This window comes from Chlorocebus sabaeus, chromosome 19, assembly GCF_047675955.1.
Source record: "Chlorocebus sabaeus isolate Y175 chromosome 19, mChlSab1.0.hap1, whole genome shotgun sequence".
NCBI classification, from domain to species: domain Eukaryota; kingdom Metazoa; phylum Chordata; class Mammalia; order Primates; family Cercopithecidae; genus Chlorocebus; species Chlorocebus sabaeus.
This window is the reverse complement of record NC_132922.1, coordinates 24,109,833-24,168,063: the sequence shown is the minus strand read 5'-3', so window position 1 is coordinate 24,168,063 and position 58,231 is coordinate 24,109,833. Positions and strand designations below refer to the sequence as shown.

Sequence of the window (58,231 nt, the reverse complement as noted above, 5' to 3'; positions counted from 1 at the left end):
TCTCCATATTGGTTCAACAAATGATGGCTCTCACCTGTAATCTCAGCACTTTGGGAGGTTGAGGTGGGAGGATCGCTTGAGGACAGGAGTTCAAGACCAGCCTGGGCAACACAGTGAGACCCTGTCTCTACAAAATAAAAAAATTAGCTAGGCATAGTGATGCACACCTGTGGTCCCAGCTACTCAGGAGGCTGAGGCAGGAAGATCGCTTGAGCCCAGGAGTTCGAGGCTGCAGTGAGCTATGATCATGCTACTGATTCCAACCTGGGTGAGTGAGTGAGACCCTGTCTCTTTTAAAAAAAATAACCAGTAAAGGGTTTGTGCATGGTGAAGTGCCACTTGGAATTGAGAAAGCAGCCAGGTTGCTAGTACCTTGAAAGAGAGAGACAGGCACTCCTTCTTTCCCTGGTGAGGCAGAGAACACTGCTGTGCACACCATTAGTGCTCGTTAAAAGTATTCTTTTATGAGGGCAAACTGTTCTTCCAGTTCACCTTGGATATTCCTGCTCAGCTTGAACCTCACCTGCTTTATGAAGACGTCCAGGTTCAGCTGACCTCATTTTCCTTGTGTCTGGCTGGACTCTGGATAAGCTTCAATCCAAACACCCACGACACTGATTTGTAATTTTCTTTGTATGGATCTTTCTTCCCGATCAGGCCAATGTGTCTCGAAATGAGGCCCCTCCAACCACATCACAGTTTTCAAGGTGGAACAGGTTAAAACTACAGACTCCTCTGAATCAGAATCTCAGTGTGGGTCCAGGAACCTGTGTCTTTGTTTGTTTGTTTTTGAGACAGGATCTCACTCTGTCATCCAGACTGGAATGCAGTGGCACAATCATAGCTCACTGTAACCTTGGGATACAAGGGATCTTCCTGCCTCAGCCTCTGAATAGCAGGTACTATAAGCACAGGCCAGCATTTCTGGCTATTTTTTTTTTTGTAGAGATGGGATCTTGCTATGTTGCCCAGGCTGGTCTTAAGCTCCTGTTCTCAAGCCATCCTCCTGCCTTGGCCTCCCAAAGTGCTGGGATTACAGGCGTGACCATGATGTCTGGCTGAATCTGTGTTTCATCTGGCAAGCGATTCTTGGACTCACAGATATTTCAGAACCACTGCATTCCAGAATGAGTTCCTAAGCAGAGGGACTGCATTGGATACAGCACCATATACCATGGTCCCCTGTGCAAATCTTACACTCAATAAATGTGTGTAGCTTGAATGAATGAGGTTTTAGGCAGGGATGTGGGGAAAGTCACTTTATTCCTTCTAGAATCCCCCACACTTGCTGATGGTCCCCATGTTGGAGATGAGGTCTCACCACATTTTTCTGCCACTGGGAAACTTCTCTGGTAAGAATTCCCCTGTGCCCCACTGTATAATCTTCTCATTAATACACAGTATTGTAAAAGTGATCTATAATTAGATGCTAACCGAGTTTGCCGTAAAATTGGGTGGGCGAGGTCAGCGAGGTAAGCTGGGAGCCAGCTGATTGTTATGATCAATCAATAACCTATTTATTTCCCAACATTTCTATTAACCTCTGCCAGCCAATCACAGTTTCAATTTGAAAGGCTGGGGTCTGCTTTGCTGACTGGAGAAGTCTGATTGAAAGCGGGCCCCTGACACGACCCCAAGGGCGAAATCCAATTAAAATCATTTTCACTGGTAGATTAATATTTTTAGCATGTTCTACATCCTGGGATTCATCATTCCTGGCAATAACTAATGTCTTGTGACACGAGCAGGTGGATTGGCACTGCCATCAATAATAATTGTGATTAATTAGCTCATCAGGTCCTAGGATGGCTTTGGGGTGGCAGTTGGTGCAGCTTCTGGCAACTTCTTCCATTAAACCCTGGTTATGTGGCTGTCTCTGGGTCATACACATGTAACGGCCTTTTCTGAGTAGGAATGGTGTTTATCTGTCTCTGAGTCTGAAACTCTCCTGGAACTACGAGTTCCTTGAGGGCAGGTATTATTTCTCATTGCTTTCAGCAAGTCACTTATTATTTGGCACACCCAGCTCCCCGTTTCTGAAGACTGTCCTTTACTTTCTCCATCCACATAGCTACAGTAGAAGCCACCATATTTGCGTAACATGGCCCCATTCCTGGCTGCAGTTGATTAAACTAGCGGTAGAGCCCATCTTAAGCCAAGCCAACGGCTCCGTTCTTGGATGTTATTGATTGGACTGGGGTAAGGCCCAGCCCAAGCTGGGGCAATGAAAGCATCATGGCACCACTTGTGGACACTGTTGATTGGACAAGGGGTAGAGCCAATCTTAAGTCACACCAATGAAAACCTTAAGGCTCCACCTCTGGATATGGTTGATTGGATTAGGAGAAGGGCCCAACCCAAACTGGGCCAATGAAAGCCTCACGGCCCCACCTGTGGACACCGTTGATTGGACAAGGGGTAGAGCCCATCTTAAGCCAAGCCAATGAAAGCCTCTTGGCTCTACCCTAGATGTTGTTGATTGGACTAGGAGTAGGGCCCAACCCAAGCTGGGCCAATATAGATCTTCCTTAGGAATATGGAATTAGGTTTAAGGGAAAGGATCCTACTGACCAGCTTGAGTATTTAGGGGACTTGATGGCCATTGTTTGTACTGTAAACAGGGAACTAGTTATGAATGAAAGTGGTGCTGAGAGAGGAGAAAGGATGAGGGACACAGAAAGTACATCTTAGATTTCCTGGTGCATTTCAGTTCCTGTTTCCAGGCCCCTCCTGAAACCTGACTGCATTCTAGCCCCCTGGCTCTCTGAGTTATCTCTGCATTTTTATAATAATTTTTCTTCCCCCCACCTCCCATGCTTGGGTTAATCTGAATGAGTCTGTTACTTTCAACCAAAAGCATACCAATGAATTTAGAACCCAAGAGATGTCTAATGTCACATTGCAGGCCAATGAAAAACTATCCTCTTTCTGCTGACTCTCAGATGCAAAACCTTTTTGGGGAAGAAAGAAACAAAGAAGAAAAAATAAGTCACATTTATTGAAGGCCTACTGTGTGTTAGGTGCTTTGCAATGTCATATATTTAATGTTTACCAGGCTGGGAGGTAGATTTTATTTTATTAGCTTACAGATGAGGAAACCGAGGCTTAGATATGTTGGATAACTTGTCCAGAGAAGAATTGGGGATTGTATTTAATTATTTTGGCAAATTCCGTCATTGCTGAGCACCCCATGTTGTCTCTTAAAAAGAGGTGTGCTGCTTTGCTGTAGAGATCAGCATGAGACTGTTGAAAGATAATGAGGTAGCCAGTGGGGACCGTGGGAAGAAGACAACCATCAGATTGGTGGTCAGCCTCCTGAAGTCCTGTAGAGAACAGACAGAACCAAGAGCTGAGTCTTGACCAAGTCTTCCCCACCTTCAAAGACCATCTCCTTCTAGAACCCACTCACTGCTTTTGGATTGCTTCAGGACTCCCAGGACCCACCCAGACAGCCCCAGCTCCAGCTTCTGGAGACATCTCATTAGTGGATTCTCTGTAGCCATTCCATCCTTAGGAAAACCCAGGGCAAAACCAGGTCTTCCAACAGAGGCTCTGCGATGGAGAAATCCCAGTGGACCAAGGTGCATGATCTGCTTTGAAGCGCTCAGGGATATTTGTCTTCTCACACTGGGCTAGTAGTGGGGAAAGGTGCACCAGGCTCCATTTAATGTACACATCTGGATTGAACTGAGATTCCCCCAGCAGATTTTCCAGTGAAGAGTGGATTGCAACAGGGAAATAAATATAATTATTTATATGCGTGTTGAAGAGTTTCAGCAGGTACCAACAGATATATTCAGGAGCCAGGAAACCTTGGGAAATTCCTATAGTCCCAAATTCTAATCTCTAGGTCAAGTTAGCTGACCATCAAAAATCAGCCTGAGAGGTCTTTTTTTTTTTTTTTTTTTTTTTTGAGATGGAGTCTTGCTCTGTCGCCCAGGCTGGAGTGCAGTGGCGCGATCTCGGCTCACTGCAAGCTCCGCCTCCTGGGTTCACACCATTCTCCTGCCTCAGCCTCCTGAGTAGCTGGGACTACAGGCTCCCGCCACCGCTCCCGGCTAATTTTTTGTATTTTTAGTAGAGATGGGGTTTCACCGTGTTAGCCAGGATGGTCTCGATCTCCTGACCTCGTGATCCGCCGGTCTCGGCCTCCCAAAGTGCTGGGATTACAGGCGTGAGCCACCGCGCCCGGCCGGGAGGTCTTTTAACACTGCGGCTTCCTGAGCCTGACTTCTGGGGATTCTGATTCCTGTGGCATATTAGTCCTTTTGAGCAACTTCAGACAGAATCCTGACAACCAGCCGGATTAGAGATTCACAAGGCACATTATCACATTAAAGGCACTAAAAGGTCCTGCAACAAAGACACCCATGACATTTCATTGAACCAGTTTATCAAAGTTAAACAAACACAGGTCCCTCTTTCTCTATTTTTTGGTATAATACCTGTTTGTACAAGGTCTACTGCCCAGAGAGCGTACCAACTTTTTCCCTTAATAATTATATACTGGTATCACGAATCTAGTAATTTTTTTTCATGGCCTTCTGACCATTTTATAGCATTGGGCTATTCTCTCCCTGAAGACAAGAATAGTATCTGTGTTATTTGCAACATCCCCCACATAGAGTCTGAGTAAATGAATGAGTCTCTTAAAATCGTCTTTGAACAGGGGACGTGGTCCTCTGCCCACCAATAGGGACATTGATAACAGGGTAGGACAGAGATTTAAAGCAGCTGGTCATAGTAGGAAAACCTGCAGAGCCACCTTTGGTTGACAGTTGTGGATGTTGAGTGCCAGCAGCCCAGCTGCTTCTCCTCTGAGCTGTTTCTCCACTGCTCTGAGATCTGCCTCTTAACAAACTTGGTCCCCAGGTACGAGCCCTCCTGAGACATTTGGTTAAGAAGAGGAGTTTCCCATTTCTCTGCTTCTCCTCCTTTCAGCCACCAGGGGATGGAAGGGAGCAGTGCTGAGGCCATTTAAATGGGCTTCTCCGCAGAACGAACGAGCCCTTGTGTTGGAAATTGGGTTAAATTCAGCATGCATAACCATTCACAATGGCTCTTTACACCCCAGGAGCACTAAGATCCCACTAATCTTCAGTCAAAACAATTAGAGCATGAAGGGTGGTGTATTCATCCCAAAGGCACTGGGCATCTGGGAGTTAGGAAGGGGCGGGACCACCCACATTCGGGGCTTTGACTTTCCAGCCACAATGACAAGGCCAAAAGACCCGGAGGATTCTTCTGGGTATTACGGAAAGAGGGTCTGGTCAGAGTAAGTTGCTTCAGTCCATCCATCTCTTTCTCCACGTGGTGGACTCTTAGCAAGTGCAAGGCACTTTAAATGCACCATGTCATTGCATCCTCACAATGGCTTTGTTACCATCATCTCCTGTTACAGCTGAGGAAACCGAGGTGCACAGTGGTTAAATGATGCACTCATCAGAGCCCAGCAGCAAATAGATGGCACAGAGAGAAATCAGCAAATAGATAGAACCAGACAGAAATCAGTCTGGTTCAAGAAGAGTTTAATAAAGGTAGCATTCAACGAGGTGCTGACAGCGTATTAGTTTTCTATTGCTCCATAAAAAATAACCACCAACTTCGTGGCTTTAAACAACACCCTTCTATTAGGTCATAGTCCTGTGGGTCAGTAGTTCAGGCACAGCGTGGTTTTCTGCTCAGAGTCTCACCAGATTGAAATCCAGGTGTTTCTGGGGCTGGGCTGCCATCTGAGGCTCAAGGTTCTCTTTCAAACTCTCTCGGGTTATTGGCAAAACTCAGTTTCTTGCGGTTGCAGGACTGAAGACCCCGTTTCCTTGCTGGTTGTTGTCCAGGGATTGCTTTTACCTCCTAGAGACCACCTTCAGTCCACAGGCAAATCACAGCATGGATGTCTGCTCCTTCAAGGCCAGCAAATGGTTGTCTCTCACTTGAAATCTCTCTGACTTCTCAGGGTCACCTGATTAGACCAGGCCCACCCAGGATAATCTTCGTTTTGATTAACTTGAAGTCAACCTAAGACAGTATGAAATGCCATCATATTTGCAAGTTCAGGCCACATTCAAGGGGAGGGGACTGTTCAGGGTGTGTTCACCAGGGAGCTAGAATCTTGGTGACCAGTTGAGTTTTCTGCCCTCCAAAGACAGGATGTGGGAAGCCACCAGGAATAGTGCAGTTCCCTCGGGATAGCAATGGTGGGACTTGATTACCACCCCTGGTTCTGAATAGATGAGGAGCTGGGAGACACAGACGGAGAGGGCTGCCTAGTAGAAGCTGGGACCTTTGGTTGAAGGACACAGCTAGTCCCTGGTGACTTGGCAAAGAGGGAGATAGAGGAATAAATAGATTGACCTCAGTTTCCTTCCTCCCTTTCATCTTCTGTGGTTGCTCTCCACTGGCCGATCTTAACAAGAGGCTGGAGGAAGGGACACAGCCTATTTATGCAGTCAATAGAGACCAACTTCTTAGGGAGTGGTCAGGTTGGAGGAGGATGGAGAGTAGATGAGGAGGGGTAAGTAGATGATATGCTGCACAAATAACTTCTTAGAGTCACACACCTTGTAGTGTCAGAGTTCAGATTCAAATTCAAGTCTCTTTAAAGTCAGATCATACCATGCACCCTTCCATTTCCTGACAATCTAACAATCCAGTGAGAGACACACTTATGTTTCTATTTTGTAAAGGTCCAGAGAGGTTAAGTAAATAAACCAGAGTCACACAGCTAGCAAGTGGCAAAGCTGGGATTGTAATTCAATTCCAAAACTTGACTTCCACCCTGTCCACCTTCATCCACCCATATATATCCACTGGCCAATCTATTTATTCATCAGACTTTTACTGCGTGTCTCCATCTAGGCACTGTGTTCAGAGCAGAATGAGATTCCATTCTTTTCTTTTCGTTCGTTCGTTCTTTTTTTTTTTTTTTTTGAGACAGATTCCAGATTCTCCCTCTGTTTCCCAGGCTGGCTGGAGTGGAGTGGCATGATCTCGGCTCACTGCAATCTCTGCCTCCCGAGTTCAAACTATTCTCCTGCCTTACCCTCCCGAGTAGTTGGGATTACTGGAGCCCACGACCATACCTGGCTAATTTTTATATTTTTAGTAGAGATGGCGTTTCATCATGTTGGCCAGCTGGTCTTGAACTCCTGACCTCAGGTAGTTTGCTTGCCTTGGCCTCCCGAAGTGCTGAGATTACAGGTGTGAGCCACCATGCCTGGCTAAGATGCCATTCTTATGTCCTCATGTTATTCACAGTCTGATAAGAGAAACAGACCTGTATACAGATTATCGTGCAGTGGAGGGGAACAGGAGCTTTGAGAGAGGAACGTGCAGTGCTCATTGGTGGGCATGTGGGAGGGAGATTTCTGCTCAGTTGGGGGAGCCTGGAAATGCAGCATCCTTTTGAGCTGCGTTTTGAAGGATACATAAGATCCCAGGGGCATGGTGCATTTTGGGAAGGCAGCTTGTCTTTTTAGCCCAGCTGCCGCTCCTTTGCTGGAGCTTCCTCTTTCCAGGGCATGATTTGGAAGGACAGAGTTTTACTGTTATTAAGGACACAGAGTTCTCCAAGGTGCATAGCCCAGGGGATGGAATGGAGCAGGGGATGTATGTATGTGTGGAAAAAATCCACCTTGGTTTGAATTGTTGTCTGGCTATTTCTGAAATATATGACCTTATGGGGACCCTTCCCTATGTGGTCATCTCTACAGGAGATTTCGTATCCCTACCCAACTGGTTTCAGGTTGGCCAGGTGACTTTTAGCCAATGGGATGAAAGTGAGTGGAGATGGTATATGTGCTGCTTTTTGGCAGACACTGTAAGAACCCTTGTGTGGTCACCTTTTCCCTTCCCTTTTTGTGATGCTATGGGTAATTTTTACTATTTCCCAAGTGTTGTGCCTCACCTTCCCTTTTCACCTTGGCCTCGAGACCATCAGATTTCCATAAGGGGGTTGCTTCTTTAACCTTCATCCTGGAATGAAGGGAGGAGGGGGCAGAGCAGAAACAGAGCTACAAGGGTGTGTCGCATTCCAGAGGAATGAATGGTTGCTATCTAAGTCACGGAGACCTTTGAAGGCATCTGTTAGCACTACATGATGTAGCCTAAGATGACCAAAAGAGCAAGGCGTGTTGCCTTTCTCTGTGTGTGTTTGCTCATCTGTAGAAGTGCGTTGACAGTTGTAGTTACCTTATGGGGGTCTGGTGAAGATTAGGTGGAACGGCTAAGTAAAAGTGCAGTGTCTAGCCTATAGTGTGTCTACACTTTGCAGATGTCTAAGACTCCTCTTCCAGTCCCTTGTCTCTGCCATAATCATTTCTACCCCAGGGCCTGTGCACATCCATGCTGTTCTCTTTGCTGGGGGTATTCTATCTTTCCCTCATTCCCTTCTTTACTCAAAATTCCATAGGTAGACCTAGCTCCTCCAGGAGGCCAGCTAAGGATAGGCTTAGAGCCCCAGGAGAGGCAGGTCATGAAAGGGATGAAAACGGTTGCATTTCAACAACCAGTATCAGGAAATCTAGAAAAGAGTTCCTTTAATATCAGCATGCACACATATTTCGTGTTTTACGGTTTTGCATTGTTTTAATTTCAGTTTACATAGGGGATTGCAGAGAGGGCTTCCTCATCTTTTCTAAGCTTAAGGTGTCTGAAGATCTTTACCTGCTCCTGTCCACAGACAGCAGGGCCGGGAGAAAGGGATGGGGAGAGTCCCTCCTGCCACTGACCCAGGATGGATAAAAGTACCCCCTTCATAGAAGAAGAAAATGGGAACAAAAGTGCTGCTGACCATCTGAGGTTGCCTGCATGACAGTTAAGAACATGGACCTTTGGGTGAGGCTACCTGGATTTAATTGTTGGTTCTGCCATTTACCAGCTATATAAGCCTGGGTGTGTCATTCTTTACCATTGAGCCTCACTTTTTACATTCATAAAATGGGAATAAAAATACCAGTTTGTTGAGTCATGGTGAGGACAACTAAGGCAAGTGCCCATAGTGAAGCCTACATAAAGATGGCTGATTGTTCAATCATTCCTTATTTATTGAATGTCTGCTATGTGCCAAGTTCCATGAGAGGCACTAGAGATGCAGAGATGACCAGACAGACTAGGTCCTTGCTCTCAAGATTATATATTTGTAAATAAATATATAATGAGTCAGGTCGCAGTAAGGGATATGGAGAAAAAGTCAGGGTTAACTGTAGAAAGTAATAGTGGAACAGATTCTATTTTATTTGGACATAATTGACAAATAGATTGACCAATACCCAAATATAATTGGGTAAAGTTTAAGGGGTGCAACTTGATGCTGTGATATACATATATGGTGTAAAATGATCCTTATAGTCAAGCTATTTGACACGTTCATCGCCTCACATAATTGTCTTTTTTTTTTTTTTTTTTTTGTGGTGAAACCTACCTTCTTAGCAAATTTCAAATACATAATATTATTAACTGTAGTCATTTTGCCATACATTAGATCTCCAGAATTCGTCCATCTTGTTTAATTGAAACTTTGTACCCTTTGACCAACATCTCATTTCCCTGTCCCTCCAACCCCTGGCAACCATATTTTAGTCTATGTCTCTATGCTTTGACTCTTTTAGATTCCAAATATAGGTGAGATCATGCAGTATTTATCTTTCTGTGTCAGACACATTCTGTTTTAGAAAGGGAACTCAGAAAAGGCTTCTCTAAGGAGGTGACATTTGAACAGGGACCCATGCACCAACACCACATAACAAATGGCCACAAACTTAAATCACCATGTATTTATTATCTTACAGTGTCTGGGGGCCAAGAACCTAGGCTGTTTCCTCTGCTTCAGAATCTCATCTGAAACCTATAGTCAAAGTGTTGGCTGGGGCCGCAGTCTCACTTGAAACTCAACTGGGGAAGGATCCACTTCCAAACTCATGGGGTTGTTGGCAGAATTCAGTTCCTCGTGGGCTGTAAGACTGAGGGCCTCAGTTTCTTGCTGGCTGTAAGATGGAAGCAGCCCTCACTGCCTAGTTGGTTGTTGGCCAGCGGCTACTGCCACATGGCCCACCCCAGTGTGGCTGCTTGCTGCATTAAAGTCAGCAAGGAGAGTCTCCTAGCAAGATGGGCATTAATTATAGTCTTATATGATGTAGTCATGAGAGCATGAGCATGGCCTCCTGTCCCCTTTATTGTATTCTTTTCTCTCTCTTTTTTTTTTTTTTTTTTTTTTGAGCTGGAGTCTCGCTGTGCCACCCAGGCTGGAGTGCACTGGTACAATCATGGCTCACTGCAACCTCCACCTCCCGGGTTCGAGAGATTCTCCTGCCTCAGCCTCCTGAGTAACTGGGATTACAGGCAGGTATCACCACACTGGGCTAATTTTTTTGTATTTTTGTAGAGGCAGGGTTCACCATGCTGGCCAGGCTGGTCTCAAACTCCCGACCTCAAGTGATCTGCCTGCCTCAGCCTCCCAGAGTGCTGGGATTACAGGCATGAGTCACCGTGCTGGGTCCTCTTTACTGTATTCTATTGATTAGAAGCCAGTTCTTGGTCCTGCCCATATGTAAGGGTGGAGGTTATACAAATGGGTAAATACTGAGAGGTGGGGGACATTGGGAGCCCCTTTGAGTCTATCTGCCATGGCCTATGTGAGGTAGATGGAATGAACCGAGTGGAGACCTGGCCTGCTAGGTAGAGGGAAACAGAAGGAGCAAAGGCCCTGAAGTGGGATCCTGCTTGATGTGTTCAAAGATCAGCAAGTTGCTGAATGAGAGAGGGGAGGAAAACTCATGTGGGGACTTGTAGGTAAGAGCTTGTCTTTTGGATTTTATCCTGGGTGTGCTGAGGTGCTACTGGGAGGTTTCCCAATCCATCTATTTATGTTCCTAGATTTTAAGAGTTGTGGTAAAAGACACATAACCTAAAATTTGCCATTTTGACCTTTCCAAAGTGGACAATTCAGTGGCCTTTAGTCCATTCACAAGGTTGTATAAGCATCATCACTATCTGGTTCCAGAACATTTTCATTACCCTGAAAGGAGATCCCACAACTATTAGCAGTCACTGCCCCTTGCCTCCTTCCCCAAAAACCTGGGCAGCCACTAATCAGCTTTCTGTCTCTATCAATTTGACTATTCTGGGTATTTCATATAAATGGAATCGTACAATAGGTGCTTAGCTTCTTTCACTTAGCATGTTTTCAAGGTTCATCCATGTTGTCGCATGTATTGGTATTTCATTCATTTTTATGGCTAAATAATATTTCATTGAATGTATATATCACATTTTGATTATCCACTCATCTGTTGATGGATACTGGAGTTGTTTCCAACTTTTGGGCACTGTGAATAATGCTGCCATGAACATTGGTGTACTAGTATCTATTTGAACACTCGTGTTTAGTTCTTCTGGGTGTATACCTACACACACACCCACACACGGTGAATTGCTGGTAGGTTTAAGTCATTGAGACACTGTCAACCATCTTTTAAAGTGGCTGCATCATTTTACATTTCTACCAGCAGTGTATAAAGGTTCAAATTTTTCCACATCCTTGAGAATATTTGCTGTTATCTGTTTTTTTTTTTTTTAATTATAGCCATTCATAGGGATGTGAAGTGAGATTTTACTGTGGTTTTGATTTCCATTTTTCTGATGAATGACATTGAGCATTTTTTCATGTGTTTGTTGGCCGTTTGCATATCTTCTTTGGAGAAATGTCTCTTCAGGTCCTCTGTCCATTAAAAAAGTGGGATTGTTTGCCTTTTAGTTGTTGAGTTGTAAGAGTGCTTCATATCGATTTATTTTTATTGAGCTATTATCACTGCTGTGGTTGTTTCCTCAGCAGGTCTCTGTCTGAATCCCCAGGCATCATGAATGTCCTCTGCTTAGAAGGAAAGGGACTATAATGCCCCTTCCCTTGAGTAACCCACTCACTGACTTGTCTCCATCAACTTCCCTCCAGAGAGCAGAGCTAATAATCCCTTTTCTCACTGGCCTCAGCCCTCCTTGAAAATTACTCAGAGGGCTCCCTGGAGTCCTCTTACCTGAATACCTCCCCCGGGGCTGCTTAGATGGCTTTGTGGGGGGCTCTCCAGCTGGGAGAAGGAGATTCTCTGGGGGAGAAGCACAGGCTTCCAGCTCCCCAGACCTGTCTCACCTCCCACCCTGGTGGGTTAGAGACTCTGGGGACTCTGGGATGAGCCCAGGGTTCTGCCTGCATCAGGCCCGTTTAGCCTCTGGCTTGTTGCTGAGGCTTAGGGACAAATTAATAATTTAATCCAGCCAGGCAAACCTGTAAGCACTGTGCAAGGAGTCAGAGAGAGTCCTGTGGCTTCTGGTCTCTGGTCCGCCACCGTGAGACTGGGGTCCCTGGACCTCATCTCTGAAATGGGCCTGCACCTGTGTTGGAAGGAGCCAGTTTGAACCTTTCAGATTCAGGATTTTGTGATGGGCTTAAAAAATATTTTATTTAGAGTATCTCCTCTAAGAAGCTCCTCTCCCTCTAATTGCATTAGGTGACTGCGCAGCTACCTGAATTTATTCTGTCTCAGGTGTATCTTTTTGGTTTTGATTACTTCTTTATACCTCTCTTACTCTTATTTGATTGCCAGAGGGTGAAGCTAATCATTTCAGTCTTTCTTAGAATTCTTTGAGGATTTCTCATTGCCTTAGGGTAAAGACCAGATCCTTACCTGGATAGGTTTTCATTGTCTCCTTTTTCTTTTTTCTTAGATGGAGTTTTGTTCTTGTTGCCCAGGCTGGAGTACAATGGCATGAGCTTGGCTCACTGCAACCTTCACCTTCTGGGTTCAAGCAATTCTCCTGCCTTGGCCTCCTGAGTAGCTAGGATTACAGGTGCACGCCACCACGCCCGGCTAATTTTTTGTATTTTTAGTAGAAACGGGGTTTCACCATGTTGGCCAGGCCGGTCTTGAATTCCTGACCTCAGGTGATCCACCCGCCTCGGCCTCCCAAAGTGCTGGGATTACAGGCATGAGCCACCACACCTGGCCATTGTCTCCTTTTTCATTGTCACTTTGCATGGCACTACTCCTTGATCTCTCTAGTCCAGCCAAAAGGGTTGCCTTTGGGTCCTTGGTGCGTCCTACCACAGGGCCTTTGCACATGCTGTTTTAATTACTTGGATTCCTTTTCTTTCCCTCCTCATCTTCTTTACTTCTTCTTTAGATTTTAGTACAAGCTTCACTTCTTTAGGGAAACCTTCTTGGATTCCCCAGATTAACTCAAATTCATGTTATCAGCTCTGTGGACCTCCCCTCAGAAGGTACTATGCTACCTTCATTTTAGGATAAATAACTATTTCCCCTTATTTGCAAAAGAATCTGAGAGCAGGGAAGCTGAGAGCAGGGATCATGCCTGTTTGTCCTCCATTGTAGCCCCAGTGCCTCACCCAGTTCCTAGAGGAGAGTAAGTGTTAAATAAACCTGTGGTGAATGGCAAACAAATCTCTGTGCTATCAGAGTCTAGGTCAGGGCCTGGCATATAGCAGGCATGAAACACCTGGTTCCATTTTTGTTGAGTAAATGAACGGTTTCTCTGAAATGCAGTGGATCCAACCTCTGCTTCTGCATGGCCTCAACTGCATATGCACTGGACGGACAGATCTGTGTTTGAATGTGGGCTCCTTTACCTTCCAGCTGTGTTACCTTGGGTGCATCTTTTCCTTCTTGGAGCCCTTTTCTTGGTCTGTCCACAGGGGATCTTCATTAGGGGGTGCTGAAGGGATTTCATGGGTAATGGTTTTGTAGGCCCTCTGTTAACTGAAGCCCTTTGCAAATGCCCTTGAAGAAATGCTGTTTCTCCCAACATCTTCCACGAAGATTGGTGCTCAGACCAAGGTGGGTGCAGAGCTGATGTCTCCTCCTCTACCAGTGGTGCTTGAAAAATGGTGGCATGAGGCTGAATTTCCCCGTGTTCTGAATGACTGGGGAGAGTGGCCACAAATCTGAATAGCCCAGATGTAATTTCTGACTCTGGAGGCACCTGTGTCTTGCAGAAGGGAGGAAAGTAGATAGATTTAGCTGCAGGATGCGCAGTGTGCTGCTTGGGTCCTGTCTCCCTGTTTTATGGGTGCAAAATGTGAGGCACGGTCACACTGCATGCAGCCCCTGCTCTCCCCAGCTGTGGGTCGGAGAGTGTCTGCCTCCTTGCAACTAATTTGTTTTCTCGTATTATTTCTTCTAGCTTAATTGTAAAATAATGCATCCTTGTTGTAAAAACAAACCAAAACCAAACAAACAATATAGCAGTATATAAAATAGAAGGTGTTGGTTCTTCCTGGCCCACTCAAATCCCATATTCTAGGGTAATCAGTGTAGAGTGTGCCAGTGAACACCACCAGCTCCCTGTCTCTGTAATGCACATCAAACACGTTAGCAATTTCCTGATTGATACAGTTTGGCTCTGTGTCTTCACCCAAATCTCATCTTGAATGGAAAATCCCCGTGTATGAAGAGAGGGAGGTGATTGGATCATAGGGGTGATTTCCCCTATGCTGTTCTTGTGATAGTGAGTGAGTTCTCACAAGTTCTAACGATTTTATAAAGGGGTCTTCCCCCTTCACTTTGAAGGTGACTGCTTCCCCTTCTGCAATGATAGTAAGTCTCCTGAGGCCTCCTCAGCCATGTGGAACTGTGAGTCAGTTAAACTTCTTTATAAATTACCCAGTCTCAAGTATTCTTTTACAGCAGTGTGAAAGTGGACCAGTACTGGTCCATGGCCTGTTAAGAACTGGGCTGCACAGGAGGAGGTAAGCTGTGGGGCAAGCCAGTGGAGATTCAGCTATATATGCAGCCATCCCCCATTACTCTCATTACTGCCTGAGCTCTGCCTCCTATCAGATCAACGGTGGTATTAGATTCTTATAAGAGAGCAAATCCTATTGTGAACTGCGCATGTGAGAATTCTAGGTTGCATGCTCCTTATGAAAATCTAATGCCTGATGATCTGCCACTATCTCCCATCACCCCCAGATGGGACTGTCTAATTGCAGGAAAACAGGCTCAGGGCTTCCATTGATTGTACATTATGATGAGTTGGATAATTATTGCATTATGTATTATAATATAATATAATATAATATAATATAATATAATATAATGGAAATAAAGTGCACAATAAATGAAACACATTTGTTTTTTTTTTTTTTTGAGACGGAGTCTTGCTCTGTCGCCAGGACTGGAGTGCAGTGGCCGGATCTCAGCTCACTGCAAGCTCCGCCTCCCGGGTTTACGCCATTCTCCTGCCTCAGCCTCCCGAGTAGCGGGGACTACAGGCGCCCGCCACCTCGCCCGGCTAGTTTTTTGTGTTTTTAGTACAGACGGGGTTTCACCGTGTTAGCCAGGATGGTCTCGATCTCCTGACCTCGTGATCCGCCCGTCTCGGCCTCCCAAAGTGCTGGGATTACAGGCTTGAGCCACCGCGCCCGGCAAAAACACATTTGAATCATTCTGAAACCATCCCCACTCTCACCATCCATGGAAAATTCTTCCATAAACTTGGTCTCGGGTGCCAAAAGGTTAAGGACTGTTGCTCTAAGTTGTTACAAGAATCACATAAGTTAATTCAAGGCTGGTAGAATAGTTGCATCCATTTTACAAGTGAGGAAACCAAGGCCCCCAAATTTTTAGTAACTAGCTCAAGATCACACAGCTAATAAGCAAGAGAGTCAGGATTTGAATCTTCTACATATTGTTTATATAATACAATATATATGCATGTGTACACACAAGTACATAGAGGCTTTACTGCAAAAATTGGGTAATATCATATTTTTGGTTCTGAAATTTTACTTAATAATACTTTGTTTCATAATAATACGTTGTTTCCCAATAACACATTGTTTAATAATACATTGTTTCTTTTCAGGTCAGCATAAATAAATATACATTTAGTTTTTTTGTTTGTTTGTTTTTGTTTTTGTTTTTTTTGAGCCAGGATCTTGCTGTGTCACCCATGCTGGAGTCCAGTGGTGCAACATGGCTCACTACAGCCTCAAACTCCTGGGCACATGTGATCCTCCCACCTCCTGAGTAGCTAGGGCTACAGGCCATTTTTTTCTATTTTTTTGTAGAGATGAGGCCTTGCTATGTTGGCCAGTCTGGTCTTGAACTCCTGGGCTTAAGTGATCCTCCCACCTCAGCCTCCCAAAGTGCTGGGATTACAGGTGTGAGCCACCACACCTGGCTGACATTTACTTTTTCAAATATTTTAATATCTGAAGAGGATTCTAGAGTATGGATAGGCTGAAATTTATACCTCTCATTCCCAAAGGAGAAACATTTATTTCTACATTTTTGCTCAAAAAACTTTGTTACGGTGATCATTATTTCACAGATGTTTTTAAAACATTAAAAAAATTTTACACACGTGGTAAACGTTCAACTAGTTTTTCAGGGTGAATAATCCCTGTCTGTCTCCAGGTACCCTCAAAAGGGGAAGTCATTGTTAGCAGTTTTTTCTGAATTCTTCGAGGAAGAGTGTGTGCTTTCAATTGTGTGTGTGTGTATATAAATGTATATATATGTATGTATATAAATGTATATAAACACATACACACATACACACATTTTTTGGTAGACAAGTGATACTGTACATACTATTCTGTAAACTTGCTTTTTCTGTTTACCTATATATGGAAAATTGTTATGCATCTGTCCATATAGATATCCTGCATTCATATTTATGTAACTTTGAAAGGGTAATATACTCATTGTTCAAATACATATAATAAAATATATAAAGGTGTAATATATCTGAATATATTTGAAGGAATAGAGTGAAACATTTCCTGCTTCCATGCCAGCCCCCCATAACTATGATTATTTTCATATGATTATATTAGCTTTTTAATATCCTTCCAGAATTTTTTTTACATATATACATATATCCAAGAAAATATATCTATAATCTTATTTTAAACCCCTTTAGACTCAAGAATAATATAATCTATATATATTTCTACATTTTGCTTTTTTTCACTGAAACGTGTAGATATTTTCATTTCAGTACACAAACAGCTTCCCCATTCTTTCTTTTTTTCCCTTCTTTTTAAACAACTGCATTTAGTACAGTATTCCATTTTATAGATAAATTAAACCATGTCTCATTTTTTCGAAATTATTATTTTAATTCATTAAGTAAGCAATGCATGCAAGGTACAAAACTAGGAAGGTACAGAGGAGTAGTCAGTGAAAAATCAAGTTCTTCCTCTTCTGTCTCCAGGTCTTTCAGTTCTATTTGGGGGTAACCACGGTTCCCAGTGTCATGTTATCCTTCTTGAGATGGGCCATACATTGTGACTGAGTATATGTGAGGTGCATGTGAGCATGTATACACACACACACACACACACACACACACACACACACACACACACTCTCTCTCTCTCTCTCTCTCTTTCTTAATGGCTGTGTGGAATTCCACTGCCTGCATGGACCACCGTTTCTGTAATCAGTCCTGTATGATGGGACATTCCATTATTTTCAGTCTTTTGCCACCTCAAGCCATGAGGCTGCGATTAGCCTGCACAGACCCCTCCGTGCTCAGGTGCGGATGCATCTAGATACATTATCACTGAGCTCAAGAGCATGTGCACTGACAATTTGAGGTACATTGCTAAGTTTTCTTCCAAAGAGGTTGCCACATGCAGCTCTGTAGGGTTTCCACAATGTCCAGGATCTGGGCTGGCTAAGGAGAGCTGGGAAGCCAAGGGAAAGTCAGCCAAGTGGTTGGCCAGCCTTCCCCTTTGTGTCTCTCCTTCCAAATTTTCATGACCAGCCTTCTCTAGGCAGTGTGCTTGCTCTTGGATCCCCATCAGACTGAGGCTCTGTTAACAGGCTTTATTTCCATTTAGTCCATCATGCCCCAAAGGTTCTACAGAAGAACACACTTCTGTAGATAAATATGGAGGGTAAAAATTGCCTCCCTAATCCAATGTGCCTGAGCAATGCTGAGTTAAGTGATATTAAAACAGGTGTTTTGTTGCAGGGCTTATCAGAGCCTTTAACATGCTAATGAACATTGGGATGTCTAAGAGGTGTTAGAGTGTGTGGAGTTCATCACGTGGCTTTGACCACACAAGTTCAGAAAGGCTAATACGGTTTCACTGCTGCATTGTACTGAATGGGAGACTAAAGCCCAAAGAGGAAAGGTGAGTTTCCAAGGACACACAGTAGGGGTGGTGGTGACCTGAATTTCCAGTCCCACTGTGGTAGTGACACCAATAAAGTGCTCCATGCTCCTCTGTGCTAGCAATTCTTAAATGTGGAGCACTGGGTACCTTGGTGCCCTAAAGGGATGCCAAGACACATGCAACACACCATCCCGGATTAGATCCACTTTAATGAAAAAACTGGTAAAGTCTGAATACAATCTGTAGTATTGTTAATTGCAGGGTACCGACATCACCATCTTGGTTTTGATAAATGCACTGTGGTTATGTAAACTAGTAGCACTGGGGGATGCTGGGTGAAGGATGTCCAAGAACTCTTTGTATCACCTCTGCTACTCTTCCGTAAATCTAACATGCTTTCAAAATAAAACGTGCATATATTATTCATGCCAAACCAAACACTGAATCATGTACTAGATTCAGCCGTAGATAAACAGAAGCAGACCTAGAATATTTTAGACTACCATCTGCAAATACCTTTGGAAAAATACACAAACATACTGATAATCTCATTTGCTTGTGGGGAGGGCAACTGGGTGGCTGGCGTGTCAAAGGAGAAAGCCTTTTCAGTGTATCCTTTAATAATTTTTGGATTTCAAACTTTGTAAATGTATTATCTTTCCAACAATTAAATTTTCAAAATAATGTAAGGGAGAAAATCTTTCATGAAAGAATTTTGAGTTTGACTGTTTTTTGGAAAATAGAGTGAACATAGTAGAAAAAAATAATTGTTGCTCTTAGTGTTTATGGGAGTTTCTCTGACGTGCCATAATAAGAGTTCATATTATGTGCTATGGTATGCCCAGAACAGAGATTATCTCACTGAATGTCCTCAACAATGCATCAACCCCATTTTTCGGAAGAAGCACCATTTACTCAACATGTCAGTTAGAAAGTGACAGAGCTGAAATCTGAGGTTTGGTCTGCCTAATTCTGTAACCCAAGCTTCTAATTGCTGTTTCTCTTTTAGGGCACAATTATACACGCAGGAGGCTATAGGAGCAGACACAACAGGGCCTGCGGTGGATGCTGTTGGGGTCCCACCCATATTACCCTGGTAGGTGCCAGTTTCATGCATGCCAGCCTGACTCCCACATTTCTGCAATTTTTTTTTTCCTAAAGGAGCTCTCTTTGCCCACTGGGCTTGCTCTGCTGGTACTCATGGCCAGCTGGAGGTGCTGGGGAATTACACCTCCATTCCAGCAGCCCTCATCCAATGACTAATAGGAGTTGGTATATAAATACCCCAGCTACCTCCCCTTGTGTAGTAACTCTGAGATGTAGTTCTACACCAAAAAGGTAGAGAAGACTGCCCAGGGTAATAGAATCTTATTTATTTTTACATTAAAAATGAGACACCCTTTATATTCAAGGAAATTCTTTTTTTTTTTTTAAACTTCTATTTTAAGTTGAAGGGCATGCAGGTTTGTTATATGGTTAACTCGTGCCATGGGGGTTTGTTGTACAGATTATTTCACCTCCCAGGTATTAAGCCTGGTATCCATTAGTTATTCTTCCTGACCCTCTCCCTTTTCTCACTCTCTGATAGGCCCTAATGTGTGTTGTTTCCCTCTATATGTCCATGTGTTCTCATCATTTAGTTCCCACCTAGAAGTGAGAACATGCAGTATTTTGTTTTCTGTTCCTGGACTGGTTTGCTAAGGGTAGTGGCCTCCAGCTCCATTCATGTTCCTGCAGAGGATATGATCTCATTTTTTATGGCTGCATAGTATTCCATGGAGTATACATACCGTATTTTCTTTATCCAGTCTATTATTGTTGGGCATTTAGGTTGATTCCATGTCTTTGCTACTGTGAATAGTGCTGCAGGGAACATATGTGTGCATGTGACTTTATGATAGAAAACTTTGTATTCTTTTGGGTATCTACCCAGTAATAGGATTGCTAGGTTGAATGGTAGTTCTGTTCTTAGGTCTTTGAGGAATCGCCACACTGTTTTCCACAATGGTTGAACTAATTTACGCTCCCACCAGCAGTGTATAAGCATTCCTTTTTCTCGGCAGCCTCCCTAGCACCTGTTATTTTTTGACTTTGTAATAATAGCTATTCTGACTGGTGTGAGATGGTATCTCACTGTGGTTTTGATTACATTTCTCTAATGATCAGTGATGTTGAGCTTTTTTGTTTTCATATGCTTGTTGGCCACATGTATGTCCTCTTTTGAAAAGTGTCTGTTCATGTCCTTTACCCACTTTTTAATGGGGTTGTTTATTTCATGTAAATTGGGTTAAGTTCCTTATAGATGCTGAATATTAGGCCTTTGTCAGATGCATAGTTTGCAAAAATTTTCTCCCATCCTGTTGGTTTTCTGTTTACTCTGTTGATAGTTTCTTTTGCTTTGCAGAAGCTCTTTAGTTTAATTAGATCCCATTTGTCAAATTTTGCTTTTGTTGCAGTTGCTTTTGGCATCTTTGTCATAAAGTCTTTTTTACCATTCCTATGTCCTGAATGGTATTGCCTAGGTTGTCTTCCAGGGTTTTTATAGTTTTGGGTTTTACATTTAAGTCTTTAATCTATCTTGAGTTAATTGTTAAATTATCTTTTATATTCAGTGAAATTCTTAATGTGAAGTACACAGTTGCATCAGTTTGATAAAGGCATACACTTGTGCAACCCATATCTCTATTAAGAAACAAGGCATCACCACCACCACCACAGAAAACTTCATTGTGCCAGGTAACTCCTTCATTCCCAAAAGCAACTGCTGATCTGATTTCTATTACTGTTAAGTTAGTTTTTCTTTTTCAACAACTTTTTGTAAATGAAGTCATACACAGCATGTGCCCTTTCCATTTGTTTTTTTTTAATCCAGCATAATGCTTTCGATATTTCTTCATGCTGTAACATAGGTCAATAGCTCATTCCCCTCCCCGCTCTTTTTTTTTTTTTTTTTGAGACAAGATCTCACTCTGTCGCCCACGCTGGAGTTCGGTGGCACAATCTCAGCTCACTGTAGCCTCAACCTCCCTGGCTCAAGCCATTTTCTCACCTCAGCCTCCAAAATAGCTGAGACTACAGGCACAGGCCACCATGTCTGGCTAGTTTTTGCATTTTTTTTGTAGAGACAGAGTTTCACCATGTTGCCCATGCTGGTCCTGAGTTCCTGGGCTCAAGCAATCCTTCTGCCTTGGACTCCCAAAGTGTTGGGACTACAAGCTTGAGCCATCATGCTAGACCATTCATTTCTTTTTTGTATTGCTGAATACTATGAATATACCTCAGTTTATCTGTTCTCCTGTTGATGGACATCTGAGATATTTGCAGATTTTGCCTATAACGAGTAGAGCAGCTATGAACATTCTTGCACAAGATTTTTTGAAGATATGTTTTCATTTCTTTTAGGTAAATTTCTGAGGGTAGGATTAATGGGCCACATGACAAATATGTTTAACTTTTTAATAAACTGCTACAAAATTTCCAAAATGGTTGTACCATTTTGTACTTCCACTCACAATAGATGAGCATTCCAGTTCCTCCTCATCCCTGCCAGTGTTTGGTGGTGTCAGTTCCTTCCACTTTAGCCATTCAGCTGGGTGTGTAATGGTGAGTGGGACTTTGACAGATGGGGAAATAAGAGGCCTGGAGCGTCAGACAAATCCGTTGAAGGTAATACCCAAACAATATTACAGTGACTAAATATGGGTGATTTATTTGACAGTTTCAAGGAACCACAAATCCCCCCTGTGGATGGCCAACTCTAAACTCATTTCCCACTCCATGCTGGCAGTAGACAACATGTCCCTCATGCTCATGCTCTCAGGGGTAAGCAGGTTCTTTTTTGTTTTGTATCATTTTGGCTTTAAACTTTTTCTTTCTGCTTCTGTTGGACCAGGGGAGTCAGATTATTTACAAAGTGCAGGTAATTTTATGAGAAGTCAAAAGGTAACTCCTATGCTGAGCCACAGTGTGCATGCAGAATGAAAAGTCAGCTCCAACAGTGACCAATCCTGCGTTCTGATCTTTCTGCACGACTAAGCCTGCTTTGTGAAAGCTCATTCTCTGGCTTGAAGCCATCTATTTGCTCTCATCACCAGAAGAATAAAATGCATGCTCCACAAAGCCTTGAGTGCTGACCACCATGGACCGCTCCACCTCATCTCCGCGTGCTTCCTCCTTGTGTTCCACTTCTGCTGTCTTTGTTAGGTGTCTCCAATGCTCAAGAGCTAACGCCTGTCTCAGGCTTTTGCACTTGCTGTTTTTCTTTTTTGTTTCTGGGACAGGATCTCATTCTGTGACCCAGGCTGGAGTGCACTTGCTGTTTCTTGTGTCTGTAATGCTCTTTTTCCTGCTCTCTCTTTTTAATTTTATTTTTGCTATTTATTTATTTATCAAAGACAGGGTCTCACTCTGTCACGTAGGTCGGAATGCAGTGGTGAGGTCACAGTTCACTGCAGCCTCAACCTCCTGGGTTCAAATGATCTTCCCACCTCAGCCTCCTGAGTAGCTGGGACCACAGGCGTGTGCCACCTGGCTAATTTACCGTTTTTTTTTTTGGAGAGACAGGGTCTTGTCATGTTGCCCAGGCTGGTCTTGAACTCCTGGGCTCAAGCAATCCTTCCACCTCAGTCTTCCAAATGCTGGGATTACGGACTTGAGTCACTGTGCCCAACCTCTTCTTACTCTTTAAGGATGAATTTCTTAACTTTGGGTCTCAGCTTTTCAGCATTTTGTCATCTCATCAGAGATGATCTTCCCTAATCACCAAATTAAAATGATTTATTTAGAGAGCTAGATTTCCCGTCTCTTTATTAAAAATATGGAATCTACTAGAGTCATAGGTCTTTCCCCCAATCAGTCTCGAGGGAGAAGAAGAAAGTGTCAGCGACTCCTCTTCTGAGTTGACTCTACTCTCCCACACCTACTTCTGTCTGGATAGCACGGAGATGCTCACTGCAATGATTACCAGGCAGCCCATTGTCAGGTAAGGTAATCAATCAGAATGCCATGACTCTCTTTGAACGTTATTTTCACAGGGCATGAAAATAATGTCTTAAGAATTTCTAAACTCTTAGGAATTTCTCAGGACCCCTTTGCTCACAGTGTACTTTCAAGTCCAGTTGCTTAAGAATTATAGATATTCACACACACCTCCATATGGCACTGAAAAATGAAACTGCACGTTCCTAAGAATGTTCTCAATTTTGCATCTTATCAAATCGAATTCTTTGAAGCTCATTTTGTGAAGCAGGAAGATATCTGCCCCATGGTCACTACAGGGGAGAGGAACTCTCCTCTTCATCGTCTTTTGAGACTTCCTCTGTTAATTGTGAAGCCTTTTACGTTGTAAGGCCAGGCCCTGGAATGTCACTGTTTGATATTATAACAAAAATGTTGGTTCCTGGAGCTCAATTTTACTGGCAGAAATGGAGACAGGGATGAACAAAAGCATTTTTTTTTTTTTTTTTTTTGAGACGGAGTCTGCTCTGTTGCCTAGGCTGGAGTGCAGTGGCGCGATCTCAGCTCACTGCAAGCTCTGCCTCCCGGGTTCATGCCATTCTCCTGCCTCAGCCTCCCGAGTAGCTGGGACTACAGGTGCCCACCACCATGCCCGGCTAATTTTTTCTATTTTTAGTAGAGACGGGGTTTCACCGTGTTAGCCAGGATGGTCTTGATCTCCCGACCTCGTGATCCACCCGCCTCGGCCTCCCAAAGTGCTGGGATGACAGGCAAAAGCATTTTTAAATTTAATAAAAAGTAAACTAAGGATCACAGGATATGAATCCTGCAAAGAACTTGTACTCTGTAATCAGTTTATTTATATTTTGAGTTGCTTACATCCTTCTTTGTTTTTCCCATTACATAAGGGAAATCCGTGGGGTCAGGACTAGGTATGTCCTTTTTAGGGCTTGTATACCCAGCACTCAGCATAAAACTTGGCACGTAATAGGTGCTCAGCAAACATTTGTTGAATGAATGAATGGATAGATGGACGGATGTGTGGAGGAGTGGATGGGTGGCTCATTGGTATGCTTCTTAGATGAGGAGTTCATAAAAATTCTTCCCTCAGTCAGAATGTTCCTTGTGTCCTCTGTGAGTGGGGAGGGGTATGTGGTTCTTAGTAAATTCCAATGTTTTGCCAAAGAAGGCACATTCACATGCGTGTAACTTCTCAACTTCTCCCACTTTCCCGTCTCTTGCTCCCACATGACCAAGCCCACCTGGGACAGAGAAAAACATCCCCTAGCACCATGCTGGCTGATGGTGATGCCTCAGGCCTCCAGTTTCTCTCTACATTCTGTGTCCCAGGATGTTGCAATCACAGCTAAGGAGAATCACTTGAAAGAATCAAGTGACCTCCAGAGGAGACAGGCTAGTTTTCATAGCCAGAGGCCCGGAGTTCAAATTTACCCTAGTTTTGCTCCATTTCCAAGTGACCAAGACCCCACTGGGATGCAGACATCATCCACATCCCTGTTCTCTCCTGGGTGGGCCTTTTAAGAAAGTCTTGGAGGAATCTGACTGCCCATCTAAGGGACAGTCACAGACAAAGTGGTTTTAAGCAGTATCAGGGGATCCTAGGTGGCGTGGTCAGATTTAGCAAAAACAAAGAAATAAACAAATGAAAATGAAACTATAAGCTCAGTTAAATTTGCATTTCAAATAAACATGAATAATTTTTTCAGCATGAGTGTATTCCAAATATTGCATGAGACATAGTCATACTAAATGCGATTCCTTATTTATCTGAAGTTAAAATTTAACTGGGCGTCATGTATTTTAACTGGCAACCCTACCTCCTCCAGCTCTCAGTGGCCACAGTAGAAAGCAAGGAGGCAGCTTTGAGAATGAAGGTCAGGGTCACCGCTCCAAGTTACCTATTTTGTATTTTGAAGTTCCTCCCTTGACTTTGTGAAAAGGGCTCCACTGATTTTCTTTTTTTAATTCTTAAAATTATGATTCCAGAGCTTCGCGTGTTCCCTCTTGACCTAAACCTGCAAACCTCAAGGTTGACCTTCGTATACAAGGAGGATGTCCCATGCAGTGGGCATTTGTCCAGCTTGGGGTGTGGCTCTTCTCTCGTGTGGGTCTCAGGCTAGGTGGTAAGCAGAGAAAAGAGTTCATGATGGTGAGGGAGTGGTGTTTGGCATGGTAGCTCACAGCTGCAATCCCAGCACTTTAGGAGGCTGAGATGGGAGGATCACTTGAGCCCAACCAGGAGTTTGAGGCCAGCCTGGGCAACACAGTGAGACCCCATCTCTACAAAAAACAAAAAAATTATGAGCTGGGCATGGTGCTGTGCACCTGTGGTCCTAGTACTAGGTAGGCTGAGGTGGGAGGATCCCTTGAGGCCAGGAGTTTGAGGCTGCAGTGAACCATGATTCGGCCGCTGCACTCCAGCCTGGGTAACAGAGTGAGATCCTGAAAGAATAAAAATAAAAGCAAGCAAGCACACAGCAAGAAAGAAAGAAAAAAAGGAAAGTTCATGGAGATCAAGAACTTGGCATTTCCAGGCACCGACACCCTGAGGCCGTCACACCCAGCAGCCTCTCTAGTGAGGTAGGAATGGAAGTTTGAAGACAGCACTGGAAGAGGAGGAGGTTAGTGCTTTCAGAGGGACTCCAAAGACACAAAGCCAGGGACTGAGGGTCCCTGAAGCTTAGGTTAGAAATACATGTTTTAGGTTGGGTTCCACCAGAAGCAGACCCTGAGACAATTACTTTAGTGCAGGTAATTTACTAGGGGAGGTGATCCACAGGCGGGGAGTGGGAAGTTAGCCAGGGAAGAAAAGGACCCAATGCAGGTATATGAAGGAGCAGGTTACATAGTGGGCAATGGGCTTAGTCCTGCTGGGGACCTCTGGGAGGCTGTGTAGAGCATACCTCATACCTTTGGTTGTTTCATCCAAGACGTGAGGGAGCTGAGGTATTGATTCACCACTTCCTGTCAGCCATCGGTTGAGGGCTGGGGGGTGGGGTGAATAGTGAAGTGCCCCTGACACTTTCTATATGTCCTGTATGTGAGCTGATGATATCTGGTAGTCAGAGACAGCAGAGATCACAGGTACTTGCAATAGGAAGCTGTCCAGTAGGTGGTTGCCAAGGGGATGTGGGTGGGATACCGACAGTGCCTGCTGCAGTGGCAGCAGCAGCAATAGTGGTTACTTCTGATCAAGCACCATGTACTACATTCTCTGCTTGGAGCATCATGTGCAGTTGTTTAAATTCTCACTGACTCTGGGAGGGAGGGACTAGTATTCTCTTTAGTTTACAGAGAGGTGAGGTCACTTTCCTAAGGTCACACAGTTAGGAAAGGAAGCATCTATTTTGCAAACTCAAGTCATTTTGACTTCAAAGGCCAGAATCTATCTATGCTTTGCTGAAGCTGTGATTTGTTTTCGGACCCTCATGGTAAAGAAGGAAATGAGAAAATGCAAGAGAGAATATTTCTCAGGCAGTGGCTGAGAACAGGAATTCACCACATGCCTTTGAATAAGGCAGGATTACTATTAACCCCTATTCTGTCGACAAAGAAACTGAGGCTCAGAGAGGTGACTTACTTGCCAGAGGTCACTCTGCTGGTAAGTGGCCCAGCTGGAATTGGACCTCAGGTTTCTTTGGGTTTTAACCACTCTTTTTGACTGCCTCAGTTTCCCCATCTGACATAGGAGATGGTTGAAAACATGGTATCCGAGTCTCTGGCATAGGTTGAATTGTGTCCCACAAAAGAGATGGTGAACTTCTAACCCCCGGTATCTCAGAATGCGCTATTATTTGGGAACAGGGTAATTGCAGATATAATTAGATAAGAAGAGGGTACACTGGAGTAGGGTGTACCCTTAATCCAATATGACTGGTGTCTTCATAAGAAGAAGGAAGATAACGTGAGGACAGACACACAGGGGGACGGTCACGTGATAACAGAGGCAGAGATTGGAGAGATGCAGCTGCAAGCCAAGGGGTGCTGAAGATTGACGGCCACCACCGGAAGCTGGAAGATGCAAGGGAGGATTCTCCCATACAGGCTTCAGAGGGAGCATGGCCCTCCTGCACCTGGAGTTTAGACTCTGAACCTCCAGAACTGTGAGAGAATACATTTCTGTGTTTTAAGGCTTCTAGTTTGGGGTATTTTTTGTTTGTTTGTTTTGAGATAGGTTCTTGCTCTGTTGCCCATGCTGGAGGGCAGTGGTGCAATCACAGTTCATTGCAGCCTTCACCCCTGGGCTCAAGCAATCCTCCCACCTCAGCCTCCTGTGTAGCTGGGACTACAGGAACATGCCACCATGCCTGGCTAATTTTTGTATTATTATTATTATTATTTTTGTAGAGACGGGGTTTCACTATGTTGCCCAGGTTTGAGCTCCTGAGCTCAAGCGATCTTCCTGTCTCAGCCTCCCAAAGTGTTGGGATTACAGGTGTAAGCTACTGCACCTGGTCCAGGGCAATTATTATTATGGTGACCCTAGGAACCTAATGGAGTCTCCTTCTGGCAGTAAGATTAACGTAGAGCCACTGCCGTTCCCCACCCTGCTCACCCCAAGAAGCACAGTCCAGAGCCTCTGTTGTGTAGATTTCTCATGGGTGATACAGAAGGGGTTGGAGTTGCTGGGAACCCACTGTGGGGGGCAGTGAGAAGCCCTGGTGAGAAAAATTGGCCCAGTCTCAGGAAATCACAATCTTCAGGTAGTGGTGGGAGTGTAGTAACAACTTGTACTGTCTGATGTGTATATATATATATATATATATATATATATATATATACACTTTTTTTTTCTTTTTAAGATGGAGTCTTGCTCTGTTTTAACATGGAGTCACCTCTGTAGAGGTGGTTTCTGGCTTTTGAGGACTGGCGATGCCACCAACTGGATGTCAGGGTTCATAGGAGTCAGGCTGTCATTAGCAGAATTAGGAAAAAGTCAAGGGTGCAAAGAAAGACAGACACATTTCCCCCAGCACTTCTCTGGATGGGGAAAAAGCATTGACCAAAGTTCTTAAGTTCTCAATAGATGAATAAAATTGGAGAGAATAAGAGAAACCATATCATTGTAACAAAGTGAAGTTAAAATTATCACTCTGTTTTTATCCTATTCTAAATTATATATAAATTCAGACTACCTCAATAGAGGCCCAAATACTCCCATTTTAATGCTATATTCTTTTTTTTTTTTTTTTTTTTTTTGAGTTGAGTCTTGCTCTGTCGCCCAGGTTGGCTCTCAGCTCGCTGCAACCTTCGCCTCCCAGGTTCAAGCGATTCTCCTGTCTTAACCTCCCCTGCTAGCTGGGATTACAGGTGCACGTCACTACGCCCAACTATTTTTTGTATTTTTTAAGTAGATATGGGGTTTCACCATGTTGGCCAGGCTGGTCTCGAACTCCTGACCTCAAGTGGTCTTCTCACCTCGGCATCCCAAAGTGCTGGGCTTACAGGCATGAGCCGCCATACCCAGTCTTAATGCCATATTCTATATTTAATAGAAATGTGTTAAAAACAAGGAAATATCTTGCTAAATCATTAAAAGAGGTGTCCGTAAAACCGCAGAGAGAGAGAGAGAGAGAGACCCCCTTTTCATCTCCTTATCACGCAATCTCCCCAAAGTTTATCTTTGGTAAACTGGTCCTATTTCTTGCATTTCTTGTTTAACTGAGGTGGTGCCCTATCCTAGTTTGCGATCCCCGCCCAGTGGAGCCTGAGAGGAGGACTTGGATGCAGGAGAGTCGGCTGGAAGGAGACGCAGGAAGCAGGAGTGAGGGAGCAGGGAGATGAGGAAGAAAAGCAGGCTACCTTATAAGGGCATGTGTAGCTGGTTATCACTGGGGGAAACTGGGACTCTAGCCTGCCAGACATCCTCTGAGGAGCCCTGCAGAATGTGCCTCAGGATTGCCCCCCTGAGGGATGGGGGCATTTATCCCTCAACTCCTCATCCCCTAGCAGAGGGCCAGCCCTGGGGACGTGAGTGCCTTGTACTTGTTGGCTGCACCTAGTGGAGAACTGAGCTGCTTCTGCATCTTTGGAGAAGTCCCTAAGGCAGAAAAGTGGAGTCATTTTCTGGCCGCTTCTTGCAAAGAGTGTTACTAGCCTGCGTGAAACGGTGTGCCACAGCGATGCAGAAATCGGAGGTGGTTCAAAGGCGTGAAATGCAGGCAAACAATCTCCCATTAGGCATCAATGCTGAGGATGTCAGCAGGTTCAGTGTGGAATCATGGTTAGCACTGGAGCCACACTGCCCGGGCTGGAATTTCAGCACCGTTCTGTGTCATTGGAGGGCCTCTCTGAATTTCAGTTTCCTTATCTGTGCAATGAGAACAACCGCAGTGCCTCCATCATGGGATGAATATTAGTTGGAGTAAGACACAGGAAGCTCTCGGCCCAGCCAGAAGCACAGAGGAAGTGCTCGGTGAGCATTTCCTGTTGTCCCTGTTGTCCGGACACAGGCTTTGAATTCTGATGACTTGGTGGTGGGAGAAAGGGGCAGAGGTGGATATTCTTTCCTGGACACTCAGGAAAGTTAGGAAACAAAGGAGAGAAGATAAAAGGCAATCGCAGCTCCAGCCAAAAGGACCAGGAAGGATTTTGCCATTTCAGGGACTTACCCCTGGCTCATGTTAGTGATTTGCTTGGAGCATGGCTTACCCTCCCTGGAGCCCCTCTTCCTCTTCCCCCCCAAGTCTTCACCCACCTCCCCTGCCCCAGAGCAGCACCTCCACCAATTCTCCTCGTTAAGCGTAAACACAAATCCTGTTATCCGCCCCTCTCGTGGCACTTGCCCCTTGATTTAAGCCACCTTCCCTTCCCCTTTCATCAGCCCTGGGCCCCTGCTGTCATACATCTTCTCGTTTATCTCCTTCCCCGCGGTCTCCAGCTTTCCCTGCACCGATCAATGTATTGCGGGGAGATGGCAGGCGGCCTGCCAGGCCTTCGGAGCCTGCTCTTCTTCTGGGGAGCCCGGGCCAGTATTTCTTGTTAAGCTTCTGTCTGGCTGGGTTCGGTTTCTCATTAGCTTTCTGCTGGGGCGCGGTAGTATTTCTTGCTCCTCAGCTGCACAGCCTGGAGATGCCTAGTAATTCTTAAACGGCGAGGTGGAGAGGTGCATCTTCAGAGCACTCTGGGTTCCATCTGGCTGTGGCTTGGAAAGGGGGAGTAAGAGGAAGTGTCCCTTGGTGGTCACAGGTGGATGGGTCTTGGCGGGTCCCTCAGTCACACCGTGCCTTTGCTCAGCACCGTGGGTTAGCGCCTGTCCCTGTGGTTGTCACCACCACCTCAATTTTGCATCCCCATCATTGAACTGACTCTGATCTGGGTTCCCCAGAGCCAGCTGCCTCCCCATTTCGTCGCTGGAAAGACTCAGATGTGGGCCTGACTCAGATTCCTCACCTGTGAAATGAGGTGCATGCTCTCTCTCTCTCTTTCTCTCACCTTATCCCTTTATTTATTTAACAAACACAAAACATGTAAACAGGATTCATTATGTCCCAGATAATCTTCTGAGAACTTGACAAACATGAACACGTTTAAATTCTCCTAGTCACTCTGTGATAAAGAGACAATCGTTGTGTCTGTTTTACAGATGAAATACTGTGGCACAGAGAAGACAAGCAACTCACCCAAGGTGGCACAGCTAGTAAGCAGAAGAGCCGGGATTTGAACCAGGCAGTTTGACTCTGGAGCATACACTGTCTTAAGAGATGGCTTCCTTTCATGGTCTTGTGGTCTCCTTAGAGTCCAAAATGCTGATATAGGCGATTCTTATTATTGGTGCTAGTTATGCTCTATAAAGTTGCTGCGATCACTGAATTAGTGAAAACTGACCCATTGCTTCTAGATTGTCAACTGATCAACACATAACCAAGTTTTGTGTGTGGTTCTGTTTAAAGATACCTTATTTAATATTTATTGTTGGGTTATTAAATGTTGAACTCACGGCCGGAAGCACTGTAACTCATGCCTGAGTGAAGCTAACCGAATGCATGCATTTTCTCTGTAAGGCACCTCACGATTTTCTTAGGCTTAGGAACACGAGACAGCGCTTCAACACCGTGCTTGGGCCCCTTTTCAAGAACAAAATCACCAAAAGCAACAAAACACACACATGTGAAAAAGATGGAACTAAATAGACTACAAAAAGACTAGCTAATAGTATGAGAGCTGAAATAAGACAGCCTTGCTCAGCCGCAGCCGAAAACACGTGTGTGAGGGACTTGTATGTTTCACTACACTGCCGGCACACAGGGAAGAGTTGTGGGTATTGATTTTGGGGTTAGAAATACATTTTATCAAGTAGGTGAATTTGCAAAAACAGAACCCCTGAATAATGATGATCGACTCTATCTTGCATTATTATTTCCCTGCTCAAACACCTTGTGAGGCTCCCTCCTGTGTATTAAATTAACTATAAACTTCACCTGCCTGCCTTTCAAAGGCTTTGATAGTCTGCACACTCCATCTATTAAAAAACTTATTTCTGGCTAGCTGCAGTGGCTCACACCTGTAATCCCAGCACTTTGGGAGGCCAAGGCAGGAAGATTGCTTGAGCCCAGGAATTTGAGACCAGCCTGGGCAACATAGTGTGACCTCATCTCTACAAAAAATAAAAATTAGCTGGGCATGGTGGAGTGTGCTGGTAGTCCCAGCTGCTAGGGTGGCTGAGATGGGAGGATCACTGGAGCCCAGGAGTTCGAGGCTGCAGTGAGCTACGATTGTGCCACTGCACTCTAGCCTGGGCAACAGAGCAAGACTCTGTTGCAAACAAACAAACAAAACCAAATAAAAACCCCTTATTTCCCATTACTCCCAAAAGGGCCATTTTCTTTTCTGGTGGGTTGGCGGCTCCTCTTCCTCCCTAGTCTACCAAGAACCAGCTCTGTTGTGCCTCCACACCTGTGCTCCTGCTATTTCGCCCCAGGCATGGTCTTCCTTCCCAACTTGTCCACCAAGTCCTAGAGTTTAAAGGCTGGATCAAAGTTCTTCTTATTTATTTCAAAATTTTCAAAATTAATTAATTAATTAATTAATTTATTATTATTATTTTTTAAAGAAACAGACTCTCGCTATGTTCCCCAGGGTGGAATGCTGTGGCTATTCACAGGCATCACCACGGCTCATTGCAGCCTCGATCTCCTGGCCTCAAGTGATCCTCTGGCCTCTGCCTCTTGAGTAGCTGGGACTACAGGTGTGCACCACTGTGCCTGGTTTAAAGTTCTTTGTGCAGCTGATTTATCCCTTCTTGGATGCCGTACACCCATATCATAGTGGAGGTTAATTTAACATAAAATGTCTTTTTGTGATTCTCCGACAGGCAGCCCACCTGGGAGGAATTTTCCGGAGATCGCTGTCTGATGACCCTGTCTGGGAATTGGAGCCATCCAAGTTACACTGACCGTGTTTGGGTTGGGATATTGAGGAGGCTGTGGTTAAAAGTATACGATGGGAGATCATATTGTACTTGCGAGTGAGATCCGGCTGGAGGAATGTTCTAGTTCTTCAGAAATACCAGCAGGTCTCTGTAAGTAACATAGGGTGGTGAGCCAGGCACAATGAGATCATTGAGGTGTCCCAGCAAGAATCGATCTGTTTAGAGAAGAGACATTGCTTCTCTTTTTTAAAAAAATTTTTAAACATTTTATTTTTAAATTTGCTGCCTTTAACAAGCTGCTTCTAACAGCCTCAGGGCGAGGGGTCCATGAGTGCAAGGACAGGAGAGGGGTCTGCAAATTCTACTTGGGTAGGGCTTGGGTCATCATAGGAGTGCAGGGACCCCCTCTCTGGGATCCAGTTTAACCCTCATGACATCCCCTATGCAGCAAATAACTCCAAGTAACCAGCAGCAGCTGGTCCACACCACAGTCTGTGAGAGGTTGCTCACGCCTTGCCTGTTTTCCTACCTCTTCATCCTAAGGAAAAAGACCCACAGTCTGAGTGCCCTGTTCTGGGACATAGGTGGGGAACAGGCAGGGATGGGAGGTGGAGAGCACTTTCTTCTGCACCCATTAAATAGATGCCTTTTATTTTATTTTATTTATTTATTTTTTTTGAGACAGAGTCTCGCTCTGTGGCCCAGGCTGGAGTGCAGTGGCCGGATCTCGGCTCACTGCAAGCTCCGCCTCCCGGGTTCACGCCATTCTCCTGCCTCAGCCTCCCGAGTAGCTGGGACTACAGGCGCCCGCCACCTCGCCCCGCTAGTTTTTTGTATTTTTTAGTAGAGACGGGGTTTCACCGTGTTAGCCAGGATGGTCTCGATCTCCTGACCTCGTGATCCGCCCGTCTCGGCCTCCCAAAGTGCTGGGATTACAGGCTTGAGCCACCGCTCCCGGCCCACCTTTTATTTTTGATGCAAGGCCTCCCTCTGTCACCCAGACTGGAGGGCAATGGCGCAGTCGTGGCTCACTGCTGCCTCAGTCTCCAGATGGCTCAAGCCATCCTCCCCCATCAACCGTCCAAGTATCTGGATTTACAGGTGCATGCCACCATGCCCAGCTAATTTTTTCTATTTTTTTGTAGAGATGGGCTTTCACTATTTTGCCCAGGCCAGTCTCCAACTTCTGGGCTCAACCGATCCACCTGCCTCGGCCTCCCAAGTCCTAGGATTATAGGTGTGAGCCACTGCGCCTGGCCTTTTTGCCTTTTGAAAGTATCTGTTGTTAATAGTATTCAATTGGGTTGAACCTTGCTAGGGACCAATGTGAATTTGCATAAATTAGTCTATGCAAATTTGCATACCATCAGCAAATTTGAGGTGCGCAGAACTTCAGAAATAGAAGAAAGCTAAGGGGGGCGGGTGTCAAATGCAGCTTCTTTTTTTACCTGAAAAGAAACCGAAGTCCAGCTCAGGGAAGGTCACAGCTAATTCTTATGGGGAGACAGACCCAGGGACATTACGGTGCCCCCGAGATTAGTACTGCCCCTCAGACATCCACATTTTCTGTCCGTAGCCCATTGGAACCCCTTAAAGTTGGTCCCTTGAGCTTGAGTGATAGCACAGGTGATGGAAAGTAGGCAGGCTTGCCATTGAAGCTCCAACCTAGCTCTGCACCACATCAGCTGTGTGACCTTGAGCAAATCACTTAACCTCTCTGAGCCTGACATTTCTAAATATCAAGGTGGCAATGCCCTCTTCACTGCCCTGTTGTGACAAATAAGATATATTCCCTAAATATGATCCATGTAATATTAAACTACCATTTACTGAGTCTCCCCTCTGGAAAGCACCTAGTAGGTGCTCAAAAACTCCCAGTCCTTTCTTCCCCTTCCTTAATGTGTCACTGCATCCGGGTAATTTATGCCTATTTCCTGTGTTCCTTTGAGAAGTGCATGTCATGCTCTGCACAAAAGTGACTCTTACGGTGGCATTTCAAGCATCATGGCAGGGTGCTGAGACATTGGTGGAGATATTTTAAGCTGGGGTGCACGGGGGGCACTCTCAGGGACTCTCATGCGCGTCCTGAGCCCTTCCTGTGAACCTGACTGACTGGCTTCTGTGCCATTTTCATTCCAGCCAAGAATGTTCTGAAATGAAGCCGATATCTGAAGGATCCAGGATGCCTGTGCCTCTCTCTTACCCTGTCTCAGGGGATGATTTAGGCACCAAGAATTTTCCTTATGGTTGCAAGATGATTAAAAAAACCACACACTCAGATGCTTTTCTGAGGGTGACATTTTTAACAGCCCCTCTCCCTCCTCCATAGATTTCCTGGGTTCCATCCAGCTCTGGCTCTAGCTCACTCCGTGATTCTGGACAAGTCACTTCATCTCTCCAAGCCTTGTCTATAAAGTAGGGATAATACTCTTTCCCACTTCAGAGAGTCATTAGGGGATTAAACTGTGACCCGTATGTAGTCAAGGGTCCAGCACACACTGACAACTCACCAAATATTAGCCATCACTCCAAACTAAGAAGGCAGGGTTCCAGTTGGGTGTGGTGGCTCACATCTGTAATCCCAGCACTTTGGGAGGCTGAGGCGGGCAGATCACGAGGTCAAGAGATTGAGACCATCCTGGCCAACATGGTGAAACCCCATCTCTATTAAAAATACAAAAATTAGCTGGGTGTGGTGGCGTACACCTGTAGTCCCAGCTACTCAGGAGGCTGAGGCAGGAGAATTGCTTGAACCTGGGAGGCGGAGGTTGCCGTGAACCAAGATCGTGCTACTGCACTCCAGCCTGGCAACAGAGTGAGAATCCGTTAAAAAAAAAAAAAAAAAAGGCAGGATTCCATTAACTTCCAGAAGGTAGACTGTCTTAAATATTGGGCAATTCCCTTTCTTCCTCTAGGCCTCAGCTTTCCTATCTGAAAAATGGGAGTAGGACAAGGGAACTGGATCACAGGCCTTAACATGACATTCTGTGGTTATTAAATAAGGCCCCACAAAGACAGTGTCGGGGACCAAGGAGCTCAGGCCGCCTGCTCCACCTTTGCCACCTGCAAGACTGTATACTCCAGCCAGTAAGGACCTCACTGTTCTCACTCACTAGTGTGTCCTCAGCCCCAGCCCAGAGACTCTGGCTAAGGGCTGACACATAATAAATCCACGTGAATGGACGCAGGAACTCCGCTCCGATCTGTTTTATCTGCTGAGTTTTTGCATACAATTTTGTTTGAACAAAGAACCACTTGGTTTATCTATCAGTCAGGGCTCAAGCAGGAAACACATGGCGCATACATAATTGGGATAATTTGAGGACAGTTTAGTAAAGGAACTGTTTACAAAGGTGTGGGGAGAGTGTAGGGAACCCACACAGGAGGGTATAATTGGGGTCTAGCGTCAGTGGGCGCCATCATCATTCCTATCCAGATGAGGGAAGGTTAAGAGTTAAGGGGAGAAGGTGCCGAGGGAGAAAAGATCCTTGGCTGAGACCTTCAGTGAAGGGATGCAGCCAATCCTCAGAAACTCTGGCCGGCAGGAGCAGGGGGAACAAGGACCCTGACTCCATCTACCCTGCCCCTGATTTCCTTCTGGGCCTCCAGTTGGCAGAACCAAATCAGAAGGTGGAGGGCAAGACAGTCCACTGAAGTCCACATGGGGAGAAGGGTGGAGAGGCAATCTGGGGGTTGTATGGGGGGCACAAAAAGAAGATGCCCAACACAGATGGCCAGCACCGCTCCCCCTGCCGCCTGCCCCCACCTTCACACCGCACAACACACTCACAACACAGGACCAGAGAGCAGATCTCTACTTTCTAAGGATCTTTTCAGGTCTGACCTGCAGATTCTTCCGTTTTAAATCAAGGCTAAAATATATCGAGGCTTACTGAGGTCTAGTGGCAGCTCAGCGTTATCAGTGGGTTGGGTAGTGCTTGCTGGTCTGGTACTAATGGCACAATTTTATTGCATTTAGGTCAAATTGTGCCTCAATTCCAATGTCGTATTTTTGGGTCATGGGTCTCCTCTCTCTTTCTTTTCTAAATGTGCAGGAGTATTCCTCCTGGTCCTTTGGGATGCTGACAGAGGAGCAGATATACAGCATCTCTGCCATGATATAAGGGCTGCTGCGGTGCACAACTGTCTCCCAAGAAGGTACTGCAGGGGTGTAAAACTTCTCCTCCCTGCATTGTCAGTGCGTGTCTCCGTGGATGTCTGCTGGCTTTTTCAAAAATCCTTGTAGAACTGTGGTTCTCAAATGGTGATTTTGTCCCCCTCGCCCCAGGGGACCTTTGGCAATGTCTTGAGATGTTTTTGGTTGCCGTGATTGAGGAGGTGCTACCTGCATCTGCTGGGCAGAGGCCAAGGATGCTGCTCAACATGCCACGATGCACAGGACACGCTTCTCTACAGCAATGAATTATCCAGTCCACAATCTCAATAGCACCAAAATTGAGAAACCCTGTTGAAGATGGAGCCTATCCATGGGGCAGTGATCTTGGAGTCTCCCGCTTCCTGAATACTTGGAGTCCCTCTGCAGACTCTTGAATACCTCCAGCAATGGGGAGCTCACCACCTGTTTTGAAGCCAGGCAGGTCTGGACTCTTCTTGTGACTGTGTGACTCTGGATTTTCCCACAGGTGGGAGTGGCTCCACCACCTTGAGCTTCAGTTTCCCCCAGTGCCATGGGATTAGCAGCAGCCCTGCCTCACAGACGGTGCAAGGATGAAATGAGATGATGTGCCAGAGTTGGCTGGTGTGGTGCAGGGTATACAGAGAGTGCTCAATAAACATTCCCTGCTGCGAATGCCCTGTCCTGGGTCACTCGCCTGCATTGTGGAGCAGATGAACGGTAGGGTTTCTTTTGTCTCCAAAAATGAAGCACTGAGTGAAGAATAACGTGTAGGTCTTTGGTGGAACTTTCCCCTTTGGGGTTGTTTCCCTGTAATATTTGCTCATGAACATTTTGGCTGAATCATCTCTGTGGGTGTTGGAAGGAAGCCTTCTAGCCTCGTTTTATGACAGTCTGTGAAGGGAGAATCAGAATTCCTAAAGAAGGAAGCAGTGGGGTGTCAGTTAAGTTGGGAAGCTGATGGCTCTGAGGGCCACCATTCATCACATTTCATTGAGGGGCAGCTCTACTTGGCTGCCAAAGGGTGGGCTTGGGACCCAGCAGGGCCTCGCTCGGGAGACCAGGGTTGGTGGGATGTGAGAGGGGGAACGGCCATCCCTGAAGTATCCCAACATCTGGGTCCAGAGAGCCCTGTACCCCTGGAGGAACTGCTCAGCACTCTCTATCTGCTCTCCCAAATGCACGGCTCTGGGGAGATATGTAGGGCTTGGGGAGGAAGTATGTGCAGGGCTCAGGCCCGGGTCCATGGACTTTGAGAAATGACGCTTCCCTTCATTCTCATCATTGCTTAAAGCTCTCCTGTGCAGGCTCCATGCTCATTCTCTCATCTTGTTCTATGATTATCCCATCTAGTGGATGAAAAGATTAAGGCCTGGAGAGGTGATGCCCCTTTCTGAGGTCACACAAATGAGAAGGGGCATGGCTGGGACTCATTCCAGGTGGCCGGGCTCCGGAGCCTGCTCCTGTGTCTCTGGCTCTGCTGTGCTGGCTTCTCCTGCGGAGCCTGCCTGTGGCTTGCGTATCAGCATGCACCTCAGCCCTCCTCCATCCATTTCCCCTTAGCCCAGGATCCTCCAGTCTATGCGAGAAACCAACTGTTGACAACATTTAATCTCTCCTGGAGATGAGTGATAATTTGTGGCCTCACCGAGGTGGGGAGAGTTATTATTCAAAGTACACATAAAGTCAAGAATGTAAGATAGAAAGCAGTGTGACCAAGGGCATGGACCCTGTGGAGCAGAGGGACATGGCGGGGATGGACAGGCCAGGGAGCCCAGACCTGTGGGAAACAGTTACTCAACATTTCACATCCACCTGCTGTTCCCTAGGACAGGGACCTGCGCGTTTTTGAGGGACCAGATGGAAGAACGTGGGAAGTGTGGGTTTATGGGGAGACAAGAGAACAATGAGAGACAAGAGAGAGAATCCAGGAAGAGAGGAAAGAAGGGGAGCAAAGAGGGGAGGATGAGGGGGAAAGGGACCAGAGAGAAGAGATGACAAATAAGGGTGACCATGACTGCACTGACCTCCTGTTGTGGGATGGATGCTGTACTAAACACTCCTGCCTGCGTTACCTCGCGTCCTTAGGACAATGTGATAATGCAGGTTCATTTATTCCCATTCTACAGATCAGAACACAGGTTCAAGTGAGCTTCCCCAAATTGGAGAACTAGCCAGCAACCAAAGCTGTGATTCAAATCCAAGATCGACACACCAGGGGAGAGATTTCTGCTTTTCCCCACTTGTCTTCGTCTGTCTGAGCTGCTATCAGAGAATACCGGAGACTAAGTAATTCACATGCAAAAGTTTATTGCTCACAGCTCTGGAGACTGAGAGGTACAAAATCAAGGTGCTGGTAGACTTGGAGATTCTGATTCCAAGATAGTGCCTCGAATGCTGCATCCTCCAAAGGGGAGGAACAAAACACTTCATCTTCACATGGCAGAAGGCAGAAAAGAGGCCAAAGAGAGCCAAACTCATCCTTTATAATGGCATCGATCCCACCCATGAGGGCAGAACCCTCATGACCCATCCGCCTCCCAAAGGTCCCATCTCTCTCCACTGTTCCAACAGCAGTTAAATTTCAACACGAGTTTTGGAGACACACATTCAAACCCTAGCGCTGCTGGAAGGTTTTCTCCTAGGGTGTGTTTGAAGGAGCATAGGATATGGGGCTGAAGTCACCTGGGTTCAAGTTCCACCCCTGCCTTGTGTGTGCTCATTGGGCAGCATTGGGGCCAATGAAGTTCTCAATGGGGCCAATGGAATTCTCACTGGAACCAATAAAGCCAGTCCCTGGGAGATGGCTCCCTGCCTCTTGTGTGCCCGGTAACCTTGGACCCATTCCGTCACCCAACTGAGCCTTATGTCCTTCGCCTATTAGAAATAGTAAGATAAACCTTCACAAGGTGGTTGTGAGGACTGAGTCAGCTGATCCTCGGGAAAGTGGTGTCTACATTTTAAAGTGTTGTGCTTCTTGCGCAAGGGTTTCTATTTATCATCACTGTTTCTGGTTTCTAGAACCTAGGTTTTCCCCAGGCTCCCTGAGGGGCAAGATCAACCTGGTAACACATGTTACTCTGCAGGTAGCAGCCCTGTACCTGCAGTCCGCTCTCATTTCCACCAGCCGGAGTTGCTACTCATTGTAGCAACCATGTGTTTCTTTCCACTGCTGGAGCCTCTGGTGTCCCCTGCTGGGCCACTGTCCTTGTGCCCTGTCATCCCAGACCTGCTTTCTGCCCTCCTGGGACTGCAGGTCTGCATGGATGCCCTAGGTTGCCTTTTCTGCTTTGTGTGATTTTTATACTTATTGCTCTCAACATAGTTAATTCTACATAAGACTGTAGGGTCCCTTGTCCTGGTTGTTGTACATCTTCTAAGTAGGTGGCCATGGTAAAGAGCTTATATGGTTTCTTCACTTGCTCACCATTAACTGAGTCATTTATTTAACTCTCTGGTTATTTGTACATGTACCCATCCAATGGTCATTTCATTTATTTCAGCAACATTCAACAGACTTTTACTCAGCGTTTACTATGTACAGTTGCTGAACAGATAAATACAGTAACTGCCTTTTTCTTTTGAGTCAGTGTCTCACTCTGTCACCCAGACTAGAGTGCAGTGGTGCAATTATGACTCATTGCAGGCTGGAACTCCCAGGCTCAAGCAATCCTCCCACCTCAGACTCCCAAGTAGTCAGGACTACAGGGGCAAACCTCTATACCCGGCTATTTTTTTTTCATTTTTTATCTTTTATAGAGACGGGGTCTTTCTATGTCATCCAGGATTGTCTTGAACACCTAAGTACCATTTTTAAAATGTGGTAAAATCCATATAACAGGAATGTCACCATTTTAACCATTTTTAAGTGTACAATGTAGTGGCGTCAATTACATTCACGATGTTGTGCAACCCTCAGCACTAGCTGTTTCCAAATCTTCACCCCAAACAGAAACTCTGTACCCAGTAAGCAATAATTCCCCATTCCTCCTTACCCCCCAGTCCCTGGTAACCTCCAATTTGCATTCTATCTCTGCAAATTTGCCTATTCTGGATATTTCAGATAAGTGGAATCATACAGTGTTTATCTTTTGTGTCTGGCTTATTTCACTTAGCATAATATTTTCAAGGTTCAACCATGATGTAGCATACACCAGGACATCATTCTTTTTATGTCTTAATAATATTTAATCATATGGATATATCATATTTTATTCACCCATTTGTCTGTCAATGGACACTTGGGTCATTTGCAAGTATCTGTTTGAATGACTGTTTCCAATTCTTTTGTGTATATACCTAGAAGCAGACATTCTGGGTCCTAGCATAAATCTATGTTGAAATTTTCAGGGAACCAATAGCTGCCATTTGTCAGCACTTATGATGAGTCAGACACTGAGTTTTATACTTTATTCAGAATGTAATCTAATCTTATGATAGCCCCTCAAGGAACTTATCATCCCTCTGATGAAGACACTGAGTTGAAGAGAGTGTATCAGTCAACTATTGCCGAGTAACAAACCACCCCCAAATGCAGTGGTTCACAGCAGCCATCACTTATTCTTGCTCACAAATTTGCAAGTTGGCTCAGAGCTGGTTAATCAAGGCTGGGCTCTGCATGGGGAGCTAGGCTGAGGCGGCTCAGCTCCACATGCTTCTGAACCTCCTGAGAGCAGAAGGCTGGCCTGAGAATGTTCTTCTTAAGGCAGGAGTGCAAGGGAATGGATTAAAGCCTGCAATACATCTTTTGAAACAGGCATTCTGTCACTTCCTCCTCATTCTGTTGTCTAAAGCAAGTCTTATGCCCAAACCCAAAGTCAAATGGCAGGGAAATATACTCTGCTCCATTAGTGGGATAAATTGCAAAGTCACATGGCAAAGAACACAAACAAAGGAGGGAATAAAGAGTTGGGGCCAATAATATAATCTAGCACAGGGATAGTCATGATTCTCCTAAGATCAGAATGTATGTGGGGTAGGGCCAGAATTCACCCTGAAGCCACTGGACTCCAACTCCCGAACTCTTCTGATTTTATCTCTTTGCTTTACAAAGACAGAACACTGAAGATTCTGCTCTCAGGGTGCTGATTGATGTCTGGAAGGCAGAGACTCGTGGATTAGCAAACAGGTGTAAGAAAATGCTCTGGATGTCACAGGGGTGTAATTTGTGCATGGAAAATGGCTGGGGTGAAGAGGAGGGTAGGGAAAGTTCCACCTGAGGATGGAGAAGTGGAAGAAAGTTTTCCTAGGGGGCTGATCTTTGAGTGGAGTCTTGAAAGTTGGGGTAAGGGGAAGGAAAGGGTGTGCTGGGCTGAGGGAGCAGAAGGACAAAGGCATGAAGGTTGGTAAGGTGATGGTGAGCTCCGGGGTTTACATGCAGTTCAATAAGATTGGAACAGAATTTCCAGGGCTGGGATGAGGGTACAGAAGTGTGAGAAGTGTCAGCAGTTTTGAAGGATCTTGAAAAGGGATATCCAGGAAATAACTTCAGATTTTTGTACAAATGAGAAAACAGAGGTTCAGAAGGTTGATGGATGAGCCAACAGCCTCAAGGAGACTGCTGAGTATGCGGACTTGTGCCCCATCTCCTAGGGGGGAAGCTCTTTGGATGACCTATTAATAGTATGAGAGGTGTGTGTTAGTCCATTTTGCATTGCTATAAAGCAATATCCAAGGTTGGGTAATTTATAAATAAAAGAGGTTTATTTTGGCTTACAATTCTGGAGGCTATACGGGAGGAATGGCGCCAGCATCTGTTCCTGGGGAGGGCCTCAGGAAGCTTCCAATCGTGGCAGAAGGTGAAAGGGGAGCAGGCGTGTCACAAGATGGAGCAAGAGAGAGTGGGGAGGAGGTGCCAGGTTCTTTTAAAACAACCAGATCTTGTGGTAACTCATTACCATGGGGAGGGCACCACGCCATTCATGAGATTTCCACCCCCATGATACAAACACCTTCCGCTAGCTCCACCCCCAACACTGGGGATTACATTTCAACATGAGATTTTCAGGGGAGGGACAAATATTCAAACTATATCAAGGTGTATGATGCATAGCAAGATAGTCAATGCCCAAGGCGGGATAACTTGGGGACTTGGTGGGCATGGGATGGAGGATTTGGAGGCCTGGATTAGAGAGCAAAAGGAAGAACTTGAGATTGAGTGTCTTAGTTCATTTTCTGCTGTTCTAACAGAATGTCTGAAACTGAGCAATTTGTAAAGAACAGAAATGTATCCTTTTACAGTTCTGGAGGCTGGAAAGTCCAAGATCAATATGCTGGTACCTGGTGTGGGTCTTCTTACTGCATCTTCACATGGCAGAAGGTGGAAGGGCAAGAGAGGGGTGAACTCTGTGTCCTCACACGGCAGATGAGCAGAAGAGAGTGAATCCACTCGTGCAAACCCTTTTCATAGTGGCATTAATCTAGTCACGAGGGTGGAGCCTCATCTCCCAAAACTGCTGCATTGGGGATTAAGTTTCAACATGATTTTGGAGAAGACAAAACATTCAAATCATAGCAATGAGTATAGGACGCAAGCCAGTACCCTCACTGTATCAGGGGTCTGGTCAGACCAGCGTTGGCTACAAATTTCCTGCTGCAAAACATGAGCTCTCAAATGGAAAAGAAATGAAGATACTTCACACCTTGTCACATGCAACAAAAATGTAGCTTTATTTTATCTGGGAAGAGCAGAGAGCCACTGAAGGATTTTGAGCAGTGCAGTGACGGAGATAGGTTTTGAAGGTCATTCTGGGACTGGAGCATGAGGCAGCAATACAGCAGAATGTCACCAAGTGGGGTCCAAGCTGATTCCATTGGCTTATTAGTGAAGGGTTCTAATCCTGCCAGGGGGCTGGTGCCACAGAGTTGTGCCACATGTGACAAAGGACATGCTCCCTGAGCCAATCTCTGGACTCTGCAAGTTCAGTGCTTAGGGTCAATCACTCATTCCACAAATGTTTATTGAGCACTTACTATGTGCCAGGCACTGTGCTAGAACTCGAGGTGGACATAGGCGTGAACAAAGAGGCAAACAAATCTATGCCATCATGGAGCTTGCAGGTTGAAGAGTTCCTCAGCTGGGGCAAACCCAGTGACTGTTTCTCAATTCCCTCACTGTCTGTTCAGCTCCCTTGACAGCTGGTCCATTCCGTCTCAGGCTACACCTAGCACTAGCACACGGTGAAAGGAGAAGGGCACCAGACCACCAGGTCTCCTGTCATCATCCTGGCCTTGAATATCAGGACCTGAAGAAACCTTTACTTTTATTATTATTATTAATGTTATTTTTATTTTTATTTTTTTGAGACAGAGTCTCACTCTTATCATCCAGGCTAGAGTGCAGTGGCATGATCTCAGTTTCGCCTCCTGGGTTCAAGTGATTCTCCTGCCTCAGCCTCCCAAGTAGCTGGGATTACAGGTGCGTGCCACCACGCCCAGCTAATTTTTTTGTATTTTTGGTAGAGACGACGTTTCACCATGTTGGCCAGGCTGGTCTCAAACTCCTGACTTTAGGTGATGTGCCCGCCTCGGCCTCCCAAAGTGTTGGGATTACAGGTGTGAGCCACTGCACCTGACCTGTTTTTATTTTTAAATTTAGTTTTTTGAGACAGAGTCTTGCTCTGTCACCCAGGCTGGAGTGCAGAGGCACGATCTCAGCTCACTGAAACCTCTACCTCCCGGGTTCAAGCCATTCTCCTGCCTCAGCCTTCCGAGTAATCTGGGTCTACAGGCATGCACCACCATGCCCGGGTAATTTTTGTATTTTTATAGAGACGGGGTTTCACCATGTTGGCCAGGCTGGTCTCGAACTCTTGACCTCAGGTGATCCACCTGCTTCAGCCTCCCAGAGTACTGGGATTACAGGTGTGAGCCACCATGCATGGCCAGAAGGGACTTTTACACCCCTAGAGTGCACACACATCTTTGCAGCTGGGAAAACTGAAGCCCAGAGAGGCCAATAGCTTCCTCAACAGCACACAACATTAGAGGTAGGGCAGGGAACAGAGCTTTTTTCACTATCCAGTTTTTTAGTATTTTTGTTTGTTTTCACTGATAATTATTGAGTGTCCACTGTGTGTGAGGGCTTGGAGATGCAGATATGAATAAGTCGCAAGGAGTCCCTAGGCCCTTGAAGCCTCACCATCTAGTCTAGTGTTGTCCAATATAACTTTCTGGGTGATAGAATCATTCCATGTGGTAACCACAAACCACATGTGACTGCTGCAACTGAAATGTGCCTGGTGCAACTGAGGAAGTGAAGTCTTAATTTTATCTCATTTAAATTAATTTAAACTTAAGCATCCACATTTGGCCAGTGGCAGCTGTGTTGGACATTGCAAGTCTGGTCTGTGGTCACATGACCTCACACACACACATTGATATTGTTTTACTGTGTCCCCACTCAAATCTCATCTTGAATTGTGGTTCCCATAAACCCCATGTGTCGTGGGAGGGAGTTGATGGGAGGTAATTTAATCATGGGGGCATTTACCCTCATGCTGTTCTCGTGATAGTGAGTGAGCTTTCACTATATCTGATGGTTTTACAAGGGGCTTTTCCCCCTTTGGCCTGGCACTTCTTTGTACTGCCGCCCCGTGAAGAAGGACATGTTTATGTCCCCTTCCACCATGATTGTAAGTTTCCTGAGGCCTTCCCAGCCCTGCAGAACTGAGAGTCAATTAAACCTCTTTCCTTTATAAACTACCCAGTCTCCAGAATGTCTTTTTTTTTTTTTTTGAGACGGAGTCTTGCTCTGTCGCCCAGGCTGGAGTGCAGTGGCGCCATCTTGGCTCACTGCAAGCTCCACCTCCCGGGTTCACGCCATTCTCCTGCCTCAGTCTTCTGAGTAGCTGGGATTACAGGCGCCGGCAACCACGCCCAGCTAATTTTTTGTATTTTTAGTAGAGACGAGGTTTTACCATGTTAGCCAGGATGGTCTTGATCTCCTGACCTCGTGATCCGCCTGCCTCGGCCTCCCAAAGTGCTGGGATTACAGGCGTGAGCCACCGCGCCCGGCCAGTATGTCTTTATTAACAGCATGAGAACAGACTAACACACACAGTCATGAACTGTGATGAGTGCTGTGAGAGATCAGAACCACTACATTGTGGGTCCCCAGGACCACTGACAGGTTCCATGAGTGATTTCAAGTCCTTTGCTAGAAGGACTCCCAGAACTCAGAAGACCTGTTATCTTCATGGTTATGATTTATTACAACGAAAGGATTCAGATTAAAATCTGCCAAAGAAAAAGGTGCAGAGGGCAGGGTCCAGGAGAGACTTCCAGTTGTCCTCTCCCACTGGAATCTTACAAATATGCCTAATTCTCCCACCAATGATGTGTGACAACATGTATCAAGTGTTGCCAACCATGGAAACTCACCTGAGCCTTGGTGTTCAGGGTTTTAATTGGAGGTCAGTCACATAGGTGTGGAGTTACCACATGAATGACCTTAATTACTTAGTCACTAGCCCCTCCAGAAGTCGACGTGATGTAAAAGGCTCCCACCATAATCACATGGTTACATGGACTGTCTGGCCTGGTTTGGCCCAAGTACCCAGGTATACAAAGACACTTGAGTTAGGGAGGATACTGCAAGAGTTTAGGGTGAATCTCCCAGCAGTCAGTCAGGTCCTTTCTTTGGAACACGCAGGGTTTGAACCCCCTAAGTCTGCTAAGTTAACTGTTTAATGCACACTAGGAATCTATTAGGGAAAATGACAGGGGCTTTGAAGCTTGGAGATTTAGAGAAGGTGTTGCTTGTTGCTGACCATTTCATCTGAGTGAGTTATCACCCTTCTCAGTGGCATGCTCCTACCGGTAGACTTATTGTCATTTATAATTTTTCTATTTATCTGCTTGTTTACTTGCTTTTATCTGCCTCGTTTGCTAAACTAAGAGCTCCAGGAGGGTAATTTGTGTGTCTGTTTAGTTTCCTCAGTTTTCCTAGGCCTTAGCATGCTTAGCGCACGGCTTTGCAGGGCCAAGACTAGGAAATGAACCAACTGAGGCAGTGTTCTGGGGTGCAAAATTTAAGGGGTGACAGAAGCACTGATTTAAAAAATCAGTAATTGAGATAAATAATGTTATAATGTAGTATTTTCAGAAATCAAAATTAATGCGAAAAATTAAAAAATATCAAAATGTTACATAAAGATGGTGCATTAGTTTGCTCTTGCATTGCTGTAAAGAACTACCCGAGACTGGGTAATTTATAAACAAAAGAGGTTTAATGGTCTCACAGTTCTGCAGGCTGTACAGGAGGCATGACTAGGGGGCCTCAGGAAACTTATTATCACGGCAGAAGGTGAAAGGGAAGCAGGCACATCTTACATGATCAGAGAAGGAGGCAAAGGTTGAAGTGGGAGGTGCTACATGCTCGTAAACAACCAGATTTCATGAGAACTCACTATCACGACAACAGCAAGGGGGAAATCTGCCCCCATGATCCGATTGCCTCCCACTAGGCCCCTCTTCCAACATTGTGGATTACAATTCCAGAAGAGAGTTGGGTGGGTACACAAATCCAAAACCATATCGAATGGAATCAACTGATTGTTGATTTTCTCCTTGGCAACAGGGTCCAGTAATGGCTTGGTGCCATTACTGAGCCTGTCTTTATGTGAAATTTTGAGATTTTGTTCATTCTGGGTTTTTTGAATTTGTTGTGATTTTTAAAAATAGAGGATTAGGCCGGGCGCGGTGGCTCAAGCCTGTAATCCCAGCACTTTGGGAGGCCGAGACGGGCGGATCACGAGGTCAGAAGATCGAGACCATCCTGGCTAACATGGTGAAACCCCGTCTCTACTAAAACTACAAAAAAACTAGCCGGGCGAGGTGGCGGGCGCCTATAGTCCCAGCTACTCGGGAGGCTGAGGCAGGAGAATGGCATGAACCCGGGAGGCGGAGCTTGCAGTGAGCTGAGATCCGGCCACTGCACTCCAGCCTGGGCGACAGAGCGAGACTCCATCTCAAAAAAAAAAAAAAAAAAATAGAGGATTAAATATTATGTACTTTGAGCACTGAATTCTTTGGTAACCCATTAAATTTTGCACCTAATGGAAGTGCCTCATCTACCTTGCCCTCCTCCTTGCTCTGCTGCTTGCTACACAGAAGGCCCTCAACAAATATTCATCGGATAAAGAAGCACTTGCCTATGAGGTGGATATTGGATTCTCTGTTTTTTCAATGGTGGAAACTCAGGGAAGGCTCAGGGAGGTAAAGCAAGTTGCCTAAGACACAGGAGAGGGGTTAACATTCATTCTCAGATTTTCTTTCTGCAAAGCCTGGGCATTTATCCGCTCTGTCCAGCTGCTTCCCCTTTTCCCTGCCTCTGTGCATCCTCACCTGGGGCGGACCCTCCTGGGGGTCCCCTGCAGAGTGAAGTCTCAGGATAAAGGAGGCTAGGTGGGGAGCAAGGAGGAAAAGGTCGGGAATTGGAGAGGGGGTAACATTCTTCCAGGCATTGGGATGGAGAAACATGATTGGCACATTCCGGGCGAGACAAAACCCCCGCCTTTGTCACTCACTGTAAATTGTCCCCCAATCACTGGGCTGACAGAGATGGATTTCCAGTCCTTATAGCACAATTAAGCTTTCTAAGGCGTCTCATGGGGGAAGGAGGTAGTTGGTTTACTTGTGAATGCTTGGGGGTAATTTTCTAATGTTCCTTCCACCATTATAAAGGCTCTGCTCCAATCTCTTATCATATGTAATTCCTAATGATTTCTCTGTTATGTCCTGTTTTATTAAAGCGTCATTGAACTATACCCTATTGATTTAGATTTCACAGACAATTGAAATTTAAATTGACTCCAAATTGAATGTCTCCATGTAATCTCTGTTCTGCAATAAAGATAGATAAAATGCTTCTATTTTTGATAACAAGTTATACTGGAGGCACATTTTAATTTTGGGAGAGAAGAAAAAAATGTTGACAGAGCCTTGACTTTCTTTGAAAAGTGGCTGATGGTTCAAGGCCCAGGAGGTTGTTTTTTGTTTTTATCTGGGGCATGGTGCTGGAGCCCTAGAATTCTGGAATGTCTGGGCTGGCTCACAGGTGGGAGTGGAAGGGGATAGAGTCTGACCCCTTAATTAATTAATTAGGTGATCCATCCACAAATCCATCCATTTCTCCGGTGAGCACAGCATGCTTAGAGGACCAGGTGCAAGGTGGGAGGAAAAAGTGAGCCGTAGCTCTCATGATGTGCATGACTCCAAGCTCACATCATTTGAGGGTTGGATCCAGGAAGCCACTATTCAAAAAAGAAGGGAGAGACATCATTGCAACCAACCAAATGATGCTGTCTTTCAACATCTGTCCCCACCTAAGCCAGAATCTTCATGGCAGTGTTCTTTCTTTCCTCTAAAGTTGAAGGTCAGCAGTTAGAGCTTGCGAAGGATGACCAAAAGAAGAAAAAAATGTATCACCCCACAAATTCTCTGTTCTTTATGAGATAGATGATCTAGAAAAGGGAGAATCAAGAAAGCAATTATCTGAAGCTGGAGAGATGTTGAACTAGCCAGATCCTTGAGATCCTTTCAGAATAGTTCTAAATATGAGGAATCATGGTTTCTAGAGGGTTCTAGATCTACCAGGAAACCTACCCAACCTGAACCCCAGCATTTACGAGACATGGGTTGAATGGTTGGAAGGTTGTGTTAGTTTCCTATGCCTGCATAGTTACAAATGGCCACAAACTTATTGGCTTAAACCAACATCAATGTATTATTTTATGGTTCTGGAGGTTAGAAGTCCAGTGGGTCTTATATGTCAGAAGAGCTGTGACCCTTCTGAAGGCGTCTAGAAGCGAATTGGTTTCCTTACCTTTTCTAGCTTCTAGAGGCCACTTGTGCTCCTTAGCTCATGTCCCCTTCCTTCCTCCATCATTGAAGCCAGCTGGCTCTTCAGATCTCTCCCCCTGGCCTGTTTCTACCCCCACATCTCTGACTTTGACCCTCTTACTTCTCTCTTGTGACTACATTGGGTCCACCTGTATAATTCAGGATAATCCTTCCATCCCTAGATCCTTAATTTAATCATGTCTGCAAAGTCCCTTTTGCTATGTAAGGTAAAATATTCACTCATTCTGAGGGTTATGATGTGGATGTCTTTGGAGGGGCCATTATTCTGTCTACTAAAAAGGGATTTGAAATGCTCACATTGGAATAATCTCATTTTACCCATAGTATTCCCTACTGCACGCCTCTCAGCAAAATCTACTGAAATTGTCTCAAGATGGAAGCCAATTGTGAAGATGAGAGCAGGGGATGGAACTCAAGACTCTTGCATCCCCTTCTAGCTTTATCTTGTCAGGTGGTCTCTGTGGTTCCAGTACCCATGAAGGAGCTGGGTCTGAAGGACATTGGAGCTTTGCAGATATAAAGGAAAAGCTTATTTAAACTTCTCCAGTTTTCTCTGCCCCCTTCATGAAAGAATTACAGCATATAATAAGAAAAATTTGGAGAAACATTTATTTTTATGGAAGGCTGGAGGACCCCAAAGTCAAGCAGTGAATGGGACTGAACAAAAGGTAAGGATGTGACTCACCCATTCAGTAAAAACTTTGCTGATGCCAAAGTGGAATTCCTAGCCTAGTGCACTAGCCAGAAATGCAAAAGGTACTCACTGTGGAGTGTAGTAAGTGGGAGTTAAACACACGCTATGGAGGAGAACAGAAGGGGAGCCCACACTGGCGACATGAGGCATGGCTTCCTGAAGAAAGTGGCCTCTAAGCTGATACCTGTAGGATGGAGAGGAGCTAGCCAGGAGAGTGGGCAATGGAGTTGAAAGAAACTTCTCGGCAGAGGGAAAAGCATGTGCAAAAGTCCCGAGGTGAGAGAGAGCATGCTCATTCAGGGAAGTGAAGGAAGGCCAGTCCGGTGAGAGTGTTAAGTTTGAGAGAAAGACTAGGTAGAATGAGGCTCAGAGGTTTCCTAATTTTCATCCCCAGAACTTTATGCAGTTGTAATTTTAAGGTTATTTGTGGCAATACTCAGTGTTTCCCTCACTGAATTGTGAGCTCATAAGGGCAGTAGTTGTGTCTGTCTTGGTCAAAGCTGAATCCCCAGGACCTAGCATGGTGCTTAGCAGTTATAAATAGTGTTGAATGAATGAACACTAAGGTTAGAGAGGCAGGCATGAGCCAGGTCCTGAATGGATTTGAATGCCATGGTAAATTGTTGAGCTTCTTTCCGCTGTGGGTGGCCGGGAGCTGGACTGGGCTCTATTTCAGGCTACAAGAGGATCAAGTAGACATTTGGTGGTGGGGTGGGGCCATGAAAAAAATAAAAAAAAAACTTTGATAGGTCACCCTCAGCAGAAAGAGACTATCTCAGGAGTCCTATATTTAGAGCTTAAATAAACAACAGCGGCTGGCTCCTGCCTGCCGTGGCATTTACTGATTACGGTCCCTCCCTGGCTAAAATGCAGGGCATATGCCTGTCTCTGAGGCCCACCAGGTGTCTCTTTCAGCCTTGATGGGCTGTTTATTGAGGGCACAGTCTGTGAGTTTTATCTTCAGCTGTTGTCCAGAGGGTCCAAAGGCCACTAGAAGTGCTAACCCAGAGTCTATTCCAAGCCATCTTGAATTCATCTCTTGGGGTGACTGGGCAGTTAGAGGAAACACCCTATATTGTAACTGGCTTTGGACACTGAGCATGGGGCCTGGCACAGAGTAGGCACTCAGCAAATTCTTTCTGAATTATGGGTGAATGCCTGCTATAAAGACTTACAGGGTCCCAGGGCAGGCAAATCCTTAGATATCATTTAGTTCCAACATGCAACTGACAGATGAGGAAGTTGAGGCCCAGAGAAGAAAAGATCAGGGTCCCACTGTGAGTGGTCAGGGAACACAAGTCTAGAGCCCCTGACCCTGTCCTTTGTCCTATTGTGATTGTAAATGGTAAAAGTAAAAGTAAATGTGCATCTCCTGCCAGTGAATTCTATCCAATCCCTCCCATTGCATCCGCTTTATCCAGTCTCATCATGTACTACCCAAGTCACCTCACTCCGTCCGACTACACCCCCCCATCCCATCCCATCCCACCATATCCTGCCCCATTCCACTCTACCTCTCCCTATCCCACCCGCACCTCATCACATCCCATCCCACCCCGTTTCATCCCACCCCATTCATCCCACCCCACCCAACCCCACCCCACCCCACCCCATCCCCTCTCATCTCCTCCCACTCCACTCCATCGCATCCCATTCCATCTCATCCCATCCCATCTCATCCCATCACATCCCAGCCCACCACATCCCATCCCATCCCATCCCATCCCATCCCATGCTATCCCACCCCATGTTTCTCCACTCTACTTCATCCCATCCTGTCCCACCCCTACTTTCATCTTCACTCCCCTTCCCTTCCTTTCTTTCCTCTTCCTTTCCCTCACATTTTCCCCATCCCATTCCAAACCTTTCCATCCCTTCCCATCCCTTTTCTTTCCACTCCATCCCTTTCCATCCCATTCCATCTCACTCCATCCTTCCCTTTCCACCTCAACCCTTGCCATCCCACCCCATCTCATTTCATCCTATCCCAAGCCTTCTCATCCCAGCCCTCCCCTTCCCACCCCACCCCATCCCATCTCACATATCCTGCAAGATCGCTTGCACTATCCCATTCCACACCATCTCACCCCACTTCATTCTTTTCTGCTTCACTCTAGTCCATTCCATTCCATTTCACTCCACTTTATTCCACACTTCCCATTTCATCTTATCCTTTTGTATTATGTGTTTTGTACCATCTCATTCTACTTGAATCCACTCCATTCCATTCTACTCCGTTGGATTTTATTCCATACATTCCATCCTTTCCACTTCATCCTTTCCATTCTACCACAACCAGTGTCATCCCTATTCATCCCATTCACATCTTTCATGCTTAGAAGTATTTACCATGTGCCTCCAAGATGCCAAACCCTGAATTTCTCAGGATGAAAAACAGGCTCTGATTTTGGAGACAAAGAACATGTTGCTTGACCAGGTGTCTGATCCCATCTCTCTGCTGCATCCTTCAACTTAGCCCGTCACTAAACCCGGGAGCAAAAGGATCTGGTGTTATCCATTCATTGATAAGCAGAACATTCATTCATTGATAAGCAGAACTTTGCTTCCCATTTGGGTATAATTTTGGGGGTGTATTGCAGGGAGTCTCAGCAGAGGAGTGAATGGGTAGTCATCAAATCCCTTCCTAAACTTTATCCCCCATTCTTGAGGAATGCTCAGAATGATTTCTCTCACTTGTATTCCTGTTCCCCTGTGGAGATGGGGGGCTTTCCAGATCCTAGAGTCTCAGGAGGGACCCAGATGGTCTGCTGAGCTGTGTTTGATTTCCTCCCCTAATGGCCTTTGCTTCCAGTTGGGTTTCTTCTCCCCACAGGCTGCCCTTTTCCCTCCATCCCGCTTTTCCTGCCGCACGTTCTCTGCCCAGAAGCTCGTTGGCCATGCTCAGATGGGACTCCCTCACACGTGCACCCGATCCAGCCTGGAGTCCACCCTGCCTCATTAAAGGCTGGGTATTTACATGAGCTGCTGCTGTGTTTCTAGCACACCCCCAGTGCTTGGACCCCAAGCTCATCCGGAAGACCCTCTAAGGTGCAGTGGCTCTCTGCCTTCTCTTGGCTGCCCCCTCTTCCCCAGCCTTCCCCAGGTCGTCTCCTGCTTGCCCTTGAGTCTCCTGGGCTTAGGGAGGGGGAAGCACCTGGCACATAATTGCTGCTTAATAAACGAATCCATCCTCATTAGGGCTTGATTGGTCATTAGCCTCATTATCCTGCCAGCAGAGGGCTGGGGAAGTTTTTAGAATGCCGGTGCAGAGGTATACCAGTTGGGGCGTGGACTCTAATCTCCATTTTGTGGACAGGACAACATCCAGAGGTGTCCAGAAAGAAGGTGACCTTGATCAGAATTCCTCAGCCTTGACTGCACATGAGAACCAGTGAGGGAGCCCTAAAAACACTGATGCTCAGGCTCCACCCAGACCTACAGGTGCAGAACCTCTAAGGGAGGGGCCCAGCCATCGCGCTTTGAAAAAGCTCCTCAGGTAATTTTAATGTGCAGCTAAAAAGGCTTGAAACTTCATTTTTAATCTCTTGAGTGAAGGAAAATGTAAAGTTTGGCCATTGGAGCATTGCCTTACATGGATACTTAATAAATTGCAAGTTCCCTGAAATCTTGGATCTTCTTCTTCTCCTCCTGCTCCTTCTTCTTCTCCTTCCCCTTCCCCTTCCCCTTCTCCCTCTCCCTCTTGCCCTCTTCTTCTTCCTCCACCTCCTCCTTCTTCTTCTCTTTTCTCTTTCCCTTCCCCTTCTCCCTCTCTCTCTCCCTCCCACTCCCCTTCTCCTCCCCTCCCCTCCCTCCCTCCTCCTCTTCTTCTTCTTCCTCCCCTTCCCTCCCACTCCCCCTTCCTCCTCCTCCCCCTTCTCCTCCTCCTTCCTCTTCTTCTTCCTCTTCCTCTTCCTCTTCTCCTTCTCCTTCTCCTCCTTCTCCTCCTCCGCCTCCTCCTTCTCCTTCTTCTTTCCTTCTTCCTCTTCCTCTTCCTCCTCTTCTTCTTCTCCTTCTCCTCCTCCTTCTCCTCCTTCTCCTCCTTCTTCTCCTCCTCCTCCTCCTCCTCCTCTTTCTTCTCCTCCTCCTCCTCCTCCTCCTCCTCCTCCTCCTCCTCCTCCTCCTCCTCCTTCTTCTTCTTCTTCTTCTTCTTCTTCTTCTTCTTCTTCTTCTTCTTCTTCTTCTTCTTCTTCTTCTTCTTCTTCTTCTTCTTCTTCTCCTTCTCCTCCTCCTCCTCCTCCTCTTTCTTCTTCCAGCAGGGTCTTGCTATGTTGCCCAGTCTGGTCTCTAACCATCCTCTTGCCTCTCTTCATTTTGGTATTCTATCAGCTAAGGCAGGTAACAATCTTATCACCAGCCTCCTGTGTAGCACTAGTATGTGCAGTATCTCCTGTTACCTTCGAAACTCCCCATGGTTGCCATATTCATGGGTGGCTTGTATGCATCTCTGCTTAATGTCTTGCTTTAAATTGAGTTTTAACCCACTTTTTTTTCTTCCTTAGTCCAATTCTAAACTGTAATCTTATGGAAGTGTGGGTTTGATATTTTGCTCATATTTTTCTCTAATACACAAAAATATAAATATATAATAATAAAAAATTCAAAATCGGGTCGTGTCTGTATTACGCAAAATCACTTGGCCGACTATGAGTTATGCTTATACTAAGCTTTGGGAAGCACTGTTTTACAGTTTCCATTCTTCTTTCAGAAATTAAATAATAAATGTGAAGTTTAAAACATTGTACAGCTCATTCATGCACGCTATATTGTTATTCCTTCATTACATACTTCTGACAAACCTTGAAGTATTAAAAGTAGCAGTATGTTTCCAGGTAATCTCTTGATAGAGCCCGTGAAGGGTCTATTTTTGTATGACTTTTTTTGAGATTGTTCAAGATCAGTTTTACCCCCTAAAACTCCATTTATGGGAAACCACATTTCTTATTAAAAATCTTAAAAATATTAATATCTTTAGATCCATTCAATGCCTTTGAATAAATTTATAAGAAGTAAAAGAAACAATTCGGAGAAAGATAATACTTTACATACAAAATGTCCATGGTAGTGTCATATACAAATATGAGAAACATTAAACTACCCAAACGTCTAGTAACATGAGAAGGGCTAGTTTAAACACATATTTGCAGTTTAATCAAAGCTGTATTTTATCAGGTCAGAAACCCTAGAAGATTCTAATCCTTGAAGGATTTTGATTTTTACACCTCAACCACTTAGAACAGGGCTTGGCGCAAATTGATTCCTCAACAATACTGGTAGAGGTGAAATAATTAGTCACAATGATAGCTACCAAGTTTATAATAACATAGAAAACCATTTTATGTGAAAAGAAAAACAGAGTAAAATATAAAACCTAAAAAAGTGCCACATCTCTATTAAAATGCTCACTGGCTTTGTATGTGCAAAAATGAGGAGGATTAGTGAAACGTCCAGTGTATCCAGGCTACACAAGATTCTGTAGCCACTAATGTGATGTTCACAAGTAATATTTATGGCACAAAAAAATGTTTGTGATATGATGTTAGGCAAAAAGCAGGGTATAAAAGTTTGTGTGTAGTACTGTAGATAATTTGAATTTGTCTGTATATATATTACATATGTAATAACAGCTATACATTATAATTTATTAATTATATGTTATATTTATATATTTTATATTACAATATTTAAAATAATATAAATATGTTTGTTTCTATTAGTTATCATAAATTATTTCTATATATTTTATAATACAAATATTTAAAATGTAAATATTTTAATATATTTATTAGGCACATTTAATATTCAATATATACTTATATATTGTGTATGCATATATGTATAATATATGTGCATGTGTATATATATGAGACACACACACACGAGACTGGAACTACCCCAAAATATTAGCAGTTGTAGGTAGTGAGACTAGAATAGGTTTTTTTCTTCCCTCCAAATTTCACCTTTTTCTATTTTCCAATTTCTTTCACATGATGAGCATGTGTTACTTTTATCCAGACAAAAGAAGAAACATGAGGTATGTTTGAAACACAGGCAGTAGGAGAGCCAGGGAGAGGCGGTGGCCTGGAGGGACGCTGAAGGAGGAAGGGCTGAGATCACATCTCATCAGCTGGTGCTGGATTGATTGTGCCCAAGTCCACTGGCCTTTCTCCACAGGAAGTCGTGGCAGGGCTGGTGGGGAAGGACGTGCATTCTCTGGACCAGGGAATGTTTCCTTGCGGGGACAGCTTCTGCTGGAACAGCAGCCCAGGGGCCCTGCTGAACTCTCCTGGAGGAATGCCTCCTTTCCCTAATTTGCCGGATCCCTCTAGTCGCTAAGAATGATCGGCAGTAATTAAAACTAAGCTAATAACCTCCTCACTCTTGACATTTCTATGGGGTTTTTGTTCACCATTATCTACATATAGATTAAAAATTGTAATTGGACTGACGATCGGGTTAGAAAAATCAACCACCCTCCAACTTGTCGTTTGCCAGGGACTGACACTTTGAAATTTTATTTAATCTGAGAAAATTGAGTTGAACTCTGGCACCCTGGGAAGGGAAAAAAAAACCCAGCATTTATCCTTAAGGACCAATGCTAGCTAAGAAAATGTTTATGCTCCTGGCAGGCAAGACTGGGATCCAGATATACACTGGTGCCAGTGGGGTGCTGGGAGCCGCTGTAGGGTACAGCAGTCCTGAGGTATGGGGGGGCATCCACATAGACAGCCACAGAAGCGGAAGAGGTGGCACACCAAATAAAGAAGGTTTAGGGAGAGCAGGGCCACCTCCTGGAGAGGGTTCCTGTGTCATTTCATAAGGATTTGGGCTGTGTGAGCCCACTGATTCCCATGTGATGGCAGAATGATGTTATTGGTTTATAATTCTGTAGTTTCAGGCCTCTGCAATGCTGTGGCTAAAGGGCTCCATCCTACATTTTTCTGCTTTCCATAGGCCTTATATTTATTTTATTTTATTTTCCTTTCTGAGACTAGGATCTTGCTATATTGCCCAGGCTGGGCTTGAACTCCTGGACTCAAGCAATCTTCCTTCTTCAGCCTCCCAAGTAGCTGGGGCTACAGGCTCTTGCCACCACACCCAGCTTTGGTTCCCATAGTTCTTTGCAATCCTGAAGCACTTTGCCCTCATGTTCCTGGGTCTATGAGGCAGTGTTTCTCTATCTCTAGGAGTCTGTGCTCCTGGAAGTCTATGGCGTGAAGATTCTAAAAGTCAGTGATGATTATATCGACTTCAAAAGGTGGAGAATTGTCAGACTTGCCCAGCTGCTTGTACTATGGAGTCATTATTTGTCTAAATCGAAACGCTTAAACTGATATTAATTCTTAGCCTGAGTCCCCAAGGTGATGGGCCAGATGAAGAAGATTTCTTTCCAATACACAATGTGGCCGTGTCATGCCCCTGCTTAATGTAGTTCACTGGGGTCTCATGGCCTCATTGGATTGAGCCCAGCCTCCTGATGATGGCTTCAAAGCTGTTCCAATTTTGCCTTGTGGATCTCCCTCTTTCCAGACTTAGCCTCTGAATCTTCACCGCTCACTCTCTCCCAACAAATGCTCACTCTCCCTTCCTTCCTCTCTTCTCCTTCCCTCTCCCCCGCCCCCGACCACACGCGGTGTTCTTTCTACTTACTGTTCCCTCTGCCTAGAATTACCCACTCTCGACTCCATTCCCCCTCCCCATGACAATGTGCCTGCTTTCATCAACCTAATTTCTATTCATCTACCAGTTTTCATGTAGGATTCACCTTCTCTGTGGAGTATTTGTTGTCTTCCCAAGTCCTGTTTTCTGCTCCCTCAGCCCCCCATGCTGGCTGTGTGACAACTCTGGTGGGACTCTGTCCACTTCCCCTACCAGCATCTCTGAAGGCAAGAATGCTTTCTTGTTCACTGTTCTATCTCCCAGCCCATGATGCAATAGTGAATGAATGAAAGAATGAGTGAATCTGCGTGTCAAAGGCAGAAAACGCATGACTTTTTTTTTACTGTTGGAATAATAAACACTCATTTATTTACTCACCTCAGAAGGATTTGTTGA

At 45.2% G+C, this 58,231-nt stretch overlaps 1 long non-coding RNA gene across 4 annotated transcripts; it reads left to right on the top strand.

Moving 5' to 3' along the window:
* Window positions 1-7,758: 7,758 nt before the first annotated feature.
* Window positions 7,759-39,423, top strand: LOC119627339 (uncharacterized). Of its 4 annotated transcripts, XR_012089498.1 has the most exons (9): window positions 7,759-8,835; window positions 17,995-18,157; window positions 19,149-19,235; window positions 21,858-21,961; window positions 22,995-23,120; window positions 30,702-30,784; window positions 32,430-32,636; window positions 36,542-37,341; window positions 38,751-39,423. It is a non-coding gene; the product is annotated as an uncharacterized lncRNA (long non-coding RNA). The 4 variants fall into 4 exon arrangements; XR_012089499.1 differs by lacking the exon at window positions 17,995-18,157 and having other exon boundaries at window positions 7,761-8,835; XR_012089500.1 differs by lacking the exons at window positions 21,858-21,961; window positions 22,995-23,120 and having other exon boundaries at window positions 7,761-8,835.
* The last annotated feature ends 18,808 nt before the right edge of the window (window positions 39,424-58,231 follow it).